Source organism: Lathyrus oleraceus, chromosome 5 (assembly GCF_024323335.1).
Source record: "Lathyrus oleraceus cultivar Zhongwan6 chromosome 5, CAAS_Psat_ZW6_1.0, whole genome shotgun sequence".
NCBI lineage: Eukaryota > Viridiplantae > Streptophyta > Magnoliopsida > Fabales > Fabaceae > Lathyrus > Lathyrus oleraceus.
In genome coordinates, this window is record NC_066583.1 from 230,859,544 (window position 1) to 230,931,632 (window position 72,089).

General features: G+C 34.7%; 2 protein-coding genes and 1 long non-coding RNA gene across 3 annotated transcripts in view; 1 reads left to right on the forward strand and 2 right to left on the reverse strand.

Annotated features, from left to right (window-relative positions):
• Window positions 1-2,727, forward strand: part of LOC127083220 (uncharacterized) — a 6,485-nt gene extending 3,758 nt beyond the window's left edge. Inside the window, exon 3 of the long non-coding RNA XR_007788348.1 lies at window positions 2,505-2,727. This is a non-coding gene — a long non-coding RNA (uncharacterized LOC127083220). The remainder of the gene's footprint in view (window positions 1-2,504) is intronic.
• Window positions 2,728-10,451: 7,724 nt separating this feature from the next.
• Window positions 10,452-11,859, reverse strand: LOC127083221 (transcription repressor MYB5). The gene is made up of 2 exons (XM_051023503.1): window positions 11,345-11,859; window positions 10,452-11,220 (listed from the first exon to the last, which is right to left on the reverse strand). The coding sequence occupies exons 1-2, from the start codon at window positions 11,710-11,712 to the stop codon at window positions 10,584-10,586; spliced, it is 1,005 nt and encodes a 334-aa protein (XP_050879460.1). The 5' UTR covers window positions 11,713-11,859; the 3' UTR covers window positions 10,452-10,583.
• A 15,434-nt stretch (window positions 11,860-27,293) lies between these two features.
• Window positions 27,294-35,465, reverse strand: LOC127083224 (uncharacterized). Its single transcript, XM_051023505.1, has 11 exons — window positions 35,145-35,465; window positions 35,032-35,062; window positions 34,871-34,884; window positions 34,720-34,770; window positions 33,539-33,608; window positions 32,765-32,834; window positions 32,580-32,647; window positions 30,853-30,958; window positions 28,496-28,535; window positions 27,822-27,889; window positions 27,294-27,562 (listed from the first exon to the last, which is right to left on the reverse strand). Exons 1-11 carry the CDS (start codon window positions 35,340-35,342, stop codon window positions 27,550-27,552), a joined length of 729 nt encoding a protein of 242 aa, XP_050879462.1. The 5' UTR covers window positions 35,343-35,465; the 3' UTR covers window positions 27,294-27,549.
• Between the last annotated feature and the right edge of the window lie 36,624 nt (window positions 35,466-72,089).

The following is a 72,089-nucleotide window of genomic DNA, read 5'->3' on the forward strand; positions in this document are numbered from 1 at the left end:
AGATGATAATGTTGTGAAGCTAATCGAAGTACGTGGATGAGTTTACCCATGGCCTACCTAAAAACCATTTATAGGACAAAAAAAACTCTCATACTTCACCTCTTTCACGAATTTTATAACACTATTAAAGATAACATCATTATAAGCTTTCTAATAGGTCCATACTACATCGTGTCATATCATAACAAAACCATCCCTAGACTTGGTCCTACCACCTAAAGAGGGGGAAAACTACAAATGAAGCCTATGGTTACTATGAAGAACCACGCGCCAACCCAACCATTAGAAGATCATATACCATACAGATAGATCTAACTCACAAGTGACAAAAAGATGGGAGAGCGACTTAAGCGAATCCTCACAAAAAGGATAAGAAATCCTTCTAAGATCACTAATTACCCCCTTTTGTCTAGGTTCTCTTTAAAAGGGAATCTATCTTGCAAAAGTTGCCAAGAGAAAACCACCACTTTACGAGGAGCCCAACTAATCAAAATGAGGGGAATGTTCAAGTTCTCGATCATAGAAAATGGCCATGAGCCAACAAACTGAACATGATAGGCATTGGAACAGAGAAAAATCCTATCTAGAATGCTTTAAAATCCACTTATCTCTATCTTGAGAGAGAATAACACCTTTGAGAAGAGAAAAAATATTTTCAAACATAGGTAGCTCTCTAATATAGACGGTTCTCCTCCGCCTAAGATCACAAATTAACTCCCAAATTTTCACACACCCAATCTCACCCACAAGCCCTTTTGATTGGATTGAGTTAGAAAAAGGACCCGAGAACTTAACCATAAGGGGGATAATGCCTAACCACAGATCTTTCTAGAAGGAAGTTTGGAAGTCTGGCCATACTTTCCTAAGGATACCGTCAGTAAACCAATCATAAGAATCATCTTTTTTGGATCCAAGAAGAGACACACATTTCCACCAAGTAGAAGTTGATTGAAACCCCAACATCCTTTCCCATCGAAAATAGGAAACAATTGAAGCATCATACATAGATAGAAGAATACTACACCACATGCCTAAAGAACTTGTAAGCATCATCCACTTCCACTTAGCCAAAACTTCTAGATCTACCACTAGAAGATCCCTGACTCCAAGCCCCCATTCTTTCTTAGACTTACACATATTATCTCATTTAATCCAGGAGATCGTAAAATCCTTTTCGCCCATATGCAAAGAAACCTTCTCTATAATCTAACAAATTTCTTCCAAACCTTTACCACATCTTAGAAAGGATAGAAAAAATATGGAAATAACATTAAGCACATAATTAAGAAGAACCACATTTCCTCCCAAACTAACATATGTATGCTTTCAAGAATTGAGCCTCCTGGTCAACAAATTGACTAAAAGGACCCAAGTAGACCCTAGTTTAGGGCTAGACCCTAATAGTAATCCAAGATACTTAATTGGGAGAGTTTCAATGTCATAGTTAAGAAAATATCATGTAGAGGTTAGAAAGACGAGGTCCACGTTAACTTCTATACGACTACTCTTTAAGAAATTTACCCAAAGCCCCAAAGTCAGCTCAAACCCTCTTAAGATAGTCTTAATACTCCAAATATTTTCAAGAGTAGGGTGAGACACCATACCACCAAATTAGACGATCCCACCTTAAATCTCGAGTAAAGACCAATTTTCTTAGTCCTCTCAACTAAGACACTTAGTCCCCAGCCATAAGTGAGAAAAGCAAATGAACTAGCGGATCCTCTCGCTTCAATCCCTTTTAAATTTTAATTTCTTGAATTGGACAACCATTAACCAACACCACAATATTACCAACGAACACACAAGCTCTCATTCAAGTCCTCCATTTCTTATTAAACCTGAATCTAATAAGTATATAATCTATAAAATTCTAACTAAGTGAAATCATATGCTTTTTTTAAATCGACGTTAAAAATTAATCAAACTTTCTTAAATCTTTTAATCAAGTCGGTCACCTTGTTAACAATCATCGCTCCATCAACAAACATTCTATCTTCAGAAAAAGACGATTGATTAGGTGAGATAAATTTCTCCACCATCAACCCAATCTAATGACCAACTTTATAACTACAAAACAAAACCATGCATGAACTCTTCAAATATGCTTTAAGGACGAGTATTGAAATTGATGCATATTTCTAAAATATTTTAGTGAAAATATATCTAAAAGTATTAGAGAAAAATAGAATAGCACAAAGTTGCATATTTTCAGATTGTTCTAAATTATGTCTAAAATAACTTAAAGTCTTGAAATTTCTATAACAATGTAATGTAGAAAAGTCACTCAAAAAATATACATGATTCTTCTTTCAAAAACATCTTCAAATAATTTTCTTAAGCGACAAATACACTATACTTTTTCTCCTAAGTTAAATTGAGTACACCAGTGTTTTGCCTAGAGTGTTTCTAACACTCATCTACAGTTCTCTGAAGAGTTTCTAAACATTCCATCAATAATATATCTTGTATGAATAACAAATTATTTTATAATATTGTGCATGCAGCTATAGAAGTCTCGTTGTCTGCTTCAAAAAAAGGAAGAAATAATCCATTGACGCGACCTCTACATAAAACAACACATACACCATCAAAACAAATTAACAAGCGACAAAGAAATGAACTCTTCTATACAAAACCTGAAGAGTCTCAAGGATGCAACCGTTTGATTTCTATTTTTTATATTATAAGGTAAACTGACACACTCCCTATCTTGCGGAAATTATTTGAAGCATGCATGTGTGTATATATACAGAAAAAATCAAGTATCATAAAAAAATATTACGAAGAAAATGACACAAAATAAAAAAAATTAAGGAAAGAGGTATTGTGAAAAATCAGAATCAAGGTTTATCTATATAGTATTTTCTCATATTATTTTTATTTTAAATCTTTTAATTTACTTTTAATTTTCTTATTGGTAAATTTTATTTTTTATTGTTTGAATTTTTATTAAAGAATGTTTGTTAATATATATATATATATATATATATATATATATATATATATATATATATATATATATATATATTAAGAGAGAGAGAGAGTAGGAAATAAGAAATACAAAAATAGTAACGGGAATATATAAGGAACACTCAAGTTAATCAAGAGAAAAAATCACAAAAAAGAAACACCACAATCCATAAAGCAACCTGACAGACGGATAAAATAAAAGAAGATTTTGATTAACAATAAAAGATAAGAGAACTCCCTAGAAGCAACAGAGTTGAGTAAAATCAAGGATATCATCGACAGAATCAGAGAGGCAGCAAGCCTAACAACACAACATTATAAGTCCAAGTTCAAGACTTGGTACTGCTCCCAGTACTGAAGAGAGAGATATTATTCCTAAGCGAACAAGAGTGGACCCACTTCTAAGTTAGAGAAATAACGATAAAAATAACGATTGTCACCCGGTGAATAATCCATCCTTTTACCTATGTCCAAGGGGGCATGTGCCCCCACTATATTTTCAAAAATAATTTAATATCATTATATATTTATATGATAATTAACAAAAAAATATTTATTTTAAAAGGATCTTGGTGTAAATATATGAATAATTGTTTAGAGTCTCATTTGTGAATTATTTATTTTAAAAATTAATTTTGAATTTAAAATGTGTTCAGTTAAAATATAATTAAATTAATTTTGTATTTAATTTTAAAATAATTTTTTACTAAAAGTTTTTTCAAAACTTTATTTTATCTATTTTTATTTTAATACTAAGATATCATTCTAAAAAATTACAATCAACTACTCATATCATCGTCAATTGCTTATATATAAAAATAGATAGATAAATATTGTTGATAATAAAATTAAAAAGATTATATAAATAATTTTTTTTAACTTTATTAATTATTTTTTAAAGATAAATTTGATAAAAAATAATATGATATATATTTATGTTTTAAAGTTGTATTCGTGGTAGATATATTATGTAATAAATTCATAAATTAATATATTACCCCTATAATATAAAATTTCTGACTCCGTCCCTGCCTATGTCTAACCTCTGAAACACCTCGAACACCCCTAAGACTGATGGCGGAAGAGGCAAAGACCTACCCACCCACTAAAGAATCATATACGACAAAAAAGACACAACATAACACAAAACAAAACAAATGATTCGCCGACTTGTCCTGTCCCAAACACACTGCCCACCCCACCCCACCCCACTACCTACCAGAATAATGTCGTGCCTACTAAGGTTGAGCTTAGTAGCCAGTATGTCCTCCAAAAACAACAAATAAAAAACAACAGCCTTAGAAGGCCCCAACTTTTCTAATAGCTGGCTAGCCCTTGCATAACTTGCCTTAACCCACTCCTACCTAAGAGGAGGACAAAAGTTCGTAAGTCGGTCGAACCGACAACCCATTGTTGGAATCAGAAGATCAAACCCAAACATCCTCCTTATTCTGGTTAATCACCCATTTAATAGAACTAACCAGACCATCCAACAAATCTTCCTCCCAATCTAGCAAGCTCTATCTCTACTTAAACTCCCAAGTACACCCCCCCCCCCCCCCCCCCCCCCCCCCGCCTAGTACCCCATCATTCCCACCTCTTCGGTTTTATGCTAAAAATTTATGAACAATTTCTCATAAGTCACACAAAGACGACCTAACCCTAAAAACTCATCATGCTAGAACCAAGTATAAAACTTGTTCTCAACCTCCCTACGAATAAAGAAAGCAAACAAATATAGCGGTTCTGTACCATTAGAGCCAAGGAGAGAGACATCCCTCCACCAAGAAGATGATCTTCTAATATTTCTTTCCGCTGATGGGTTTTAACCATCGATGACCCATGCCTCTCATAAACAACCTCCTTCCACAAGGCAGACTCAAGTTCTTTTACATACATCCTTCCACTTGAACCACACAATCTTGTACCCACCCTATAAACACCCCCTCCCCCAAGAAAGTATCTCTTCAATCTGACAAGCTTATTCTAGATTGACATAAGCATCTTCATAAGAGAGGAAGAAAATAGGGATAAAGTTTATAACCAAGTTCAAGAGAATCATTCTTCCAAGAAGAAAACCTCTTATTAATCAACTTAACCAGAGGCTCTCAAGTACTCTACCTCTTCGACCTAGCACCTACCGAGAGCCCTAAGTACTTAAAAGGGAGTTTCCCAACTTTACAATGTAAAAAGCTCTCCGCAAATCCAAAAAGGGCCCAAACATTCACACAAAAAAACATTGCTCTTAACAAACTTCACCTTGAACACCAAAGCCAATTCAAAGCTCCTAAGAATAACCTTAAAAGTCCGCAAGTTATATATATATATATATATATATATATATATATATACACACGTCCTTTTTAAGAGAACTGTATTGTCTCCGTATTAGAGATGAGATAACAATAACCTTGTCCAACCCACTTTGAACCCAGAGAAAATACCTAAATAAACTACCTTCTTGATGACTCTTTAATAAATGAACAAATTAACAACATAGAAGCTAACAACATAGACATTAAAAAAAATGAAAATAGATATTTCTTTATAGTTTGACTACTTGATTCATTCACTTACTTCTATTATGTCAATATGAATCCCTATTATTGGTATTCTGATTCTAATTTATAGTGATATTACATGTCTCATCATGCGTATTTGAGATTATTTATACTAATATGATTTTTTAATACTTCAATTAGAATTAGATACTAGTTTAAATTTGATACAAGAAATTTAATGATTTAGATGAAATTAATAACTCAGAAAATACAAATAATGATTTAATAGAAGAGTTTGATAGTATAGACATTATAAAACATATATATATATATATGATACAAGTCACATGACAAATACTATTACAAAAATTTAAAAGATTTATTAATAAAAAATAGTTGTTACCCGTGTAGATTTTTTAACGATGATTTTTCTTTTTTTTATATTAAAAGAAAATTATCTGATAAAAGCATAAATGGGGAAGACTAATATATTCTCAAATTTTGTATAAAATATTTTGTTTATTAGTATAAATTGTTTAATAATCGTAATAGTACAGATAAATTACTAAGTTGTGACATTAAAGATTCAAAAAATATGAGGGAAGAGTTATGATGAGTAAGAAACACATCCTTAATATATGTTTATGAATTGATCTAAAAACGATATTGTTTAAAAATAAAATAATTAACATGCATATTCGATATTAAATAAATAAATGAAGATAGACAACATCAAATACATCCTTTTCTTCAACATATACAATAAACACGGTGTTAATAAGGGGAGAGAGGAAAATAAAAATTACATTATGATGGTTTATTAATTAGGTGGAAGAGAGAAATAAAAAAAAAGCATTTTTCAAAAAAAATAAATTAATATGATTATTTATATTGAAGAAAGTGGTGTATTAATTGCTCTTTATCTTATGCAATGTTGCATAGGTTAGAAAAACCCATGTATTATTTAGAATAGTTATAATTGTTAAAATTCTTGGAAAAAAAAACTTAATATTTAATGGAACAAACAGAAATATTTATAAAATGTTATAATGGAAATTTTTTAATTTAGATAAAATAATAGTTGAATTTGATTCTATAATAAAAAAAACACATTCCTCAAATTAAAGATAATAAAGTTCACAATATTACATTGAAAATAGGATACAAAAATAAACTAATAAGTTTGATAGTACATAGTAAGTGAAATTAAAACAAAACTCTTTAAAAAATAATGAATGCAAATCATTTTTTAATTATAATCGACTTTTATGATACACATCAGTAATGGAAAATGTTTTTTTTTTATTACAATATTTCTTCTATTCTAATAAAATTTTGTAATAGTAATGGGTTCAACTGCACAAAAAAATGTATACAATTATAAATAAGATAAATATTCTTCAACTTGATTTTAGTAATCAAAGAGAACATAGTTATGATAATAGGTTTTTATATTTAAGAAAAATATCAAAGTTTGTAAAAAAATAGATCTAATATTTAAGAAAAATATAAAGTTTGTACAAAAATATTTTTAAACATTAATTATAAATCATTTTATATTTGATGTGTCTGTCCTAAGCTACATTTTTTTAAGGGCTACAGCTTATATATATAATATTTAAATTTTTGTCACAAACATGTTAAAAAAGTGGTACTAAAAGTGTAAAATTTTTAAAATTTCAAACTATACAACTAAAATATATTTTAATGAAATAGCTGATGTACTTAAAATAAAAATTAAATCTGAATATTTATAGAAGCTTATGGGTTTGAGAATTTTTAGTTTAAATATGAATATTTAGTATGAGATATTGATTATGGTAAATTCTAATAGTAAAAGCGTTCAATCAAAAATATGTATATTGATGTTGTTATAGAACATTAATATAAATGTTTTATTTCATCTTTTTTAAAAATATAGAGAAATAAATTTGAAAATGTCATGATTTATGCAAAATAAATTACTATTGAAATGAATATTGATTTTAAGTTTCATGAATAACTTATTAGTTGTAAAAAGAAATAATTTGGTAAGATTATATACAATAAAATTATAATTTTTTTTGAAAAATCATTTAAAATTCACTAATTTTCTTTTAAATAATTTAAAAAATATATAAGTAATATTTAGGATTTTCAAGTTAGTATTGAGGTACTAAAATTTATTACAGTTGAAAATTTAAAAAAAAATTATTTTAATGAAATGATCATTAAAATATAATAGCCATCCGATATTTATTTATGACTTAGATTTATTTAGAATTAAAGTTGTTAAGAAAAAAAATGTTACACCACCCATTAATATACTTACTGTATAATAGATGATACACGAATGGTATTTTTTTTACACATGCAATATAATGTTGGTGCGTAACTATTAATCTCATTATATAAATTACTTACACGTATATTTTTTAAAGAATAATTTTTTAATTAAACATGTATTTTAATGCTGCATCTACATAAAAAGAAGTTTTTAGAAATGAAAGTTAATAAAATTAACAATGTCAAATACTAGAGAAATTGACTTTATCATCTAAGAAATATTAAATAATTTTTTATTTTAAAAAAACTCATAAAGAAAAATATATTACAAAATTCAAAATACCTACTTTTAAAATCTACCCCGAGCTTTAATGTGTCCCGGATCAACATTGAAAACAAGTGCATAAATAAGCAAATAAGGATTTTTCCCATATATCAAATTGAAGAACACAATTTTTACAATCAAAACTCTATTAACTCTAAATTAAATTGCGAACGATACAAAATCTACAAAAAGAAAAGAAAAGAAAAACTAATCATGAAGATATAGCAAACAAGAATTACTTGAGAATCTTCTTATGCTTGTGCTCATTAGGATATCTCTATCTCTTTATGAGCATGTATTGTTTACGGGGCATGCATGGAAAGATGATGTGTGTTTTGTTGTCTCAACTTGTGGTGTGTTGGTTAAGGCTAATGTAGGGTGCGATTCTTTAAGTAGTTTTGATCTGACTCTTTTTTGCTATTTGGTTGAATTAAGCCAATATGGACTTCTCTTGGTATCTATTCTAAGATAAGATTCCTATCAGAGAGAATCTTTTTAAGCGTCGTGTCTGACTTGATCCAAGTGTTATCTCTCGTGGTTTGTCTCATGGATCGGTTGAAACTGTTTCTCATATGTTTATTGCTTGTGAGGTGGTCGTTAAGATGTGCTATATGATATTTAGGTGGATTGGTTACCCTAAAGGTAAAAGAGACTTGTGACTCAAGGTATCTTATGAGAATTCCAAGTCAAGCTTGTTGAAGCAATAAAGACCACTCTCATCAAGGAATCTTTCAAGAAGTACAACATAAGATGTCTGAGATTTCACACAACATTTGTTAACATGGAATTTAAAATACACATCATTATCCTTTGCAAATTTTGACACTGAAATCAGATTTTTGATAAAGCTAGGAACATGTAGTAAATCAGACAACTTAAGGGTAGCATAAGGTGCATGTTTGGAAATAAAACATGCATGACCAACATCTTTGACCCGTAAACTATGTTCATTACCAACTATAACTCTATTTGGCCCTGCACATGACTTAATATATTGCAAATTAAAAAGATGAGGTGTGATGTGATGTGAAGCACCTGAATCAGCAAACTAAGATGTGCTTCCAACTCTTGAGGAACTCTTACCATATCTCGATGAGCCAGATAAGAAGTGGATGGCTTATGTAGATCTTGATTCCCGAGGCTTACTTCCATCTTGAGCAATGCCAGATGTTGAAGTTGATGCTTGAGCATGAGCTTTAGGTGGAGTTGGTCCAATAACTCTTCAAATATGTGCAAACACTTCATAAATGAGTGTCCATATTTGTTGCAGAGTTGATAAGTTGACCAATTCCAAGTGGTTAAAGCTTGTCTGTCACGTCCTCTACCACGAGAAGACCTCCCCCTCCCACAAAAGTATTGTTGAAAACTACTAGATTGACTACCTTTCCCAACATTGGTATTGGTTTGTGGTTCAACAATGTTTGCAGTGGCACTATGAGTCACTAATTCTTGGCAAAATTTGTCTAGTTGAGCTTCTTGAACATACAACAAGCCTTCAACTTCAAATATATCAGTAGAACCACCTTTACCATACATCATCATGATAAACTGGAAAGAGCTCACGAGGAGGGAGAGAAGAAGAGAATGAAGCATGCTATGCATACATTGTAGTATTGCATTCTTAAAGAATGAATGAGACTCGTTCTTTCCTTATAAACAAATGTTACACATTAATCAAGTTAATTACAAAAGCTAACTAACTCAATAACAAACTTAGCTACTTTATTCTTCTACTTATTTACATAACAAAATACTATAATTATCCTTATGCACGATTCTAATATAGTGTTATTTGGTCCTATTGTTGTTGATTAAGGCTTGTAGGATATTTCTTATACCCTTCTTCGTTGTTATGGTGTTTTTTTTGTTAAGTTTATTTTAATCTCTTATATTGTATTTTTCTTTATAGAAGATGTTGTTAACCCATACTCTAACACCTAAAAATCTTATATTGGACAAGTGCAAAATCAAAAGGCAATAAATAGATGTCTAAGAAACTCAATATGAAAACCACAATAAACACACAACATAATCGTAGGGTAAGCAACACCAAAGAGGCTTTCACATAAAATAATAGAACTGAATCAATCATCATTATATTTATGAATTTATCAACTATATATTGACATGCATATTGATAGTATATATAAATAAATTTTAAATAAATAGCTTATATATTTTACTCCATTATCTTAATTTAAAAAAATTATATATTACAACCTGAAATGAATTAGTATAAAAATTATATATTATAAATAGAAAATACTGAATTGGTTTCTATATATAATTAATTAATATCAAGAACAGATTGAGCTGCAGATGCAAGCATGCATGAAATGACGATTCCATACAATATTTATCATACATGTAGTAATACAATGCATGACAAAATACACACATAATATATTTATATAATTAATTCCCAGCTGGTAACTCAGAGTTTGATATAATGAACACATGCACTAATAGTATATATTATATTTATATATATATCTAGATAGATTATTGAGAGAAACGACATACTATGCATCATGAATCTGTCCCGTCTTGGGTGAGTCGTCGTGGTTTTTGGTTGAAATATGAGTGGACATATTGATGAGTGGCGATTCCCACAAAGACGGTGGTGCAGAAGACAGGATCAAAGGATCATTCTCTGATCGGTGTGTAGCAAAAGCATCCTCGTTGATCAATGAATCAAGGAAGGAAGTAAACACATCATCACAACAGGTACTAATGTCGTTGTAATCGCCTTTACTGTTGTTGTTAAGCAGATCATGATCCATTGCAGAAACATCACTACTAATTAAGCTATCACAGTTAGCACCATTAAACTCCTGAGCTTGTTGTTGTTGTTGCTGCTTTGGATAATGATTATTATGACTATGATATTGTGTTAAGTGATGATCATCAGATTCATTGTTAGTCATAGTAGTAATAGGAGGATGATCTGGAGAAGCAGAAGATGTAAAAGGAGGGATTTGGTGATTAATATTTGGGATTATCGAAGGTGAAGAAGAGTGGTTATTACTATCATCAAGAGGCTTGTGTGTTCTAGGATCAATTCCTTGATTAATGAGTTTCTTGCTGAGATGCGTGTTCCAATAATTCTTAATCTCATTATCGGTTCTTCCTGGAATTCTTCCGGCTATCAATGACCACCTGAATATATATAAAATTGTTTTGTTGATTAATTAACTATTCGATTCGATTAGATTAGATTAGATCTATTAATTTAATTAATAATTAAGAGATGGAAATGAAACCCTAATTGAAATAACTGTACCTGTTACCGAGAAGACGGTGAAGACGGAGAATGAGATCTTCTTCATCAGGGGCGATCTGACCGCGTTTGACGGACGGACGAAGATAATTCATCCAACGGAGGCGGCAGCTTTTGCCGCACCGGAGAAGGCCAGCTTGTTTGGGGAGAGTTCTCCAGCGACCTTCACCTTCTTTCTTAATGTAATCTGATAATACCTGGTCTTCTTCTGCAGTCCACGGTCCTCTTTTCAACCCTAATTTACTGCAACACGGAGTGGTAGTAGCTGTACTGCTGCTTCCATTGTTACTATTCTTCTTCTTCTTCTGGTTCTTACTTGAATTCGTTGATGCTGATTTGGCTTGAGTTGTTGACGATGAAGGATTCCTCATTGATCTGAATTTGAATTGAATCCGAGTTTCTATATCGATCCTTAGAGGTGAGATTTAGTAGCTGCAATAAGCAAAATAGAAACAAGTCGGGGTTTAGTTAATAACACTCTCTCTCTTAACACAAACAAACAAACAATCTTCACTAACACCCACGCGCCAACCCTCCACCCTCAGATCCACTCTACCAGCCCGCACCTTTTAATTCCTTTGTCTTTTTCTTTACTCACTTCTTTTTTATGCAATACTTGTTTTCTCTTTATTTTATTTTTTTGACTTAATTGTTTTTTATTCAAATATTATGTCAACTTATTCTTTTAAATAATTTAAATTTTGATTTGGCGTTTATTTTAAAGTCGGCATGCAGTATTTAATAATGTATTAAAGGTTGGGTAAATATAAATAAATTGAGTAGCTACGTGGCTAAACCATGTTGCATTAATTAGATTAGATGTCGGAATTTAAAGTACAGGTAATCAAGAGGCCTGGAAGAAATAATCGGATTTAAATGGAAGAAGCATTCCAAAACATGAAGGTTGGTTGAGACAGAAGTGGCTGTGTTTTTTTATATTCCCTACGTGCACTTGCATTGCATGTATGAATTACTCTAGTTGTTTTGTGCTGGTATGACATGGATGGATCTTTTGGGCCCAGCAACACATTACCTCACAAAATATTTAGTAGTAGTAGTATAGTTTCATTATTTAATTCTGCATCTGTATTATTGAGAAGGGGAGGCAGGGATGAACAAATTGAACAGTCTCATTGAAAACGATTGATTTAATTGTTTAAGTTAGATAGTATTCGATTGATTCGATTGAACTCGTATGATTATTTTAAATCCTTCAAAATCCGAAATCGACGAACTTAATTAATAGATATTTTATTTTATTTTTATTACTATATCGCTAGCTCACTATAAAAATGAGATGTATGATATTATCGGTGTATTTTCATTTTTATAATTTAGTGGGAATGTCATTTTTATAGTTTAAAGTATTGAATAAATTAATATAAAATGATAAATAATAATTTATTTTTGCAATAATAAAAAAATAGTTTTTAGACTATTTTAATATTTTAATATTTTTTTAAATAAAAATTAAATATTTGTAAATTTTATAAAAAATAATTACTTTTAAAAGTTTACTCTAAGTTAAATCGATAAGTCGAGCCGATTTAATCGTCAAATTGATATAATCAGATTTAATTGACAAATTAAAAATTTATTGATTAAAATTGGGCCATAAAAATGAAACTAATTTGCATGGGATTTAAGTTTTAGACTTGAAAGTGGTCAAAATTGATGGATTGTCCAACCCTACTTGGAGTTAATGGATTGAGCCGTACTCAAAAAACAGAACAGAGACTGACATGTGACTAAAAGGTCATAAATGAAGAAAAAATTCAGAAACAAAAGAAACACGATAATGGAAATATTTCATATTCCTAGGTAGGGTGTGATAGTTAAGGCGTATTCCATAATGATGTCGCTTGTTTTCTGTAGCTACTTTGGATGGTCTGGCTAATTCAGGTGGAGAGTGATTAATATAGAATAAAAGCCATTTCTTAGAGGCTGGTTTATTTGTAAAGAAGGATAGGGTATAAACTTTTCAACTCAAATATTATCCTCCAACATGTTCCAAGATTTCTTAATTGTCAACTAAATTATTTTTACACACTAATTCAATAGAAAATCAACGGAGTAGTATGTTTGTTACTAAGAATTTTAAAATACAAGTGTTATACGGTGGGATATAGGATAGGTGCATCACTTTATTTATTTATTTAATAAATATGTATTAACAGTGTATTTATTCAATACAAAATTAATAGTATGTCATATCATTAAAAAAATTTAAAATATAATTTTTTAATTTTAATTTTTTATTCACGTTTTTGTGTTATGAAATCTCGAAGGTCTCATAATTTTTGATTATATGAATATGTAATTAATTATGTGGAAGTAATTGAAAAAATGAAACCAAGTCAACATTTTAATTAAATATAAAAATTATTTTTTTCATCTAATTTCAAAAAACAATAATAATTACAAGTGGAAAATTAAGAAAATGTCATCACAAACCAAATACCAAAATTAAGTAATTAAAATGTTTATTTTATTACTCATTCCGTTTTTTATTATAAGTCGTTTTTTACTTTTCACACGTATTAAAAAATATAATAATTATGGTATGAAAAAGATAAATTATGAAGGATTTTACAAAATTATCCTTCATTATGGTATTAGAAAGACAAATTGACACAATTGAAAAGAGACCGAATAATAAATATTTAAGGTATAATAGAAAAAACAACATTAATGACTCATTGGTATTATAAAACGACTTATATTGCGGTATAAAATATTTTTCCAAAATAACATATAATAAAAAAACGGAGGTAGTATTTTATTATTTATCAATAAAATATTTTTATTGGGTAGGTGAAGTAGGCTAAGTAATATGTGATAATTGATGTAAATTAAATATAAAAAAATATTTTTTAAAATTTATTAAATAATTAATGTATTTTATTTATATATAAATTAAATATATTAATTATTCAATAAATCTAAAAATAAAAATTTATTTATAATATAAAACGAAATACTAGAGTAAACTATTTATCTAGAATTTAATCCTTAACAACAATATTTCTTTATATTTATAAACTAATGTAAATAAGTTATAACTTTTTTAAAAAAAACATTTTTATTAGTTAATAATGATTGAAAGCAGAAAACAACAACGCAGTTTTATTTATCAACAATGGTCACAATTATTGAATCTGGATTAAAACAGGTACAAGCAGTGTCAATTTTTCTAAGTATCACCATCGTTCACACTATCACCATAAGTATGGTCATATCATAAAACACTTTCTTTTTCTGTTTTTCACAATATTTAGTTACAATATATAGTGACGGATTTTAGTAGAGGCGAGAAGGAGTCATAGAACCATCATTTTTATATGGTCCACCAATAAATGATATATGAGAATTTTTTAATGTACTAGTACTATATAGATTATTAGCACACCTTATAAAAAAACAATAATAATTTCAGATTTATTAGCATACTTTGTGAAAATACAATAATAGTTTTAAATTTTTTAGATGAATTTTCAGACGCATTCCAAATACATATAATCAATGTTGATTTTGAGTCATACCCCAACTCGGTATATATTTTGATTCCAAAAATACATTCTCGTAAATCTTATGAACTTGTATTTTCGGAGTATACTAAAGCAAAAAGCATATAAAATATCAAAAAGTTGAGTTTGACAAATAAAATTAGCATTGATAACATAAAATCAGTATTACATAGATGAAATATTCGAATCCACCTCAATTTCTAAACGGAAAAAAATATTTGACATAGTTCTTATATTTGTATGGATTAAACGTGAGTTTTTTCAACTTTAAAATAGGATTAATGTGAACAATAAGACTTGAAATAAACGATCTTTACCTTGAATTCCAACTTATTTTCCTCCTTTTGATGTGATGAAGCACAAGAAAGAAAGTTTGGAGTGAAAATCATGAGTGAGAATGAAAGGATTTTTTTGAAAGAGTTTTGAACAAAAATGGGTATGAGGATTAATCATACATATGACTCTTTTATTAAAATCATGTTTGATATTTCCGGAAGTGCATCTCCGAAAAAAAAACTGACATCCAAAAGTGACAAACTTTCAAATTCCCGCTTGAAAACTATAGAAATGTATTTTCGAAAGTTCCACTGGGATGTTCAATAAACAATAAATTAAATAGATATGATCGGAGATGCATCTTCGTAAAAAAATTGTTTTAAAATGGGGAGACACTCATTTGATGCGTAATTCAATGATGTAAATAGTATGTCCTAAGGTACATCTATAGAATCTGATGAGCATTTTTTGATTTTTATAGGGTATTTTCCACCTTATAAGGTGAGATTAGAATTTCTCATATATAAGGTCAAGAGTTTGAGTCTTGATTCCATCAATTATATATATATATATTTTTTTATAGTTTTGACACTTTAAAATCCTCAAAATTCACGGATCAAAATATCATAATCCATACATAACACTGTAAAATAAATAAATAGATGTGTTTTTCTTTTTTGTAAAACAAGATTTTTTTATTATGAATCCTATTAGTTTTTAGGCTTAAATGTATGATTCATTCAAATAAGTTAGTGAGTTTTTTTAATTTTCGCCCCAATATTTTTTTTAAAAGGTCCTTGAATGTTAAGAACCCTTTGATATTCGTATGTGACGTCAAGTTTTTGTTACAAAAAGGCTTATGTGGCAAACATCTGATCCAATTGATGATTCATTATCTGACTTGTCTTAATTATCCCCCAATCCCCAAACTTCAATTCACATATAGTCTTTGTCGTTTATTGTGACAAATTATAAACTCAAATAAGGGTTTAAGGATGAATAAGGGAGACAAAGGGAGGTGAATGATCGAGGGAGACGAAGGAAGTATCCGATTGGGAAGATTATGCGGTTTGGTTGATCGTGTGTGGTTATCACTATGGTGTGGTAAAGTTGGTTCCTTTCTTTAGTTTTTTGTGTTTGTTCTTGAAATACATAGGTGAAATTTCCAAGGTGAGTTTTACAAAGAATATCCATTATGGGGGTCGATTAGTTAGGGATTGTGTTTTCCATTATAAAGGGGGATATCAACATGGAGTATATGACATAAATCTTGATAAGTGGAACTTCTTTGACGCTACTGGTATATTAAAAGAGATTAGTGATCTTGATCAATCAAAATATAGGTTATGGTGGTATATAAATGACGAGGATAAATACAAAGAATGGTCAATGATAACGATGCCTATAAAGTTTATAAGATGAACAAGGTGATGAAAATGATGATGAAGAAGGTCAACAAGGTGATGTGAAAGATGTTGTAGAAGATGAACAAGGTGATGGAAACTATTAGACTATGTAAATATAAAAAGAATATTATTAGAGTTTATTGTAAATAATTACCCATTAGTTGTTGGTGATTATTAGGGATACATTTATGTGTGTGTGTATATATATATATATATATATATATATATATATATATATATATATATATATATATATATATATATATATATATATATATATATATATATATATATATATATATATATATATATATATATATATATATATATATATATATATATATATATATATATATATTGTACCGATATCAATGAGAAGGTCGACCAATATTCATCCTTTTATCATTATATCAATAAGCTTCAGTACTTATATCTCCCACTAAATTGCAATGTCGCTTTCCCCCTTTAACCCTAATCTCTAAATCGTCTCTCATCTCCCCTTCTCAATCACATCTTCTCCCCCTCCCTTTTCCCATGGACGATCAAAGTAATAATGATTCTTCCACCCACTCCAGTAACAATGATTCTAAAGTTCAATCTCAGCCTCCTAGTCCTCTCACACATATTCCTATTCATCCTGCTTTAATCGTGAAAAATATCACAAACTTCATCAAAATCACACAGAGTATTTAAAAAGGACAATATAATATGTGGTGTGAATTATTCAAAATTCATGTTCGTGTCTATGAAGTGATTGATCATATAATCCTACTTCCCCCCTCTACAGCACCCACGACTTCTTCACTCAAAGGCATTAATCCTTAACTCTGGCTTCACCTTGATGTCTTCGTGTTACCATGGATATACGAAACGATTTCTAATGACCTTCTCCATACTATCATTGAACATGACTCTACTAAAGAACTTGCATGGAACATGTTATTTGACATATTCTATGACAACAAAAAATTCAGGACTTTTTACCTAGAGCGAGAGTTTTCAAACACTCATATGGAATAATTCTCTGATGCATCCCCTTACTGTCATCATCTCAAATCCCTATTTGACCAACTATCTAATGTCAGGGCTCTTGTCTCTAACGAATGCTTGGTTCTCCAACTCATCTCAAGCCTCACTGGTGCCTATGTTATTCTAGGATCATAAATTTGTCACAATGACTCTCTTCCACCCTTTTACAAAGCACACTCCATGATCATGTTACAATAAACACCCAGAGCGAAAAAGGCAGCCAAAAACACTAACAATGCTGCCTTCATCGCCTCACGCACTGATGCATCAATTTCTTCTCCTTACTACTGCACCAACCGTAGAGGAAGTAATAACAATCATGGTAGTGGAGGTAATGGCTCCAACTACCATGACAAAGGACAAAAATAATGGACGCGGTGGCGGTCGCTTTCAACATCCACAATGGACTTTACCACTCTACCCACATCATCAACAACAATGGACTTATCCATCATAATATTTTATGTCTTATTTCAATACGAGCAACAATATTACTATTGGTAGTGGTCATAATATTTTAGTTATTGGTTATGGGCATGCATATTACCTACTTCTCCATACTCTTTCAATTTACACAATCTATTACATGCACCTAAACTAATAAAATATCTCGTCTCTGTTAAAAAATTTACCACTGATAATGATGTTTCCCATTGAATTTAATCTTTTTGGTTTCTCTGCGAAGTATTCTTAGTTAGGAATGCATTTAATGAGATGTAACAGCTCAGACGACCTCTACCCACTTACCACCGGACCTTACTCTACAATCCAACCACCATCTACCTTTGTCACATTATCAAATAAAGTATGGCACAACTGTTTAGGACACCCTGGAGCACATGTCTTAAATTCTCTATAGCGTGTCACACCCCAATTTTGCCACTAATTTAATAAATTGATATGTTCATCATAATATTTGCATCATCTGCGTATCATAGCATGCATTTCTTTCAATATAATGCTTAAAATATGACCAGATTAAAATTTTGATTTGACAGACAGACCGGTTGAATCGTTTCTCAATTGCGCGTATAATTAGTGGGCGAAAAATTTAAAGATCGGACTTATAGTTGTCAGTTTTATTGATCTACAATTCGCGTTGTTTAACCTGACGTGCTCGTTTTATTTTTTCGGTCCCATTTACATTCGCATTTCGATAAGCCTAAGTTTTTTCAATCGGACCTTTTTTATTGCAAAATTTGATTTTTACCCGTCTATTTTCCAGAGCTTTATCTCACGTAGATCATTTTAACGCGTTCATTTTTATTTTTCTCGCATATTTGCGCCCGATTTTTATTCATTATAATTCTTTCTTTTTTTGTTCCTTTATCAAAATGATCAATAACAACAAAAATAAAGACAAATGCCTAATTATTTAATTTTTATTTGTTTTTATAATTATTATTTTTTTAATTTTAATTTTAATATTAATTTTTAATTTTCTTATCATCTGATTTACCTATGGAAGCATTTTGAGATTTTAATAAAAGTGTAAGCCCTAGAACTCATCCTATATATTATAAAATCGTTGACCAAATGAAAAAAAATACTCCAATCAGCACAAATAGCACAACTCCAATTCTCTTATTCAGTATTATCTCTCTCTTGCCTAAACAAAAACAAAAACAAAAACAAAATAAATTGAAAGAGAGGATAGAAGGTACTTTTCTTTTCTTTATCATGTTGTAGAGGGTTAACATACCTCTCCCTCTTTCAAACTTCATAACAACATTCTCCACACAAAAACCATCTTCTACATCTTCATAACAACACTCATCTTTAGGGATGGCAAAATGGATGGATATGGATTGAATCGTTAATGGATTGATTAAAATAATTCATTAGTCCATTAACAGTCCACTAATTTTTTTTTTAAAATATCCAATCCAATCCATCTATTAAGAATAAAATTCATCCAATTCATCAATTATTATATTTTTAGTGGATGAATATCCATCCATCCATTTTTTTTTCTTTGAATTTTTTTATAAAAAAAAATCATTTTTTTTTTTAAATTTGTTTTTCTTTGAAATTTATTTTTTTCAAAAAGTTTTTTATTTTTTTTAATAAAGTAATATCAGTTTTTTTTTTCAAAAAGAAAATATTTTATATTTTTGAAAAAAATCATTTAAAAATCATTTTTTTTATTTTCAGAAAAAAATGGGTAAAAAAGAAAATTTTCGAAAATAAAATCAAATTTTGATATTTTTCAAAAAAAATGATTATTAAATTTTTGGAAAAAATCGATTTTTTGTATTTTCAAAAAAAATTGATTTCTTTTCGAAAAAAAAAATTATTTTTTTAAAATTTGATAAAAAATCCATTGAATCATTAAAATGTATTAGATGGATTGGATAATTCATGTTTATAAATGGATTGATTTAATTCAATCCATTAACTTAATTTTTATATAGTAGATAGATTGGATGTATTTTTTGATGGATAAATTTTATCTTAATGAATTCAATTGCCACCCCTAGTGACCTTAACACCACACTACTGTACATGTACATGCAATAAGCACTACACCACCTCCATTTTTTTCCTTCACCAAAAAAACTCCATAACACCTTTAATAAACGACATATTTAATCTTCACCACTCCTTGCAGAGAACGAGAACACCATTCATTTTCTATCTTCAAGGCACACCATAACCTCCATTACCAAACCTCACTTATATCCCAGCACCTTCACTTCTCATTCTTCAACAACAACTAACACACTTACAACATGTAAACCACACGGCCAAGCTTCATCACACCATGACAACCATAACTCGCTTCCACCATCACATGTGCAACTTCCTCCGCCACGCTCACCTACCTACACGACACAGCAACACACCGGCAACCACCTGCCGCGCACCACCGCCACCGTGCAAACCGCGTCGCCGAGCAAAGAATAACAACAACAACAACTGCGCAAGAAGCAGGAAATTCTGGACCAAAAGCGTAACGAGTTCAAGTGTCGGTTGAAAAATTTTGAGAAAAATGCTACAAGACTCCAAGGTAACTTTTTCTTTCCCCTATGCATGCTTTTGTTTTGCTTGTTCTTTCTGTTTTTCATTTTGGTTTTATATACATATGCATATTTCACTAGTTATTTGTTTTATTATTTTCAACCATGCCTTGTATCCATTTGTGGTTGGCATGTTGTTGAATTTAAAAAAAATAGGAAAAGTTAAAAGTTCAAAATGGTGAATAAGAAGAAAGTTGGGGCGGTACCCCTCTTTCCTTTGTGGAACTTTCTTTTTTAATTTTAATTAGTATTTTCTATCATTTAACAAAGATTTATTCAAATTAGGGTTGGGTAATTAGGCATTGGGTTTTTTAGTTGCACCATCATTTATTTTTTATTTTATTCGATCTTATTTATTTTGATTGAGAAGTTTCGTTATTGTTATTCACTTTTAATTATTTCATTTCCGAAATGATAAATGTACCTCATCCATTTGATTGTAATTATTTATTTATCGCTTTTATTTTTGCCTTAGATAGTTAGTTTAATTGAACTAATTAAAAATGATCAAAAATAAAATCAACTTTTTTCTAGAATAATTAAAACATTTGGTCAACACAAAACTTCATTTTGAAAAACCCTTGGTCAACACCAAGTTTACATTCAACTTCAAACCATTTTTATCTTTGATCAAATCATTTTCAATTCATTTCCCTTTCAAAAATCCAATTTTCAAACCATTACGCAACGCAAAACAAACCTCGATCAACATCGAGTGCATTTTTTCAAATAAAAACAAACAAAAAACTAAATATATAAAACACTTTCTCAAATAAGATGAAAAAGGAGCGTGGTGTATACCATGAGCTCCCGAGGTTAGGATACAAAATGGATATCTCGTCAATTTGGGCTCTCGTCATCACCCAAAAACTAAATATATAAAACACTTTCTCAAATAAGATGAAAAAGGAACGTGGTGTATACCATGAGCTCCTGAGGTTAGGATACGAAAAGGAACGTGGTGTTCACAATGTTTCTTCAATTTCGCACTCACATTAAGACCTAATTTGAACGAGTAATCAAATGTTTTCAATGTGATAATGAGAAAGAATATGACAATGCTCTCTTTCAAAAAAATTATGAACTCAATGGCATGTCATTTAGGTTTTCATAAATGGAAAAGATGAAAGAAAAACTCGGTCTAGGATAGACGTACGGCCAACCCACAGCGGCCTCTAGAGTGGTTAGCTGCTAAAGGGGGTAGATTATTATTGCCTGTGGGGGGTTGGTTGTTGTATTTTGGTGTGCAAAGTGTCTTTGAAAATACATCTGACTTTAGGTTGGGGATTGATTATTGTAGTCGTACGTTCAAAGCGTTTTCGAAAGCACCTCTAACTTTAGGTAGGGATTGATTACTATAGTCGAACGTGAAAGACGTCTTCGACAACACCCCATGACTTTAGGTGGGGAATTACTTTGTTGTAGTCGGACGTTTAAATCGTCTCTGAAAGCACCCTTGACTTTAGGTTTATCATAACTCGATCTCGACGGTTGTACCCCGGACTCGTTGTCACTATGCACAAGTACAAAGAAATAGATATTTTAGAAAATATCATATTTCATTTATAATTGCAAGATATTCATGTACATAAGGAATATGATTATATAATAACAACATTTTAATATAAATGGAGAAGGAAACATAATCAGGCAAGCTAGTCGCCTCTTATTTATCTTGTTCGCCTCTATTGGTCTCGCCTTTTCTCAGGGAAAGAATGTATGTCCTGCTAAGTTGACTAATGATGGAAGTTGCACTAACCTTCATGGTCACACATTCTCCTAGTTCTTTCTGCAATGCTTGGTAGATTTGTTTTGCTTATTTGAGGTATGCGTTGACAGTGGTCGCTCTCCTTGGAGGTTGTCATACTTGAGTTTGAGGTGGATGGGTAATGTTATAGCATCCAACATAGTTGTGAAGGGTCTTCTTATAGATTCCAGATGTAAACGCTCCTGCAAGGGATGACGATAAATTGCAAATTGAATGTTTGGATATCCTTCTCGTAACTTACCGATATTGCCAGCTCAATGTATCCCAAGGGAATGGTGGTCGTCCCATTGAATGCTTGCAAGTATGGTCCTTCATATGGCCATAAGCTTTGACTTTTGAGAACCATCTTCTCGAAAAACTCTGAATACATTATATAACAGGAATTTCCACCGTCAATTAATATTTGGGAGACGTCAAATAGCCCGACAATAGTTTTGATCACCAAGGGAAAAAATTTCATTGGGGAACCCTTTTAGCTTATCTGAGTCATGGATCCCCAACATAGTCCGATTATGGATCTTTGCTTAGGTATCTCCCTCCTTTTATGGACGGTCAACATCTCGACGATTTTCCTCTTCATGGTCCCATTGGAAGGGAGATTTTCTATGGGTGTTCCTTTAGTGATGGAGGCGGTGTATGGGAATTTCCCTTTGCTAGCCTCTTTGATCTTGTCGCTGGTCATAGCATCTGCAGTCTTCGAGGAAGATTTACCTTTAAGTGATTCCTCCATGTCTTTTTTTCCCCTTTTATGTACTCGGTCATCCGGCCCCTCTTGATTAACTCTCCAATGTCATCCTTCAGCTGGATGCATTTGTTGATATTATGGTCGTGACGGGGTACTTCGACTTCTCAATCTGATGTGTTTCTCTGACGGGGTAAGGGGGTTGGATTCCTTCCTTCTTGAATTATATGTTGACACAGTAGTGGTGGATCTTCTCTCGAGAAAAAGTCAGAGGAATGTATTTTTTTTTACCGTCCTTGCATACCTCGGTCGGAGTCGTCCCTCTGTCGGTGGATATCATTCCTTGTTGGGCGAACGGAGTTGGTGTCAATGAAGACAGGGTTATTGAAGCGTGTGTTCAGATTCTCTTCTAAGATCATGTAAGACTCACCCATGCTTAGTATCTCTTGAGTGGTTGTCACCTTCTTCCTCCCTATCTTTAACCTGAAGGGGTGGTCCTTCAGAAGACCATTTTCTAAGATCTAGAGTTTAAGGTCTTCTTTAGCTCCCTCGACTTTGACAACAACTTGCATAAACTAGTCGATGTAGAACCACAGGATTTCCTTGTTTCCTTAGATAATCCCACACAATGCGACTTCGGTCACTACCAGTCTTTTCCATACAGTGAAATGCACGGAGAACCGTTCACAAAGATCAATCCATTATTTGATGCTCCCATCGGGCAAGCCATTGAACCATAGCCTAGTCGATCCGACCAGGGTCAAGGAAAAAACTTGCATTTAGACGTTTTGTCAGCACTGAGTAATTCAGCCATTCATTGACGAGTTGTATGTGTTCATCTAGATCTCCTTTTTTATTATATTCACTTAAATTAGGTTATATATCATTTTGGTATTTTACTTTCCAAAATCCTAGTGCACAAGGGATGTTTCGCCTGAACCTTCACAAGACAATTTTTTACTTGATCTAGAGCAGGGGTGTTGCTACCTCGGTTTCCCTCGGGACTTTGAGGAGGACTTTGTTTTTTCTTGCTCCTATGTTGATTTCTTGATTTGTGAGCCTTATCTTTCTTCGTAGTGGTCGGCTCAGGGGCAGATGTAAGATTTCTCCTTACGACCTCGTAAATAGTGTTTCCTCGCGGAGGAGCATTATATAAGCTTTCTTCAAGTTGCGACAAAAACCTTTTCTCTACCACTCGCGAGTTCTGTTGTTGAACATTATCGTGCATATTGTTCGTCAGTTCTTTAGCACCTTGCAGTCCAAGGTTAGATCCTAGTAACTGGAAACCATGTAAGATTTATGGTTGTGCAACTGGAAATGGAACCTAAGCTCTACTCCAAGGCAATTGGAGAAATCTTGCTACTTAAGGCGTTTAGACCAAATATTGATGCAACCGAATCATCGCTTCTGGATTCTCGACAATTTGCTAAGGAGGTAGAGGTAGGTGTGGTTGATTGACCGTTGCTTGAGCTACAGAAGCGGAAGCAGCTTCTTGAGCAATAGTAGAGCAAGTAGCTTTGGGTTCAGCAATCAATTGGAATCGTAGGAACCAGAGATCTAGAAATTCGCGAAATTGAAATTGAGATGATGCTCGATTGGATCGAATTATAATGGATATTCGTGTTTGATGTTGCATGCTCTTGATTCGGTGATTTAAGAAGGTTATGAAACGAAAAGTCGGAGAGTGAACGTGGAGTTATGGAGAGCGTAGAAATCAGAAGTCGATTCTCACATACAATGTCGTTGTTCTATTCTGGAATCAGAGATATAACGATGATCGAAAGTGATGGTGAATATAAGGTTTCGGCGCGACGAACAGGGGGCTGCAAGGTTAGCACTTCAATGCTTAAGTCAGTATATAAGAAATAAGAGCAAATTGAAATTATGCTTGAAACTTATTACCGGAATTTGGAGCCTTCTCTATATATAGAAGATGGGGAATAACAAGCCTGCTATTTGTTATGAATAAATTACGAATAGTCGTTAAATGCACATTCAATTGAGATATTTGTTATCGTCGGAAGAAAAACTCTTATGTGCTAAGAAGATTCTGGAAGGATTATTATTCCCTCAGAGTGGTCGATCAGGGTCGATATGATCGGCCCAAAATAACTTGTATTTATATCTAAAATAGTTTACATCCTTTATTGAATTATATTTGTAAACACTTTATCATTTATTTATTTGATTGTATTCTTCAAGGGACTAAGTATTTGTCACATTCTTTAAAACAATAAAAATATAAAATTAAAATAAGTTCTTTGTGTTTGAATAATCTAAAACGAATGTTAATTGAACCATGATATATCTTATGATATATCTTAGTGATATTTGTAATCAGTTTAATTATAGTAAAAATCTCTAAGTATAAGGGGGTTAAACGTAATCTTGGGTTAAGAGGGTGAATCATGATAAAATATGTGTGTTAATCTCTCTACTCTATTCTCTTTAACTTTTAGGCTTTGTGATTGGCTTGAACTTCGTTTAAATCATTCAAAAAAAAAAGTATTAACTTAAACTCCTTTTTTTCTCTCACCTTCAATTTATGCTTTCTCACCACTACTCCATTTTAATATTGAGTATAATGGCATATTAGAGAATGACTAACACCATGTTGACTTAAGAACGGGTTAAGTGGTTTGAGTTCTCCATCTCAATCAGTCTGGATAGCTTTCAAGTTAAATGAAAATTGGTTTTCAATCATGATTTTATTGTTGAAAAATGGCGAGTGTCTCACAATCTTGAATATTGGTCATGATTCTTTTGAAATTTATGGAATGAATATGAATATTATTCATTGAATGAGTGATTTACATAGTTAGATCTATTTATAAATCCTTTGATGACTTGGTGTAGCATGTGATTAGGAATGAAAAAAATTCATACCCATAAATATCTATCGATAAAATAAATGGATATTTACAAATAACTTAATGAATATTCACGGATAAAATAAATAAATATTTAAATATTTATTTTTTAATGATATGAATACAAATTTGATAATATTGTACTAGCGAATATCTATTAAGCTTCTTTTATAAGGCATCACATTCCATACAAATCATATTTGACCATTTTATATAAGTTTCTTCTATAAGACATCACATAAACAATTTCACAATCTAACCGATCAGTATTGTCATTCCTACGTCTAACATGTGTTTTCCTTCCTACTTCTTCGTTACCCGTTCTTCCACCATAACTCACATGTTAAAAATGAAATGGATGGATGTTATATTTGATGTTATTATGTTTTTGTGAAAAAGAAGAAAATCAATATATAAAATTTTGTTGTTAAATTGAGAGTGAATTATATGGATATTATGTGATAACAATTTTTTGTGTACCTAAAAAATTTTTTAAAAAAAATGTTATCCATGAATATTGTCAAATATCTTAAAATTTGTGAATTACCCACTTAACAAATCCGCACAGATATAGGACAAATACGGATATCATTTTTATCCAAAGCGTCGAACACCTTATATGATACTATCCGCCTCCATAAATATCCATTTTCATCCCTACAACTTCTTAGAGCAGCTCCAGCTGAGGTTCTTTGAACTAGTTCACCAACATGGCATTCACTTTTTCCACAAAATTGCTATTGAAGCTTAGCCAGCATGGCACTAAGCTGGATGCTGAAGCAACAAATAGTAAGCTGAAGCAACATACGGAAAACACTAAAACACCCTATAAAATTATTTGTTTTATTCTCTTAACAAAAAATGTATTATTTGCTAAATTAAATCATATTTAATATAAATAAAATATTAATATATAGGATAAAATTGTGAGACTCTATTGATTCTTTAGAGTTGTATCATTGGACAATATTGATTCTTTAGAGTTTATCATTGGAGTTAAAATTAGATGAATTGCTTAAAGAGAGTTAAAATTAAATGAATTACTATGTGGTTTAATGAGTCCCACAAAGAACCCAAAATAGATTGCCCCGTTGCTCTTGTAATTACATCAAAATGTGTTATAAGGCTAAATTACTGTACAGTGATCCTATAAGAAGTTTCTATGAGCTTACTTGTTAGAAGCCTATAATCTAGTCCTTTAATAACCCGAAACAAGTCTACAAGTTGATAAAAGATGAAGTTTCCAAATCACTGAAAATAAAGAGAAGAATTGAAAACATCTCTTGCAATTAAGAATCAAAGTTCTTGCCCCTGATCTCCCCTATAACTCAATGAAACTGATGACTGTTTATCTGAAACTTTCAAGAATTGATGTAATTTTCCAATGCTTCTCTACACCATACATACACTGAACCAAGATACACCAAAATTCGAATATCACAAATACATCTAAACTCATTGCCCACGGATACATTAAAATCATCAATTAAATATAGAGAAAAAGCTTATTGCCAAGAGAAATAGGGAGGGGGGAAGGATATTATAGGTCATATAAGATTCAAAATTCATGCAAATTAGTATAAAATGGATGTCTGTGTCACAGTCTGCTCAAATTATGGCTGAACACACCCTATGCCTTAGCCCTGAAAATGAACAGATAAAAGTTAAAACAGCTTTATTGGCAACTATGTACTATTAACATGAAAATACATAAAAAGATGCATTTGATAAATTTAAAATTTAAAAAAAAAAATGGAGTTCGGAAGATGAGAGAGACAAATATCCCCCTTAATAAAGGGGCACAAATAAATCTCATAAATACAAGAGTGGCTGATGCTTAAAGAATAGAAAGTATCAAAAAATTTATCATCAAATGCTTTGACTTTTTGTAGACCAACCAACCTTTCAATGTAACAGTCGTCCTCAGTGTTTACAAGAATGGCATCACCGGCTACAATGTGAGGCGGAACCTGGAAGTTAAACATATGGACAAACGAAGACATAAGCACTTGGCATTACCAGAAACAGATATTGAATCAATTCAATTTAATTCAATTTAATTCAAATGGAGAGAATTTACTGCCATTCTATTTTGAAAATAATTAATTCATTAGTCATATTGATTTTGTTGAAACACATATGAATATTGTAAACATGCTAATAATATCCCGTAAGTACAGTGATTATGATATGTCCAGTTTTTCGTAATTATTTCATTGTGTATAATAGAGCCTGCTACTGCTCTATATAGCTCAGGTAAATCCCCTAAATGAGGGTAAAATTTCAGGAATTGGATTTATAAAAAATTTCATACTGACCTCTTCAAATTATTCATCTCATTTTTGAGAGGACGTCAAACTGAACACATGTATAATAAGCATCATGAAAGAAATTTCTACACAAACACGGGCTGACTTTTGGATAGGAAAAAAGTCTCAAATAAATATCAGTCATAACTTTTGCATAAAATAATAATTAAATTTCCGCAGTAAGTTGCACATCTGAGTAACTTTTTTACCAATTATTTATGTACTAAATAAACGCAGAAGGAAAAAAGAAATAATCATTTGACTTACTTCAATTGTAGGGCCATTGTCCAGTATTACCTTTTTATTCCTTAAATCAAGGAGGGGAAAAATCAGTACAAAAAATTAAATTGAATGAAAATTATAGATAAGCTAAAATGCTCCATGTCAGAAATTGAATTCATCATTGCTATGTAAAGTAATGTCAGAATCAAATTGATAGTAAGCAAAATTTTATTGATGCAGAAACAGAAAACTAATCAGACACGTTAAAAACATAACTGGCAATCTCCTACAAATTGAAAGCTACACATGCAAAGAAATATTACGAGTGTGAGACTTTAAAGTTTAATGTATAACCAACTAGGAGTCCAAAAAAATTATTATTTAGTTATATGGGGTACAAAAGCAAACAATTTAGGGACGACTCTCTAATCTAATCATTTGCACAGGATTACTTAGTAGGTCAAACCAAATGACTCTAGACACAGATTCAAAGATTTGTGTCTTCACACACTGCTCTATCCCATGAAATGTGTTACGTACAACTCAAGTCAAGCTCTACAACACTTGGAAACTTGCTCTTAAATTCCTCTCTTAAATTTACTTTAGGATAAGAAAAAATTGCTTTGATACTATGTAGTTCTGTAAATTCTGGGTGTCTATTCAGATCACATTACTTGTTGTATTTGTAGTGCTGTTACAATAAATACATTGAATGCCTAGTGAATAGACACTAACCTAGAAAGTTGTATATTCTAGGAATACTAACAATCAATCTAGGTTTTGTTTAATGTTTTAGAGTTTGTGTCAAATCTAAGATGCAAAGTTCCAAACAGACAAACATGGGTAAATAACTTCCTTCCTCTGTCTGTTCTCTTTTCTTGACTTCAGGATTTTCATCTCCTGCACAAAGTAGAGATTTGAAGTAATGGTGACAACAAAAAAGACTCTTCCCCCTTCAAGTCTGTTCTCAAACTTGATGAAGACTGCAGCTGCAGTTGACATTATGAACCATAATACAACATATGATAATGTGAATGACATATTATATAACTGATGGATGTAGGACAGCCACAAGTTTTACTTTTAGTCAGGATCAAGGCTAAGAAACCAAAGGAAAAGAATGTTTCTTGACATAGGACAATGATTCACAAACACAAATAATCAATGAAGATCATTGAACTTATAGGAATTGGCAGAAAATGAAAAAAGAGAGATAAAAAGACTAATAATAATATTTTGAAGTGGTAGCTAAAGCACTAACAGTCTAGCCCCAAGTTATACTTAAAAAGACTCTTAACCTTAATTGTTTAAGGAAAACTTAACTTTGGAGAAGATTATCTTGTCTTTTTCTTTTAAGAAACATATAACACTAGAATATAAAGGTGAAGTTGGTTAAGCAGTTCTAATATTTATGTAAATAGTATTTTTTTTATAGAAATATTAAGTAATTAGAATAGACATAACTATTATCTAATTAATACTGAGATTGCCAAAACAACCACTCTACTACAACTACGGAAAAATAACATGACTCAGAGCTAAATCGGGTGATTTGGATCTTATCCTAATCACAAAACTATTGGATAATTTGGTTCTTATCCTAACTCAAACCAACTTCCCAGACTATTCCAAGTCTTGACAGGATGTAAAAATTGAAAAAAAAAATTATAAAAAAAATAAAGGTGTCACAAATTCATATCATTTCTTGGCCATCAAAAGTTGTCAGTGGAAGCTAAACGGACCTCATTAAGTTGGTGTTTGGTGCTGCAGGGAATAATTCACTCCTTGAGCATCTCTTTCCGAAGGGATCCAGAAAAAGTTTATGAGATATTGGCTACCATTCAACTTTCCTGGGGTTTTATTTTTATTTTCCTTACAAAGTTTTATTCTGATGTTTGATTAAAGTGACATATTGCCAATAATATAATTAACTTCTAATTGTCTTTTAGGTGATGAATGCACTGAGTTTGCCAACAACCATGGGTAAAATTAGTAACTTTACAGCCTATAATTTTTCATTCCCAGAGAAAAGTCCCACCTATGACGGTGACAATGATACTTTAAACTAGCATTTGCAAACTATGTTACATTCTCGGTAATGCCGTAAGTCTGAGAAACATATTTGGTCTCCTGCACCAAGTATAGGAACTTTTATCACCGCTTCACTTTTGCACTAATGTTAAAGACAGTTCTAACAATAACAATATACCACCTAAGGAGAGGATACATAATCCCACAAAAAATAGGTGAAAATTTTGAAATAATAAGAGAGTGATTTGTAACTTAAGACACATATTTCATCAAAAAATATTCAAAGACATTTACAACAAGAGAAAGAAGAAAAAATGCAAGGTACAAGATCAAGTACTTTTTTTAATCTAATAATGGAGAAAAATAAGTACCTCGGAGTGGCTGCAATCACTTCCTTGACAGTACATATTACACGTTTTGGAACTGAAGCAGATATAGGTTTATCATCATAAAACTGTACCTTAACTTTCATTTCATCTGTCAACCGGGCAACAATATAATAATGAATTAGTAATACTTCTATTACTTATTATATCCATGAAACTAAATTTTGCTACTCGATAACTATCAAAGGGTAAATAATTTCCTAGCAAAGAAATTTATGAAAATAGGAGAAAGTACAGTGAGAAGGTAGGCAAGGTTCTTCAAAATCAAAACATAATATTCGGTGAGAATAAAAGAAGGGGGAGGAAAACATGGATGTCAGACCAGCGAGTCAACTCGTAGACTCGTACGAATTTACAAGTCTAGAGGCAAAAACGAGTTGAGTCGCACTTAGACTCGTTTTCATGGTAGACTCGCTCAAACCCGATCAGACTCAGATAGGCTCGTAGAGACTCGGATAGACTCTAAGTCTGAGGCAAGTTTACGAGTTGATGTGATTTTGGAGAAAAAAGGGCCAAAACACATTGGGATTCACTGTTTCACCTAATAAAAACCTAAAAGGAAATTATAAGACTTCTCTCATGGCTTTCTTTTCGTTTTATAAGTTAGAAATCTCATAAGGACAACAAACCTTTCTCCCCCTCCTGCATTTCACTTCGTTTTAGAAGTTAGAAATTTCATAAGACACACAAACCTTTCTCCCCCTCCCGCATTTCACTGCATATTTCTTGTTGTCTCTGATGCATACTGCAATTTCTTGTTGTCTCGCAATCGCACTTGAATGTCTCTCACAGTCTCGAGTTTTTTCCTCTAGTTTGTTTTTCAATTTCGTTATGCGTGTTATTCTGTGTTGTGTTATGTTGCTGCAGATCCTTCATTATGTTGCTATGTTCAATGTGTAGTGAGTGATTATAGCTTGTGTTAGTCAAACTTCTCCGTATTATTGTTTCTGAGTGTTCTAATTTAGTGTTTTTATATTTCAAAGACTCTTACGAGTCTACGAATTGAGCTACAAGTCGAGTCTGTGGACCCTACACGAGTCTATGTAGACTCCCGAGTTTGACAATCTTGGAGGAGAAGCCTTAAAGACACAAAAAAGCAGGGGGGGGGGGGGGGAGGGAACTTAACCCATAAATGCTTGCAGCATGACAGAGAGAGGCTACAAATGCAGAGAATTACATCATATACATACTGCAGAGAACAACAAAGAGCAAAATAAGAAGAAAATTAATTCTGATGATCAATTACAGCACTTCACTGACTAGAATAAACTTTGAAATGTTATGCATCATCTGTCATGGATGCATCGGATAAAAAAACCATGGAGAAGATACTTAAGACTTAAGAAGCTATAATGTAATAGACAAAGAAACCCACAGGGAAGATCCTTAAGACTTAGAAGCTATAAGGAGATACATCACTGAGCATAATCAGCTGGGTTAAATCACAAATGAGAAAGATTAAGTAGGAAAGGAAATTCAGGGAAACACTCAGGCACCAGTCATGTCATTGATTATATGGGGAATTCACAGTAACACGTTGCAGTAACAATATCAGAATTGATGACAAAACCAGAAAATGATTGGCAGTGCACTGGTAGTATATTGAGACAATGATGCTGAGTATAACTGTTAAGTGCAGTTGAAAACATCTAAGTTTACCATATAATAACTGATAGTAAAAGAACAGTAATGAATGGTAAAAGTTAATCCACCTTGTATATATGAAGAATTCTTGCCAAACAAGTCTTTGGAAACTTCGATTTGATCCAACGTGTCATTGCTGACCAAAATTAAATGGAGAAACTGCATTAATTAACAATGCTACCCACGAGTTCTTGCACCCAACAGCATTGAATGATATACAGACAGCAAAAAGATGAAAGATGTAGGAACTCACTCCATTAATACTATAGTTCCATCTTGATCCGTGCACATGTACATGAAAGTCTTTTCCTGAACATAGGCCTCTGCATCAAAATGAGAATTTGTAAGCGCAGAAAAGAATACTGGTCAACTATCAGCCGGTGTGAAATGTCCTATCACATCATTAATGAGAAAGACAGAAAATTGTCTCAAATCTTATCATTCAAATTAAAAGATGTAATTGTAGAATGTGTATAACTGTATAACCTTCTTACGAATTCATTTAGACACACACTGTTACAAACCCCAAAACAAAGTACAAAATATCTGTTGTGAAAGATTTGAACACACCAATCAAAACAGACAAGGAAAAAACACTCTTGTATGGAATGACTGGATCACAAACAAAGAATAAAGGAGAGAATACTTCCAAAAGGGCTTTTCCCAGGTTCCTTCTCAGAAAAAGGTTCTCCATTTTACAACCAATCCCTTACTCAGTTTAACAAACTAGCAAATCTACCATTCTCTCTTCCACCCCTCTCCTGTTATTTAAACTATTTTTCTAAACCTGGCAGTCTTAATTGCCCAACCACTTCACTGCATAACTATTCTAACTAATTACTTAGTGACCCAATAATATGTCCTTCTGATTTTCATTTTCTTTGGAGTAGTGAGTCAATACAAACAAATTAAAGAATCCTACTACATTATTGGCAACTAAATAAAAAATGTCGACAAGTATAAACAATTTATATAATGGTTAAATTTCTCATAAGTTTGAATATGAAATACATATACAGGGACATACTTTCAAAATCCTCGTTAGTGCCCAGTCTTTGGGTAACCTTGGTTCCCTGGAGAACGTCACGAAGTTCCACCTATTATCAGAAACAGCTACAATTGTCAGTTATAATATGAATGGAGTTAAAAGTAAGAGTCAAGAAGTTACAATACACAACTATATCCAATACCAATGGCACAAATACGAATAGGCAGTTGAATAAGCAAAATAGGATTTCTTTTAATCATTGGACGTTCCACAGTTAACAAATTAAAATGGATCGACAAATGCCACTGTCCAAATATCACAAATCCATTTAACTAGGGTTTCTTTTGGATAAAAGCATTTTAAACGCAACAAAATAAGACTAGTAAGTTATAATAAAATCTAAATCGACACTCTTAAAAAAAATCATAAATTTATCAAATCAAGCAATCTGAACCTTTGACATCCTGTATTAGTATCTATGTTAAAGGTATGAAAAATTGTTTATTCATCGGCTATTAGTTGATCCTAGTCCTTGGATGAGAATGCTTCATGAAAAACTGTTCCTATCAATTATGTGTTATTTAGCAAACAATTTCACAGACACGTCTCTAACATTTGGGTCAAGCCATCAAATATACACAAAAATTAAAAGAAATATTTATTGCTAGAAATATGGTTCCAATATTAACAATAACTTATTAGTCGTCGAGGGAGCAATAACATTTATGTCAAGTATGCAGTGCCGAAGGCATAGATTTACCGTTAGAGGGAGCAATAACCAAAGACTAAGAGAGGGTCAATGGACAAAATACCATGTCAATGGCTTGTTATGCTACACGCAATAACCAGAGATATTAATGGAAAAATGAGAAAGTTTACAACGTGTGAGGTCATGCCCCCTCCCTCTGCCCCTGCAAGTACGCACCTAATCGAGAAAGCAGAAAATGAGCAAATACATTTTTGCTTATAGCGAAAAGGCCTTTTCATACATAAATAAAATCCTTCTTAAATAAAAAAATAGTAACAGTTCTTTTAAAGTACAACTTGCAAGTTAGTATTGAGTATTCACTAAGACAAATCTGTATAAAAGACAATGCACATCTATGCACACATCACAACATTTCATTTCAAACACTAATAAGAATAGAAGAAAAACTAAATAATGTCTATAAATAATGAAATGGAACATGTAAAATTTTGAATACAGTATGCAAAAAAACCTTGATTGTGGCTTTTCCTCTTCCTTCTTGAGAGTGATCTACTTTAAGAACCTGAAAGAGTTTACAATACAAAGAAAAACTTCACTGGATAACAATATTGAATTGAATGAATAGAAATTGACAACAAATCGATCAAGAAATTAGTAGTTACCTCGTAAATGCGCCCTAGAAGCAATCCAGCATAATCGAAACACAAAGTGAATTTGTAAGTAAAAAGAAAACAACTAAATATGCATATGATATGCAGCGTATCGAATTGAATTATCAGAGACAGTAAAATTCAATAACAATTAAAACAAATATCAAAGCAACCTTGTTTTCCAATGGTGTTTCCGACTCTAATCTGCACCGCAACAAAAACAAAACAGTGAAAAATCTGTAAGAATCAAATCGATTTAAAACGGTAGAAGATACAAGATGCGTACATCTGAAGCGAAGACTCTGTTTCCCCGTCGTTGAATGGTGGACCATGGAGCGGTGAACGAGTTGGTGGCGGTGGAAGAAGAGGCTAGTGAGTTTAGCGGAGCGGAAGAAGAATGTAAATAGGATGATGATGAAATTCTAAAGAGAGAGTTGAAGTTGGAATTGAAGAGCCTAAGCTTGTGCCTCACTAGAGCTTGCATTTTCTCAATGGTGCCGGTGCCGGCGCCGGAATAACACAAAAACTACACTTCGAAGCTCTCAACTTTACTTTACGGCTTCTTCCACGGAATAAATGCCAGTTTCTTTGTAGTGTTACTAGTGCAATGAAATTGTTCTGGTTTTTTTTTTAATTAAATATTTAAATAATATTATAAAATAATTATAAAATTGTATAATCAAAGAAAAAATATTATTATATAGAAAAAAAATAATATGCATTCATAGTGTAAAATATTTTTACACAGTCAACCAATGACATTTATATATCCCGCCACATCACACTTTTATTTTTAAAATACTGTCATGATATGGCAATATAAAATATTTTAATTGGATGTGAGTGTAATATTTTTTTACACTCACATTCACTGTGCACTATCTTTAATCTCTATTATATATTTATTTTATATATATATATATATATACTTGCGTTCAGAAGACACACGCCAGAAAAGAATTATAAATTATTGTTTTTTGTCTAAATTTTGAATTTAATTTATTTTATACTCTATAAAATTTGTGATATATATTCATATAGTATGGAATAACATAATGATTTTATACGATAACCAACTTTTTCAAAAATAATTCTAAAATAACAAATTTAAAAAAAAAATTATAAAATAATCACATTTAAAAGAGGATGCGCCAAATGAATCGGCGCATCCCATATGGATCAAGAGGAGGCGCTCAAGGCATTAGCGTCTGCATTGGTAGTCTCATGAGGATGCGTCAATATCCTTGGCGCCTGCATTGGGCCTTATGAGGAGATGTCAATGCCTCTAGTGCCTGCATGGTGCCTTAAGAGGAGACGTCAATGCCTATGGCGCCGGCATGTGTTGACATGTTATGCGCCTAGCCTCTTGGCGTATACATTTTATACCTCCTTTCTATAAATACCTCGCCTTGGATGTAATATTTTTCACACAAGCGAAATGTCGATTTAATATTTTTCGTTGTTGCGTCTTCGATAAAGATTCGTCTCTAGAATACATATTTGTTTGAACGTCTTAATCGGACGTTAAACAGTTGTTAGATGGAGAAATTGGAGATGGTGAAAGGATTAGAAGAATACAATGGCTTGTGTCCACGTTTAACCAAAATAGAGAAGTGTGGGCAACATAATATTATAACATGGGAGATTATTGTACTCGTACTCTGACAATAATATTACGTTGTCCGCACTTCTCCATTTTGGTTAAACGGAGACACAAACCATTGTATTCTTCTAATCCTTTCATCATCTCCAATTTCTCCATCTAACCAACTGTTCAACGTCCGATTAAGACTTAAAATGAATCTATATTCCAGAGATGAATCTTTATCGGAGACGCAACAGCGAAAAATATTAAATCGGCATTTCGTTTGTGATTGTATTCAGACATGGTTAAAACACAAAAACTTGAAGGATAGTGGAGTTGAATGAGAGAAAAATATGATAGTAGGGGAAGATTTTGTGTGAAAAACATTGCATCCAATGCGAGGTATTTATAAAGAGGAAATATAAAATGCATGCGCCAAGAAATTAGGTGCCCAACATGGCAACACATGCAAGCGCCAGAGGCATTGGCGCAATGCCTCCTCGTGAGGCTACCAATGCAGAGGCCTCCTCTTGATCTATAAGGGATGCGTTGGTTCATCTGTCGCATCCTCTTTTAAATGTGGTTATTTTAGAAGAAAAAAAAATTATTATTTTTGAAAAAGATGATTATTTAAAATTTTTAAAAAAATCATTCTATATTTTATGTTGGTACCTTTGCTAATACATGTAAGAGGGGATATAACGCATATCTTTTAGTATATATACTTTTTTTTAATGTAATTATTTTTTTTTTTGAAACATGAGTATTTTGATTAATAATTAAAAAATACGATTATTATAGTATTAGTCAAAGAATTTGATTATTTAAAAAGAAAATCCCAAATGTATTAGCATTTGAACAAGAAAATTTTACCTTGTACCCCTACAGTTAGCCTCATACCCCTACAAAATTTTAAAAATTTCCATTTTACCCTTAATTGGTTTTAACCAATTTACCGTTTCATTTTTACCATTCAGTTGAAAATTTCAGAAATTACACTTTCACACCTCTCGCACCGGAACTCCTGCAAAAAGACTTCTGGTATGTATTTTTCCCAAATCGGAAGACTTCAAGAATGACTTTCGGAACACACAAAACAATGAACCGGAAGACTTCATGAAATAGTTCCGGTTCGATCAGAAAAAATTTACAAAACCGGAACACTTTTTGAAAGAGTTCCGGTGAACAAATTTATACATACCGGAACTCTTTGGAGAAGTGTTACGGTTTGTATTATATGTGTTCCGGAACTCTTTCATTGAGTGTTCCGGTTCGCTTTTTTTTTAATTTTTTTTAATTTTTTTTTTATTTTGCAGGAATGGAAAATCTTCCCCAAATATGTGTAAATACTACTGATGCGTTTATGACGACGGAAAGATTTGGTACACGAGAAGAGGTTATCAGATGGATTAAAGAGGTTGGAATCGATAATAAAGTAACTGTTATTATCAGTCGTTCAGATACTGAAATGGCGAAGAGAGGGAGAAGTAACAAAATAATATTTGGTTGTGATAAAGGTGGGAAACACAAGATTAGTGATAGTGGTACCCAAAGTGCGTCCAAGAAATGTGGATGCCCATTTAAAATTAGGTCGACTCCGGCAAAAGATGGATCTGGTTGGAAGATTGATGTAAAATGTGGGTTACATAATCATGGTTTACCTGATAGATTAGAAGGTCATTCGTTTATTGGTAGGTTGACCACAGATGAGAAGGAACATGTCACTGATTTGGCAAAGAGACATGTAGCACCTGGACACATATTGCTTTCCTTGCAAGACCGATATCTTGAGAATGTCACTCGGATTACGCAAGTATACAAGCATAAGAGTGTGATACAAAAAGAGATAAGAGGTCCTAGGAGTGAGATACAACATTTGTTTAAGCTTATTGAGGATGCAGGCTATGTCTATTGGAGTAGAAAAAAGGATGACTCGGAAGTGGTGAGAGAGATATTTTGGGCACATCCTGATTCAGTTAAGTTGTTGAATATTTTTCCGATTGTGTTAGTTATGGATAGCACCTACAAGACAAACAAATATAGACAACCTTTGTTTGAAATTGTTGGCATGACATCGACCGAGTTGACTTTTGCTGTTGGATTTGCGTATATGGAGTCTGAGCAAACAGAGAATTTTTGTTGGGTATTGGAGAAATTAAAAGAGTTGTTTGTGAAGAAAGACATGTGTCCACAAGTGATTTTGACAAATAGAGATCTTGCTTTGATGAAAGCAATTGAAGTTGTGTTTCCCAGCTCGATTAATTTGCTATGTAGATTTCACATTAACAAAAACGTTGGTGCCAAATGCAAACAACATGTGGTGAATGACATGCAAAATACGATAGACACATTATGGATGGAAGTTGTCTGGGCTAGTGATGAGGTTGAGTATGGTCAGCGGTTGCATCAACTTGAGCAAGCATGTGTTGATTATAGTGGATTTATTAATTATGTGAAAGACACATGGTTGACTCCACATAGGCATAGATTTGTTGGAGCATGGATTAATCGAGTGCTACATTTGGGTAACACAATGACTAATCGGTACGTCTTATAATTTTGTATGTCTCATTTTTATATCTGATATTATTTCTATGTATTTTTATGTGTTATTTTCAATATTTTTAGGGTTGAATCTGCTCATTGGAAGTTAAAGCAGATGTTAGGAAATAGTATAGGTGACATGGTCAAATGTTGGGAAGCCATGAATAAAAACTTGAGGTTACAACTAGGAAACATTAGAGCTTCTTTTCAAAAGAGTTTTTACGAAGTTGAGCACGCGCACGTAAGTCCCTTTTATGGTTATTTGCGTGGTTCTGTATCTCGAGCTGCTTTGAGACGTATTGCTGAAGAGTTATTGAGAGTTGATTATGTTGGAACTAATAGGCAAATATGTGGTTGTACTCTTAGAACATCTTATGGGTTACCTTGTGCTTGTGAGTTAGGAAGATACAGACTAGGTGGTATACTGATACCCATTGATGTTGTTCATGTTCATTGGAGGAAACTAACTATGGAAGTTGAGTTAGAGGTAGGTGAAGATGATGGATCAGAGGTGGATATGACTTCTGCAATGGATGAGATGTGGAGACGATTTAGGTCATTAGATGTTATTGGGAAAAGGGCATTAAAGAGTAGGGTATGTGAACTAGCATACCCAACAATGACTCCATTGTGTCCACCACCTGAGAAAATAAAAACCAAAGGAGGAGTGAAGAAGAAAGGGAAAAAACCAGCAGAATATGATGTTTATAGGGACCCTTCGTATCATGAGTATGTTGATAAGGCATCTCAATCTTCACAAAGGGAATCTCAACCATCACAGAATTTGAAGAAGATAAAATTATCAAAGAAGCAACCACAATTCATTCTTCAATTTCCTAATTATATTAGGTCATACATTGAAGATGTAGTTGATGTTGAATCAGATGGTAATTGTGGATTTAGAGTCATTGCATCATTGCATGGATATGGTGAGGATGGTTGGCCAATGGTTCGTAGAGAGTTGGGGTTGGAAATAATAGACAAGGATAGGTCAACTTTGTATGACAAATTATTTTCTAATCAGTTGTCAGAAGTGAGAGAATCATTGATGATAGAATCCTTTGGTTCACAGCCACCTGAAAAATGGTTGAGTTTACCAGATATGGGTTACTTGATAGTGAATCGCTATAATGTTGTACTTGTCTGTTTAGGCAATCCGTGCATGACTTTCTTTCCAATGACAAGTTCACATTCACCAAATGTCTCTATTTATTGCATTGGTTTTGTTAACCACAATCATTGGGTTCAGGTACGTATTTATATGCCTAAATATTTTAATTATTTCACTACATTATTTCAGTTAATATTTTATGTTATATGACTTAATCTTTTAATTATTTTACTTTATCAGGTTAACATGAAAGAGGGGTTTCCATTGCCACCGGTCACATTAGATTGGAAGAAATTTCGTTCTCATATAGCAACTACTTGGATGTTAGGATTTGCAGGACGTATGCAACATTGACAATTACTTACACCTGTATTAGCATGATTATGTACTCAAAACATAAATATGTAATCAAAACATGAATTTTATATTATTATGTCTATTATATTCAAAGCTTAATACATAAATCAATGTGAACGAGAAATATGCAAAGCTTCAAATAAATCAGAAAACTGTGGATCTTCCTCTTTGGCATTAACCTGTCTCGGATAGCGATGAATCAATGTAGATACACGAGCCCAATCAGGATCAGATGGCCCGACGTCATATACAGGAATTGGTACCTCTCTAGGATCGTCACGATGGGGAGGGACCAACCATGGATGGGAAACACGATAATACCACTCCAGATAATCGTCTTCTACATCAGATGGAGTGGTGGCCACGGTAGATGAACCGATCACAGTGATAACACTCTGATGGTAACTGATCCAATCAACATCAATATTTGTCGCCATCATACAATCCAGAGGTGGGGATGGAACATACTGCCTATACCCGAACTGACGTAAACATCTATCAGGCAAGTATGGAACAACTGTTTCACCCCACTTCAAATAGCCCCTGTAAAGACATATCTCATCAAATACACGCCATGCTCTATGATCCTCAAATGGATTCCATATGACGTCGACAGGTGTCAGCTCGTCCAAAATAGGTCGTAAATCATCAACCTTCAGGATTCCCTGCCTATACGACCATCTCATCGCTCGGGGAATACCACAGTTATCAGCAGGTTTCCAATTCTCCCCTCTTTTTCCAACAGTTGGAAAATACTCGTGAATCCAACACTGTTACAAAATACAAACATAATAAATAAGATAAATTAAGTTAACATATTTTATAAAATGTATCCAACACTTAATAAACAAAATTAAATTATATATCTGTAGGAGAGTAGGATATCCACCGAGTTGTTTGCAATAGTACATGGACGCATCTCCAAGATATCTGTAGAGGGTAACTAGTGCAGCTGCTCCCCAACTATATCATGAACATCCATCCAAGTCCGTAAACAGGAGGAGGTATCGTGCCTTTACAAGTGTAAAGGTCTTATCAGCAAATATGGTGGAACCCACCAACATCAATAGATATGCTCTAGTCGCATATGCCCATCTGGAAGCAGCTATATGTTGTACGAATAAATCGTATAATCACTCCAACTTGTAATACGACCCCCTGCAGCTACGAACATGTGACTGTGCCTGACCCTGTGACACTCCTAGGTAGTCTAAAGCAAGTTCAACAGCTACCTCTTCAGTCACATCCTGAGGACTCCAGAAGATACCCCTGATGGGTAAGTGAAGTAGACATGCGACATCATCTAAAGTAATGCTCATTTCACCAAACGGCATGTGAAATGAAGATGTCTCTAGATGCCATCTTTCCACAAATGCAGAGACAAGATTTATGTCTATCTTGTTCAGACTGGTTCTCTGCAGTGAAGATAAACCGGATCTAAATACCCAACTCTTCATCTGTGGTGGAAGAGCCAATGGAACCCTAGAAGTCAACTTCAACCCATGTCCAGCAACCTTCAACTCTTTCTTTGGACCTCTTTCCTAAAAACAATTAAAACACATATTAGAAAACAAAATATAAAATATTCAACTATTATTCATTTTCAAATATAGCCCGTTTACTTACCTCACCGAACCATAAATGTCGAGCAACATGATGCTCGTACTTCACCAAAAGAGACTTATCGTACGACCCTCTTGGATATCCAGCCGGCTCAGCTGCAGATGAAGATGCACCCCGGTCTAACGTGCGGACTAGAATCCTACCATCTGCACCTCGTCTTCGAACCACTGCAAAAAAAAGTTTAAAAAAATAATTAAAATTAAAAAAAAAAAAAAAACGTACCGGAACACTTCAAAGAAGAGTTCCGGTTAGTAAAAAAACAAGATGACTTCCGGAACACTTTCTTAAAGAGTTCCGGTTTAAATCATCCAAACTGGAAGTCTTTAAGAAAGAGTTCTGGTATACAACAATCCAAACCGAAAGACTTTCTCTGAGTGTTCCGGTTTACAATGCCAAAAAGCCAAAAATTTCTCTTCTCCGGAACTCTTGAACGAAAATGGTAAAAAAATTAGAAATGGAAAATATACCCTATTTATATGAGGGTATTTTGGTCCAAAAAAATTAAATGTAAGGGTGTGGGTACAATTGTAGGGTACGGGGTAAAGTTTTCTTTGAACAAATTGGAACCGGTAAGAACAATTTGCAAGAATAAAAAGTCATACCAAATATAAGTGTCCTCTTTGGTGGTGTTATAGTATAGACTAATGTCGGATAATTCTGGATTCTAACTATTGATGATTGTGGTTTTTCATATTAATTTTTTTTCTAAAATATATTTTTGATTTTTTTAAACTTTTAAGTATCTATTTTAAAAAAAGCAGTTTTTTTTTCTCAAACTTTATATCATTTGGAATTTGATTGATATCCTTCAATTTTGCATATATGACACTAATAATTAGGATAAAAAATATATTTTTGATGAGTTGGCATTAGAATAATTTATTTATTAATATTTTTTAATTAATAATTTAATAATTTTATTTAAGTTTATTTAGGAATTTATTTTATACAAATTTTAATTAATAATTTTAATTAATTTTTAAGAAATTAATTGATTTTTAAGAAATTAATAATTAAACTTTTTTACTAAAAACAATGTGTACTTTTAGGCTCATAGTAAACTTCAATTCAATGGCCCAACTTTGAGTTTGCTTTATAAACACTTTTGTTGTTTATGAACAAAACAATATCGGACTCGATATAAATATCTTTTTCCTCTTCTATCATCTTGCATGAGTTAACATGTTCATCAAGTATTCTTTCTTGTTTTGCTTCATATTGTTTTCATATTGTTCTCATGTTTCTAACAAGGAACCTTAAAAAAAAACACTTGTTGAACCTTATTATTGTTGAGATATAATATAACACAAGTTGTGTATGGCCTAAGCCCAAAGTCAATTAGGATTTAGGATTTGTTACTTAGTTTGTTATATTTGTTAATTAATAGTCAAGTCACTTAGAATATATATAAATAGATACTTTATAATTCAGTTTTGTAACACAATCAATTCAATACAATCCTTATTTCTATATTCTCGCTATATTTCTCTCCTCACTAAAAGTGTCTCACGCACTAACAAATTGGTATCTAGAGCTCCGGTTAGATTCTTGATCGTGTTTTCAAGAATCGCACGTCAATGATCGTGTTTCCGGGATTGTGGGTTGTTATCAATTGTTGCAAATATGAATGCTACTAATTACATTCCAAATTCTCTTCCAATTCTTGACGGCAAGAATTGGATCCGGTGGAGAAAATAAATGCATTCTCTATTTTCCTTTCATGAAACCCTGAAAGTGGTTACTAATGGCGTCCCTGAGCTTCTGAGAATGCAACTGATGCTGAGATAGTCGCGAATAAAAAGACAAAGAAGAATGATTGTAAGGTTACATACTACATTCAATTGGTGGTAGATTCGGAAAATTTCAACAATATCTCTCATGTTGAATCAGCAAAGAAGACATGGGATATTCTTGTCAAGTACTATAAAGGAGGTGAGAAAGTCAAAGTCGTCAAATTGCAGACTTTAAGACGACAGTATGAATTGTTGTGAATGGGAGAAGATGAAAATATTAAAAGCCATGTGTTGAAGGTGCAAAATCTCGTTCATCTCATGAAAGGTTGTGGTGAGACCATAACTGATAAGATGATAGTTGAGAAGGTAATGTGTATGTCAACCTCTCACTTTGATCACGTTATCATAGCTATTCAAGAATCCAACAATCTTGAAAACATGAAACTGGAAGATTTGGTTGGTTCGTTGGAGGCGTATAAGATTAGGATTGTCGAAAGGAAATGGTTTAAGATTTGATATAAGAATTGCATACTCAAGCTTAGAATAAGCATGATGGTTCTAACAAATTCAAAAGCAAAGGAGACAAGACTTGGGGCAAGAAGTCTTGGTCGAACCCTTAAAAGCATAGGATCGATAATAGAACTTTTAAATCCTCGAAAAGATGATAAGGAAACTCCTATCAGAAAGACAGAGAAAAAAAGTGTGCAGTCTTATAACTGTGAAAAGTGAGGTCATATGGCCAAGAATTATTGGTACAATAAAGACAATGGAGCGACAAAAGACAAGAACGAATGAGAAAACCCTACACATCAAGATTCAGATGATTTTAAAGATATGGTAGTTATGGCTACAGTTGCAAATGACCATGTCGACTCCAAGATCTGGTTCCTCGATTCGGGTTGCTCGAATCACATGACTGGTCGAAAAGTGTGGTTTAGCAAATTTTGACTCGTCAAAGAAGAGCAAGATCAAACTTGATGATAATAGCTCATTGTAAGTAAAAGGTACTAGCGACAATAGTTATTCAAAGGAGCAATATAGGAAAAGTTATGATCAAAGATGTACTTATGTACTTGGAATGAAATGAAATCTGCTAAATATTGGAAAACTGGTCGGAAAAGGTTTCTCGATGATTATGAAAGATGGAGCCTTGGAAATGTTCGACACTCAGAATAATCTGGCCTTGAAATATCCTTTGTCGAAGAATAGGACATTCAAGACCATGATCAGTTCGACTGAAGTACAATGTCTAAAATTTGTTGTCGACCACAAGCATAGTTAGTTGTGGCATTTGAGGTTTGAGAATTTGAATTTTCAATCACTCAATCAACTTATTACTCAAGATATGGTAATTGGTATACCAAGTCTTGAGATGTCCTACAAACTCTGTGGAGGTTGTCTAGTCGGAAAACAATCCAAAAAGTCTTTCGTTTCGACTATGCCAATGAGATCCTCCTGCATACTCGAAGTTGTACATTCAGATGTATGTGGCCCTTTTGAGAATCATACCATTAGTGGTAACATGTATTTTGTTTCGTTTTTCAATGATTTTAGTCGAAATTTATGGATCTATGTGATTAAGCGAAAGGACGGAGTATTCAAAATCTTTAAGATATTCAAGATACTTGTCGAAAACCAGAGTGAGAAGAAGATCAAAGTTTTGCAAACATATGAAGGTGGCAAATATACATCCAAGATGTTTGAAGAATTTTGTGCATAAAATGGTATTGATCATAAGGTAATTGCTCCTTATACGCCTCAACATAATGGAATAGCAGAAAGTAGAAACATGATCATATTGGACATAGCACGATGCATGATGAAGAAGAAGAATTTTCCAAAATCCTTACGGGGTGAAGCTGGTTCCACCATTGTGTATATTTTGAACAGGGGCCCTACCAATAAGTTGAAGAAGAAGGTTCCTGAAGAAGTTTGAAGTGGCAAACAACCATCAGTGAGTCATCGAAAGATGTTTGGCTCTATTTTTTACAAGCATGTTCCTGATGCTAGAATAAGGAAGCTTGATGACAAGAATGAATCTATGATTCTGGTAGGATATCATAAAATGGGTGCGTATAGGATATTCAACCCAATTAATAAGAATATCATGATAAGTTGAGATATTGTGATTGATGAAAATTTTGCATGGGATTAGAATTCTAGTAATGTAATTGGCAATCTATTGATAAGTTATGATTTCAACGAAGAAAGTCAAGATGTCAAAGTCGAAGATATTGTTGATATTCCTGTTGAAGTAGAAGCAAAAAATGACATGCCTGACACAGTCAAAATCGAAGATGGTGTAACTAGTACTGGTCAAAGACCTCAAAGAGCTAGACCTCGTCCAGCAAGACTTCAAGATTATGAAGTGACTGGTGACAATGAAGTCACACCAGATGGATAATTAGTTCATTACGCCTTACTTGCAGGTGTTGAAATAATCAACTATAGTGAACCCTTAAACGATAAAAAGTGTAAGTCAAGTATGGTTGAAGAGCTACAAGCAATCGAAAGAAACAACACATGAGAGTTAGTCGAAATTCCAGCATATACAAAAGTTATCGAAGTAAAATGGGTGTTCAAGTTGAAGCAAAATGATGATGGGTCGATAGCAAGGCATAAGGCGAGATTGGTAGCTCGAGGTTTTCTTCAGAGAGCAGAAGTCGACTACTCTAAAGTATACACACCAGTAGCAAGATTGGAAATTGTTCGACTAGTAGTTGCGTTGGCGTGCAAGCAAGGTTAATCGACATTTCACTTAGATGTAAAATCAACATTTTTGAATGGTCCCTTAGACGAAGAATTTTATGCCATACAACCTCGTGGGTTTGTGATTTTGGAGGAACCAAGGAAAGTTTACAAGTTACATAAAGCGCTTTATGGCCTCAAGTCGGAACCTAGGGCTTAAAACAAGAAGATCGACTCATACTTGGTCGAATTGGGATTTCTCAAATACAAATTTGAGTATGGTGTATATGTTTAGGTTATGGCATAAGATATAACAATCATCTACTTATATCTATATGACTTATTAGTAACTGGTAATAGTTTGGAAAACTTGTCGAAGTTTAAAGAGCTAATGATAAAGGAATTTGAAATGTCTGATATGGGAAAATTGTCTTATTTCCTAGGCATGAAATTTCAAATGTTAAAGCAAGGTATAGTGATACATCAAAGAAAGTATGTCAAAGAGATACTCAATAGATTCAGGATAGATGATTCGACTCTTGCATCTTCGCATGTTGAACCAAATTTGAAGTTGGTAAAGCATGGAGAAGAAGACAAAGTTGATCCAACTTTGTTCAAACAAATTGTAGGATATATGAGATATGTGTGTAATAGTCGACGTGATATAAGTTTCTCAGTAGGATTAGTGAGTAGATACATGAGTGAACCAAAGGTGTCACACATAAAGGCTGCAAAAAGAATCATGAGATACTTAAAAGGAGGGATAAACTATGGAATTCTATTTCAATGAGACTCTAAAATCAAAGAAATTATGGTTACTTATTATTCAGATGATGATTAATGTGGAGATAAGGAAGATTGAAGAAGCACATCTGGTTATTTCTTTCAAGTATCTGGTGCTTTAATCTCATTGTGCTTGAGAAAGTAACATGTGGTGGAATTGTCATCGTGTGAGGCTGGATATATACCAGGATCATATGTTATTTGTCAAACATTTTAGATCATATTTGTGCTTGAAGATATGGAAGTCAAAGTAAAGAAACCTATGGTGCTACAGATCGACAACAAGTCAGCCATAAATCTTGCGAAGAATCTAGTTTTTCATGGAAGGAGTAAACACATCGAAGCTAGATTTCACTTCTTAAGGGAGAAGGTAAATTGAGGTGAACTTTAAGTAATGCATTGCTTAAGTGAAACACGGTTGATCGACATTTTTACCAAAGGATTGAAGATCGAAAAATTCCTGAATTTGAGAAACAAATTAGGAATGGTTCATATCAAATGTGATTAACGTGTGTTTAACAACTTGGATTATAGGGGGTATGTTGAGATATAATATAATCCAAGTTATATGTGGCCCAAGCCCAAAGTCAATTAGGATTTAGGGTTTGTTACTTAGTTTGTTATATTTTTGACTTAGTAGTCAAGTCACTTAGGTGTATATAAATAAATATTTTGTAATTCAATTTAGTAACACAATTAATTCAATACAATCCTTATTTCCATACTTTTTCTCTCTTTCTTTCCTCACTAAAAGTGCCTCATGCACTAACAATTATCACTATAAAATAAAACCCACCAAATGCACCATGTTTCCACCATTATTTCATTCCAACCAAACCCACAATGTTCACCACTGCAGAACCTTCTATATGTTGCCATTGAAGGAAGCTTGAGAACTTGAAGTTGGTCAATTATATCCTCACATTTGGTATACAGTGCCTCACAAACCTTTGAAGATTTATATTCATTTTGTAAAATGTCATTCTTAAATACCTACATAATTATCCTTAGGTAAATACAACATTAATACTACCACTTAGCTTGGATGGGCAATAAATATATTTCGCTTTCTTCAATAAACATACCATCTAAAAATAAAACAATTATTGGTTGAGTTATAGTTTGATGTTATGATGAAATATAAATGAGATAATCATCATTATTTTCAACCTAAATATAAGATAATTATTTCATTAGTTGTTTCACATCTATTTTCTAAAGAAAAGAAAATGTTGGGTGCAAGTGTGAGTGGTTAAAGTCTCATATTACTTATGAATGGGTAAAATGTTGGATTTATAAGAGAGGTGACTCATTTATCTAATGCCTTAAGGTTTTTGGTTGAGATGTTGTGTCTCCCTCTCTTGTGGTCCTGAAGCATTAGTTTTATCGGTGCTACTAACTCTTGGACTCCCCAATGGTGGTATTAGAGTCGTGGTTCGGCTTTATGGGAGAGCGGGAGTTGGATCGGGTGTTAGATTCTCTTATAGGATGTGGGAGACTCACACATGTGGGAGAAAATGTTGGGTGCAAGTGTGAGTGGTTAAAGTCTCACATTGCCCGTGAATGGTGGCATGTTGGATTTATAAGAGAGATAACTCATTTACCTAACACCTTGAGATTTTGATTTGAGATGTGGTGTCTCCTTCTCCTGTGATCCTGGAGTATTAGTCACATTGGTGCTCCTGACTCTCCCGGACTCTCCAACACAAAGCACATAAAATTAAAGTGTCATGCACCTTTGTATTTCCCTTTGTCATTTCTACTAACTTCTTAATGGCATCCGCTGTCTTTCCCTTAGCAAGATATTTCAAATACTTTCCCAAAAATACAAATCTTATAAGCATAGCACTAATTTTAAAGTATGTTGTATAAGCATTTTCCAATCACAAATTGGATGACACTCACCAATGCCCACTTCAACCAATCATCAATGAGGAAAGACACACATATCCAAAGTAATAAGGAGTATATGAATGGGATATGAGGATAAATTACCCCATGAAGAAAAGAGGAATCTGAAACAATTGCATCAAGCAAAAATCAGTGCAAAAACATGAAAAGAATAAACAAGAATCTAAACAAAAGTAATTGGTGACAATATTACACATGCACTCCAATTCTAAATATGATTTGTTTTTATACCAATATCAATAGTCTTGTTTTGTTTCAATTACATGTTTCTCTGAAGAAAAGGATGCCAAGACCAACCTAGAAATATATTCCTTGCTCATCCAACCTAGAAATAGATTCCTTAGTAACATCCAAGATCAAAAGTTAGTTACGAAGACATTATGTTTTTAAAATTTTCTTTCTCGTTAAAGTCTCACGTTGATTTTTTAACAAATGTAGTCAATGTTTATATAGTTCATTAATACTACCACTTACAAACTTGAATATTGGGCTAATGATAAAATGGGATAGGATTGAGACCCAAAGTACTTTTCAAAATTTTAATTAACTAATTTATAAAAAAACTTAATTAATTAATTTTTAAAAAGACTTAATTAAAATTATTAATTAATCATGTAAAAAAATATTAAATAATAAATCATCATAATCAGCATTGACATGTTATTAATTTTTTTATCCTAATCATCAATGACACGCATGTAAAATTGAAGGGGACCAACGAAATCTCAAGAGAAGTAAAGTTGATGGACTAAAAAACTGATTTTTAAAATGAAAGGAATGAACTAAAAGTTAAAAAATATTAAAATAGATTGTTCAAAAGTGCATTTAAGCTTCTTTTTTTTGTTTACTCGACATTATCTTCTAAATTGTTAAAATATAAAATTAATAAACAATAAATAAAATATAAATAAATATATTAAATAATATAATTTAAAAATTCCTAAACAATCTACCCAACTCCTTATTGGCATGACCTCATTAAAACAAAAATGAAAAAAAAAAATATCTCAAATCAAGAGAAAATATGGTAACCAATTTCTCTCTCTCATATATATGCTCTTATCTATAATATAAGAAGATCTTATGTTCTGGAAAAGTCAAAAATGCCCTTGCTTCTTTTACATACAATCACTTTTTTTATAGTTTGCCTTTTTTACTGCTTCATCTTAAATTTGAAATTTGTCTTTTTTTCTCCAAAATTTTCCTTCTTTCTCTCTCAAATGTCTTCTCATCTCTCTCTCTCTCTCTCTCTCTCTCTCTCTCTCTCTCTCTCTCTCTCTCTCTCTCTCTCTATATATATATATATATATATATATATATATATATATATATATATATATATATATGTAGCGGGGTATTCGTTACCATTAGAGATATTGACTAAATCCAAGGTAAATCATACAAGTCGAGTCGCCACCGCACTTCTATTTATCCAAAGGAATGGTTAGAAAGCGAACAAAAACCTAATAATTTTAACAAAAACTAGTAAAAGAAACAGAGATCTGGGTAAGGGGGTTGGTTATGCAATGGGAAGGTGTTAGGCACCTAAAACATCCTAGGTACTCCTAGGGAGCCCTTTTCATACTTGTTATAAAGGTTGTTGTTTTGTAAAAATTTGTTTGTGCAAACATGATTGAAGAGATGAGAGGAGAATATACAAGTTATTTACATTTTTTGTGTTTCGATGGATAAACCCATTGCCTACGTACCATCTTAAAAAAGATTAGGATCAAAACCTCATAGTTCGGGGTAAAAATCTCAAAACAAGTTGGTGAATTGATTGGTCCAAAAGCCTTAAGGTCTTTTGTTATCAAAGGGAGAAAACTCAACCAAACCACAAATCCACCATGTGAGGATAGCTTCAACATGCTAGTGAGGGGTTAACCCTATAATAAGCATGGAAGACTCATTGTCCATCACTAAGGATATAAGTGAGTATTACATCTACCACAAAGATAACTCAAACCTAATAGCTAAAGGTTATGGAAAATTTGATTAAGAAGGTGGTCATTGAACCACAAAAGACATTTAAATGGGTTATACTTACCAATTAAAAGTATGTAAAAAAATGGTCAAAGTTGACTTAAGGATTCAATTCAAAATAAGTATTGCAAAAAAGAAAGTTTGAAAATCAAAAGCATAAGGCTTAGGTTTCTAATGATTGAAAACAATAGTTAAATGTTTGCACAAAAGGTTTTGGCTTGGGTTAGAGTGGAGAGAAGAAGAAGAAGGGCTAAATCCTAAACATACAAGAAGTGAGGGGAAAGAGAACAAAACCACACAAGGAGTCCCTCTCTTGAGATCATATTGATGATCCAAGTAGCTCCCATCCTTTGGAATAAGCAACCACAAAGCATAAGCAATCAAACAAGTCTCTTAAAAGATCCTCAATGTATCTTGTATCTTACACTTGGATGAACATGGCAATGGTCCTTCAATTAAGCTCAAGTAGAATCCCTAGCACAAAAGCACACACATCAAGAGTTCTATGAAATAAAACAAGAATGGACAAGAGTGAGTTTAGAGATTTGGTCCTTCTAATCCATCTTCATCATTAAGGTCCATTTACTCCAAATTGCATAAGGAAAGTCCTAGAATCTAAGTCCAATTCTCCATTCTTTGCATAGGGGAAGTCCTAGAAACTAAGTCCATTTCTTTGTATTTGATTCACAACAATCAAAACAGAACACAAGCATAATAATATATACGCAATTATGTGCTCAAGTGAGCAAAAGGCAAATGGCATTAACATAAACATGTGCTCAAGTGAGCAAAGAGAAAAGCAAATGGATAATATGTACAAGAATAGTAAATTGCATAAAAGTAAAATGCATAAAGTAAATGTTAATTGTCAATAGTTAGTGTTAGTAGTTAGTGTGCCATAAGACAAATTTAGCGCTATGTTAAGCTATCGTAATTGGACTTATGTAGAAGTCACAACTATCTGAGGCCGGTCAATAATAATGTAGGCAACAAACACAAGTTAGGAGTCTTGATTAGTGAACCAAGTCCCAACAACTTGCCATGCCAAAAAGAAGAAGAGAATTGATCTTGTGTTGGTTTAAGCCTTTTGCATGATTTAGAAGACAACCTATCCTTAATGCAAAGCCATTCACTTGATCAATTGATCAAGATGAATTAGATTTGAATCAAGGAATATTAAATCTCCCTAACCAATGCTAACTTATCAACCTTCAACTCATTGATCAAAAAGAAAATAAGAAGGAGAAGAAGAAGGAGATGGATAAGAGAAATGGAAATGGCAAAATTAAAGTGCATTAAATGAAATACCATGTACCAATCCTCATATGTTGACCAATAACATTAAAAGTCAAGGTCAAACAATCAAAAACAGAAGTGAGATGAAGATTGGAAATCAAGAAATGAATAAAATATTTTTGGCATTTTTTAATATTTAAAATAAACTTGAATTAAAAATAAAAGGAAGGTCAAACTTCAAAATCACTTCAAATCAACTTTGAAAGGTCCAAGTGATTTATCCCAAGTTCAACAAGGTCAAACAAAGTTTGACAAAAAAATTTAGCATTTTTAAAAGTTAGAAACTATTTTTTATCAATTAAAAATGAATAAAAATAACCTAATTGAACTAAAATCTCAAATAAATCTCAAATCAATTTAAAATTGATGAGACTATTTTTCATAGATCCATCATCATTCAAATAGGTTAGAAAAATATTTCTGTATTTTTTGAATATCAAAAACTATTTAAAATGAATTAAAAATAACCAGAAAAGAGAAAATTCACAAAAAATATCAAATGACAAAATAAAAAATATTAAAAATCAGAAATAGAAACTAGAATTTATTTGGAGACTAATGCAATTGGTCCCATAATTTTTGGATTAAAAATGAGAGAGATATTGATTTTTGAAATAAAAGGAAATTAAAGAAAATAAAACCAGAAATTAAAAATAGCAAAAAACGAGAGCCCTTGGATCTGAGCTCATTAATTGAGCTGGCAGATCCAAGCATCCAGAGGCGCGCGCCTATTGTAGTCCACGGTCAATGCAATCACATTGAAATCAATAAAAAGTCATAACAATGAAGGATCCAGATTAGATTTGGAAAAGAGATCACACGGCCAGGGATTGATCTGGCAATGATGAAGCCACCGGAGCCACCGTCTTCTCCGGTGAGCTTGGATTTTCCGGCCAAAATTGCAGAGATTCAAAAGGCAACCAAAGTACACGATCCTTATACCAAAATGAAGCTGGGGTGATGTACATCACCCCTATAACCTTGAATCACACTCAAGATTCCTATAGGTTGAGAAATCTGAGGTGGAAGATTTAGGTATGGAAAATGCAGATCAAGGAAAAACGAAATTGAAGCTACCACTAGCTTGCCTCTCAAATGAGGACTTCAGAAAACACTAGATCCAAGCAAATAGGTCAATGGATGATGAGATTCGAAGAAAATACCAGTTGAAGAGTAAGCTTGAATTCTGGGAACTTGAGCTCGATTCTTTGCTTGCTTTGCCAAAACAGAAGATCAGTGAGATGAATGATGAAGGTTTAGAAGCTTAAGATCCAAGAATTCAACGAGATGAAGTTGAATTTTGGATCTGAAAAATTTGAAGAAAATGAAATTGCTTCTTTGGTGAGAGGTTGAGTTTTGATTTCTGCAGCAATTCAGGTTGAATCAGGTGTGAAATTTGAATGGCATAGGGTCTCTATTTATAGAGGGAAAGGCAAGGGAATGATGAAATGATCTGTGTGCATGAATTTGGATACCACTTGCATGGGCTTGCATGATCATGCTCAAGGCCCAAAAACAATGCCAATTGCAAGCTGAACTCAAATGCCAAAGGTTTGGACGTGTAATTTGCTCTGAATTGGCTTGTGCAACAAGATTTCAACATGAATTCCACAATTGAACCTAAACATTCACCTCTTCGAAAATACTATTTAAAAATCGACACATAGGCATGAGGGTAATGGTTGGAAAGGTATTTGTATAAGGAACAAATTTTATGTTGGACAAAAACTCATTTGAAGTGTGGAAATATATGAAATTTGAGTTTAAAGTGTGATGTGCAAAAAATGTCAATGCAAGGTTTCCAAATTTGGCCAATGTTCAAGCCCTTCTGTTTTGATGATGCAAGCCCCAAATGGAAAACTATCTTACATAAAAGTGGTATATCTTTTCAAAACAATCAAAATGGACTTAAATTTTGCATCATTTGGATTTTTGATGAAAGAGTTATGGGCACTTGAAGTTGGACTTTTTTGCCTTTCAATGCATTTGGTCAAAAAGGACCTATAATGTCTTGCATTATCACATGTATTTCCTTTGAGATTTTGAAATTTTGTTCAACATAACATTTGAATTAGACAACTTAAGATTTCCAATGCATTTGATCCCACCTCAAAATCATAAAAAATGAATGAGTTATGTCCTTGGGAAGTTGACCCACAATTAGGGTTTCAGTCAAAATGACCCATAATGTATTGGAATGACATATGGGCTTCCAAGCTTCAAATCAGTTTTTGATGAACATTAAAGTTGTTCATATTGTCTTTAAGAACATTGTTTCTTTTGGAACCATCTCCATTTGACCAACACATAAAATGTTAGGTCTCAGTGCATTTCAAAATAGTCAGATGAATTGACTGATCAAATTCTCAAGTCCATGACTCATATCTTGATGAATTGATGATTGAGGATACTCAAATAAGTTCAAATATGAATTAAATGATGAATTAAAGAACTTCCATTGATTGAATTTGATCATTGGCTGAGGTTGCTTCATGAGCAAGGCATTGTGGTGCATAGATGAATTAGGGTTTCTTTGGGGAACCAACCTCAAATCCTTTGACTTGCTTTGACCAAAATGATGAATTGAGATGCTAGGGAGGCATATTTGATGGATGAGAGCTTTGGGATCCATTACCATGCTTGCTATCATCTCTTCTTGACCAGGTCTTTGTACCAATGATCTCCTTAAAGCTTTAGACCTTGTGATTGCTCAAGCTACAAACAAAAGATGTTAGTGACATATTTTTGTGCTTTTGGTTAATAAATAAAATAAGAAAAGCAATGATATACAATTCAAACATGCTTGGTGATCTCAAACCACTCACAAGGAGTCCCACCCAAAGGCAAGGGGAACCAAGATGCTTATGATCCTTGAGGCAATGCCAAATGCAATGTTATGATGCCATGATGGATCTTAGGGACAAAATTGGTGTCTTACAGATGCCCCTATTTAAGGTCATTCTAACCGGAGAAGTGAAGGTTAAAAACTTCGTCTCGACGGGGTAGAATGGGCTTAAATAATAACAAAGAGATGAATTTTGGTCCCTAAGAGACCTAATGATGCAAATGTATGCATGCAAGTGGCACAAACTCTGTGGGGATATGTGTCCACAAAGAAGAAAAGAAATCCGGAGAAATCGACAATCCATAGGAGTAATACATTCACTAGGGAGATAGAGACTCTGGGGGAGTAAAGGGTGAAAACGCGTGAGCAGGTCACGACTCAAAACTTGGGGAACAGAATTCCAAAGGGAGTAAATCCAATGGAAAGACTCGAGCTGACTCGAAGGTGCATGTGTTGGGGAATATGCCAACACAACAACATTATCCACAATGGATACTTCGGATAAAAATCTGGACTCAGGTGAGGATAATCCACTAAGGACCTCACTGGGGATATCCAAAAAGGACTCTCCTGGGGAAGCAACAGGATGAGGTATTACCGATTACTGGGTAATAAGCTCAAAGAGACGTGTGATCTGAACACCGGTATAAGGGTGAGAGAACAACATGCTCGGGAAGAATGAATATCTAAGACCGGTATAAGGGTGAGAGATATCAATCCCCCAAATCATTTGAGGAAGACCTAGAAAGGTATATCTCAACTCAGGAAAATCTGACTCCACATGGGACAAAAAGTCATAATAGGGAGCAGAAGGAAGGAACACCAGGGATGCCAGTTACTGGGCATATAATAGGTGACCAACCAAAACATGAATTGGGGAATATTCCCAAACACTCATCATCCAAAAAGAGGGCAAAAAGCAAACTCGATTAAGGGATGGACATTCGATTCCAAAACAGGGATACGAATCTTACTCAACTGGGGAAGAACAAAAAACTTCGACCAAAGAGTGCATGAGATATATTATCTATTATCTTCAGAACATAGATAATATACTCGCATGGAAGATTATCCACAACCGGTTACTGGGTTAATAAAGGATAAATCGACCGACAAAGAGAAAGGCATCGGGATATCAAAACTAGGTATATAATGATGACCATTCAAGGGGAGCAACAAACATTACCGGCAACCAGTATGAAAGATGACTTGTTGGGGATAAATTGTCTAATCAGAGCAATTATCCAAGAGAAAGGAATATCATCACCGCATATTGGATAATGATAACCATCAAGGAGGGGATTACATCTACCGGATACTGGGTAAAAAACCACGGAAAAGTAACCGTCATCAACTTAGGATGAACAAAAAGGTTAACTCTGCAAAGGGGAAAAAATAGGGTTTACAACTACCGGTATAAGGGTAGTAAACCACAGATTCCGCCGGGGGTAAGATGAATGATTACCGATTACCGAGCCATTATTCATTTATACCACAGGGAAACAAAGGAAACAGTCACAAGAGGCCAATTTAGGATCAAACCAAATAGGCAAACTGAATCAAGACTTGTCCTAGTGAGGATATAACTCAATAGGGAAACCCATCCCAATATATGTGTTGGGGGGAAGCGAAAATAACCGTCGTCCACGAGGATATAACTCAGTGGGGAATGTGGAAGGAAAGGTAAACACTTTCTGCTTAATGGGTTGACTCTACATTGAGGGATCAGACACCGATATCTGCTTGGGAAATGTATTATCAAATAGCAGAGAATAACAAACAAAGATATATGGCAAAAATGCAATATGGATATCCGAATGTTTGAAAAATATATGCACACATGCATGGTTTATGTTTGATGAATGCTGACAAACAGACATTTCTAACCCAAACGGCTCCAAGGAGATAAGCATCTGGTACTACATTGTCATACCCCAAAATTTGCCCATTAATATTTCAAGACATTTTTTAGGGCACTCCGACTCGTTTTTATGACACTGATCTTAAAGGAACAAAGGCCCAGCTCACGAGTGACCCAATCCAGAAAATGGCCCAAACTGGCCTGCTCGCTAGGCGAGCAAATCCTTCGCCTAGCGAACGTTCGCTACACGCTCGCCTAGCGAAGCTAGCAGATAACAGAAAATTCTGGGCTTCACTCTGAGCCCATTAGGTCATGAAAAAAAGGCATTATAAATACCACAACTCCAGTCAGAAAAAGGGAGAAGGAAAAGGAGACAAGGACAGACGGAAACCCTGGCACAGAAACCCTGGAGGCTACCGTAGAGAGTTCCGAATAAAGAAACCCTGAAGGCCGCTCCTCCGCTCCTCCGCTCCGAAGCTACCGCCGCCCAACTCCATCCGATACCAAAAGTGATCAGTCTCTCCAACATAGCAGCTTAGTTGCAAACAGGTTTGCGCATCACTATGGTTTTATGCTTTTAATCGGTAATCTCTATATACATAAAGCATCATGATTGAAGTTTCGAATATGTAATTTGATTTCACATGCGAATTTAAATATGCTTGAATATCATGAATGCTTGTCCATGCTATTCCTGTAATCAAATGCCATAAAAGTTCAGGTTTTCGGAGGTCATGCTGCTGTCAAACTCCAAACCCGTGGCCGCTCGCTAGCACATCGCTAAGCGAGCCTGTAGCGAGCATTCGCTGAGCCTTCGCTAGGCGAAGCAGAGGCGAACGGGACAGTGGCTGCTTTGTTTCTTTTCTATTCTGCCTTATGTCTATCTAACCAAGATTTATTATAATTCTGCATCATTTGGCCTGAGATTATGACTGTTGTGTTGTAGTGCAATTTTCAATTATACTTTACTTTGATGCTCTAACCCGTGTGCTGAATTGTGTAAAGGTTTACATATTCCCGAGGAAATGGCCGGCTAGGTATTCCACTTTATGTGTGGGAGATCCTTATGGAGATTCACCCTGAATTACTCAATTGATTTTAATGTATTCATTTCATGGCGAAGATCCACCCTAATGGCTTAATTGATCTTAATGTATTGATTTTAATATGGACCTAATTACCTACTTGATTACGGTTACCTAATTAATTGTAAAACTTTGCCTTTAAATAAGTGATCTCGGACCTCTCTTTGTTACCCTACGATTATGGTATTACGGTCATGTCCCGCGAATGTGGGGATGCACTTAGCAAAGACCCTTCGGTTAAATCATCATAGTCCCTCGAATGTTGCCTTTGTCCCTCGATGACCCTTCGGTGTAGCCTACGGTTAAATGATGATAGTCCCTTCGAATGCTAAGCTATCCTTACAACTGTTGCCTTCAATGACCTATCGATGACCCTTTTACATCCAAAGGATAAAACTACTTACTTCTCAATAGTAAGGACAGTTTTACCCTCATAAGGATAGGAAATGCCCGCAAAGACCTTGGATAGGTATAACTCTTAATTGCTTATTCACAACTTAAAACTACTTTTCACACCCCACACCTTTCAAAACATCTTTTAGAAAACCACCACTTGGTATACATTCATACTAGAATCATTACCGAGTTATATTTTTCTAAACGACTTTCAAAACTAAACGAGATAACCACTTTGTATACATTCATACGAGAATCATTACAAAGTTAAATTCCCCTTTTCAAAACATTTCCTACACATTTCTCAACCACTTTTTCAAACTAGAAAAACATAAATGATTGAGCAATTAAGAGCCCATGGATAACCATGGATACAAAGGATGCTAACACCTTCCCTTTGTATAATGTACCTCCCGAACCTAAGAATCTAAATTAAGGTCTTTCCTGTTCTTTTCCACCTTTCCTTATTGGATAAAAGAAAAGTCGGTGGCGACTCTTGCTAACCGCGACATTGCGATTAAAAAACACAAAAAGTCAGTTCACCGTATGACAGAACTGGCGACTCTGCTGGGGACTTACAAAGAGAGGTCACCTTAAAAATCATTTATGTTTTAAACTGTTCCTTCTTTTGAGGGTATTTTATGCTTGAGTGAAAGATCCTACACCCGGATCTAGTGTACCTTAGGTAAGTAGCAATAGATCATCGCGACTATCCGGCGTATACTGGAATGGTTAAAATGATGGCTACGGTTAATGTGACACTTTGGATGTCCTGATGTTCCTCATGTTTACTTGAGGAAAAATTTGGCATTCGCATGGTGTCATCAAAGCATTAACCAGACCTTTAGAACCCTAATTGACTCATCCTAGCCATTAGAAAGTAGTGAGATAACTGACTTCGGTTCCGACTGGGGTTGGTTGAGACTCGATACTACACTCTTTGAGATTGGACTTTAGGGAAACTTTGGTCAACCACTTGGCGTTGCACTGAAGTGGACTTAAAGAAAGGTCGATGATCTGAGATCCTTCTAGAACCCGGTTACTATTCTAGGACAGGTTGAACCAACCAAACTTCAGTGGGGAGGGTACTTACCTATGGAACTCATGCAAGCCTTAAAACTTAGGAATGATGGTTGTGTGACTTGCTTGTGCTTGTTATTTACTTAACATCATAACATCATCATAACATCATGGCATTGAACTAACCATTTCGAGGACTTAGGGATTTAACTTTGCTCTATTTTGTAAAAAAAAAAAAAAAAAAAAAAAAAAAAAAAAGTTTCCTTTTTTGGTAGTTTATGCAAAGTTAAATTCCAAAAGTCCTTGAAAACATTTCATACATTGCATAGCATAACATAACATTGCATAACAGGTACTCTAAAGGGATCAATGTTCTCACGGTTTTCCTCCAAACAGAAAAATGGACCTCGAACAAATTGTCAAAGATCTCCAGGCTCAGAATGCTCAACTCCAGGAGATGATCTTGAACTTATCCAAGGGGCAGGAAGAACTGAAGGCTCTCTTGCTCGAGAAGAAAAAAGACAAGAAATCTGTGAGGCACATTAACCCGGGAAGAAGGCAGTTTACGAAGATCAATATGACTTTAGCACCAGCACTGCAGGGTATGCTAAAAGCAAATTTAATTACCCTCAGAGATCCTCCTGCAAAACCCAACACTACTTCTCCTAGTTATAATCCCAACGCCAGGTGTGCGTATCACTCCGATAGCCCCGGGCATAATACAAACGATTGTTGGTTGTTGAAGAATAAAATTCAGGATATGATCGACGCCGGAGAATTTGAATTGGATCCGCCTGAGACTCCTAAGGTCATCGCTGCCCCCCTGCCTAATCATGACAAGACTGTCAATGCTGTGGAAGATGCTGATAACGATTGTGACTGGGATAGCTGGATTTTCCCAACAATTGGTGACAGACTCAATAATTGGAAGGCTGAAGACACTATCCCGATTTCCTTTAGTCAGGAGTAATGGTTATTGCCTATTTTAGTGTTGCAACTTTTTAGTTTTTACAATTGAACTTCTTAAAGCATTGTGTCTAGGCCCGGGGCACGGTAGCTAATTTGTTAAGGGTTTTGTCATTTCATAAGCATATTCACATTCAATAAATCAATGGACCTTTTTGCATTCAAATATTGTGCTCTTTATCTTTCCTGTCATTTTTCAAACAAGCTATGTTTTCTTGCACACACTCCCGTAACAAATTCCATATCCATACACACTCTGGATCCTGTTGATAATAGTTCTGCTACTGTTCATTATGACTTTGAAAATCCGATCTACCAAGCCGAGGATGGAAGTGAGGAAGATTGTGAAATACCTGAGAACTCGCCAGACTGTTACTACAAAAGGAAAAGACCATACAGCCGCAAGAGGAATCAATTGAAATTACAAATCTAGGTATTGAAATAGACAAGAAAGAAGTCAGAGGTTTCTTGGGACACTTGAATTACATTGCCCAATTCATTCCACACTTGACTGCTACCTGCAAACCCATCTTCAAATTACTAAAATCAAGAGATGGTATGGAATGATGAATGACAAAATCAAGAAATATCTCCAAGAACCTCCAATTCTGATGCCACCAGTTGAAGGAAGACCTCTAATCATGTATGTGACCGTGTTAGAAAATTCAATAGTGCGTGTTGGGGAAACATGACAAGTCTGGTCGAAAAGAGCGTGTCATACACTGCCTTAGCAAAAGGTACCGACTGTGAAACAAGATACTCACAGCTCGAGAAAGCTTGCTGTGCTTTGGCCTGGGCTGCTCGCCGACTAAGACAGTATATGTTGAATCATACCACTTTATTGACTTCTAAGATGGATTCTATCAAATATCTACTTGAGAAACCTGCTGTCTCCTGAGAGAGTTATCACTGATAATGGTACTAAACTGAACTCTGCACGCAGTTCAAAGTAAAAAAAAAACCATAACTCTTCTCCGTACCGGCCAAGGATGAACGGCGCCGTGGAGACTACTAACAATATCAAGAAGATCATACAAAAGATAACAGTAACATACAAAGACTGGCATGAGATGTTACCGTTTGCTCTCCATGGTTATCGCACCTCAATACGCACTTCGACAGGGGCAACTCCGTTCTCTTTAGTCTACGGAATGGAAGCCGTTTTACCAGTGGAAATTCAGATTCCCTCTCTAAGAATCATGAAAGAGGCGGACTTAGATGAAGATGAACGGATTCAGACTCGACTCGATCAGATAAATTTGATTGAAGAGACTCGCGGCTGTTTGTCATAGGCAGATATATCAGAAGCGCATGATTCAGGCATTTAACAAAAAGGTCAAGAGACAGGTATATCAAATTGGCGACTTGGTGATCAAGCGTATCATTCTACCGCAAGGTGATCCCAGAGGTAAATGGACTCCCACATACGAAGGGCCATTTATGGTTAAGAAGATATTCTCTGGTGGAGCCATGATACTTGCTACAATGGACGGCGAAGATTTCCCGCATCCTGTGAACGCGGACATAGTTAAAAAATACTACGCATAAAAGAGACCCGCTAGGTCGACGTATCTAGGCAAAAGTAAGGGCATCCCGGCGAACCAAAAGGGTTCGGGCAAAAATTAGGGATAAACATATAAAAACGTACACCCGGCAAGTCGAAAACCTGAAAAGGCGGCTTGGGCAAAAAGGGGTATCCTGGTGGACTGAAAACCTGAAAAGGCGGTCCAGGCAAAAATTAGGGATTAAAGCGTAAGACTATGTCCCGTTCTCAGTCAGCTTCAACCAAGTTCCAAGGACTGAACAAGCCAATCACTTCTATCCGACAACAGGAGATGAGACGCTTGAAGACATAATGACAGTAGTGGAATTAAAATCAATAGGACCTTTTCTGCATAGCTTTCTCTTTGTTTTCTTGACGATTTCCTCTTACTAGGATTTCTGTCTCCTTGTACACAAATTGCCTGTTTACAGGCCCTCTTTCAAAATCAATACAATTTCATTTCCAAAAAGATGCTTTTGTTTTACCTTTTCTGTTTTGTTTGCGTAAACATCCATTGATTTACTTTGAATTGATTTATGCATTTGAATATGATCAATGTTTACCAAAAATGCATGCCTAGAATAGTAATAGCAATTACTACACGACTTCAGGATCGAGGAGAAGGTCTAATCACGCTTCCCAATGAATCCGTTGCTAATTCGATTCCCCGGCAACGCCAGTTATTCCCCAAAAGAAATTGGCATCACTAGACTGGTCATCTCTTCTACCCCAGCCAGGCTCTGTTGAATATTTCTGCCATCAGATAAAAGTCAAATACCCCTAGCTAAGGAAGGGTCATCAATACAAATATCTCCGACCAGAAGACTGAGATTTATTTCCCCAGTAGAGTCCCCTGGAAGAACGTTTCAGACACATAGTGCATTCATTACATCATTTCACATCACAGACCTACATACAATTTTCATTCCGCATCGTATACATTACATCATTTCATAACATATACATGTATACAATGCTCTCATTTATTCCAGACGCATAATTCACTCATTACATCATTTCACAGCACACGCATGCATACAACATTTGCATCTCATGCATCATGACATGGCATGAAGCTAACTTTATTTTTCAGGTTAATTATCCTCTTGATACAATCAAAACAAAGGTCCATTTAGACGGACAGCTTTATCAATTACATTCAGGATTCAACTACATCTTTCAGATATACTCCATGTCAACATTCATTCTGACATCCTCCTAACGATGGCATCTATAAGCTCACCCCAGACATTTATCGCAAATACAACATACACAAATACTATCAGATCCAGCCTAACGTACGGTTCGTTCTGATTCAGCCCAACATATGACTCCTTCAACTCAGATACGATCTAGCGTACGATCCATTCTGACCTTCAATAACTCAAATACGGTCTAATGTACGATCCAGTTAGACCTTCATATCCTCAGATGCTACCTAGTGTACGGTACATTTCTGAAGTGTAGTCTAACATATGACTACCCCCTTTTATAATCAGATTCAGCCTAATGGACGGCTCATTCTGCTGCTCAGATGCTACCTAGTGTACGGTACATTTCTGAAGTGTAGTCTAGCATATGACTACCCCCTTTTATAATCAGATTCAGCCTAATGGACGACTCATTCTGCTGCTCAGATGCTACCTAGTGTACGGTACATTTCTGAAGTGTAGTCTAGCATATGACTACCCCCTTTTATAATCAGATTCAGCCTAATGGACGGCTCATTCTGCTGCTCAGATGCTACCTAGTGTACGGTACATTTCTGAAGTGTAGTCTAGCATATGACTACCCCCTTTTATAATCAGATTCAGCCTAATGGACGGCTCATTCTGCTGCTCAGATGCTACCTAGTGTACGGTACATTTCTGAAGTGTAGTCTAGCATATGACTACCCCCTTTTATAATCAGATTCAGCCTAATGGACGGCTCATTCTGCTCAGATACGGTTTAATGTACGACCCAGTTAGACCTTCATCCACTCAGATGCTACCTAGTGTACGGTACATTTCTGAAGTGTAGTCTAGCATACGACTACCCCTTTCATCGTCAGATTCAGCCTAATGGACAGCTCATTCTGCTCAGATACAGTTTAATGTACGACCCAGTTAGACCTTCATCTCCTCAGATGCTACCTAGTGTACGGTACATTTCTGAAGTGTAGTCTAGCGTACGACTACCCCCTTTCATCATCAGACACAGCCTAACGGACGACTCATCCTGCAACTCCAATACGGTCTACCATAAGACCCATTTGGATCTTCAACTCAGATACGATCTAGCATACGATTCGGTCTGATCTTCTATCCCCAGTGAAATCACCCGCTTAATGGAGGTTTCGTTCTGCAACTCAGAGACGATCTAGCGTACGATCCATTCTGATTTTTCATCCTCAGCGAAGTCATCCGCCCAATGAACAACTCACTTTGGTATTCAGATGCGGTCTATCGTATGATCCATTCTGATCCCTTATCCCCAGCAGCGTATAACACACTCTGACTCCCCAACAAAGTCGACATCATAATGGATAACTCACTATACGGGCTAGCGTATGACCCGGTACGACATCCATGTCTTCAGATATCGTCTAATGTACGACGCACTCTAAAGCTCTCCTCATCAAATTCCCTGGATGGCATCTTTAAGCCCATCTCCATCAAGACTAGCTCCTGATTGACAAGCGCAAATTTTTTGGGCATTCTAGTGTTCAATAATCTTCCGCCTCCAAACCACGAATGGCATACATGCCATCCTAACTCTCTCGGTTCAAGAATATTGAACAGGGGCAGCTGTCATACCCCAAAATTTGCCCATTAATATTTCAAGACATTTTTCAGGGCACTCCGACTCGTTTTTATGACACTGATCTTAAAGGAACAAAGGCCCAGCTCACGAGTGACCCAATCTAGAAAATGGCCCAAACTGGCCTGCTCGCTAGGCGAGCAAATCCTTCGCCTAGCGAACGTTCGCTACACGCTCGCCTAGCGAAGATGGCAGATAACAGAAAATTTTGGGCTTCACTCTGAGCCCATTAGGTCATGAAAAAAAGGCATTATAAATACCACAACTCCAGTCAGAAAAAGGGAGAAGGAAAAGGAGACAAGGACAGACGGAAACCCTGGCACAGAAACCCTGGAGGCTACCGTAGAGAGTTCCGAATAAAGAAACCCTGAAGGCCGCTCCTCCGCTCCTCTGCTCCGAAGCTACCGCCGCCCAACTCCATCCGATACCAAAAGTGATCAGTCTCTCCAACATAGCAGCTTAGTTGCAAACAGGTTTGCGCATCACTATGGTTTTATGCTTTTAATCGGTAATCTCTATATACATAAAGCATCATGATTGAAGTTTCGAATATGTAATTTGATTTCACATGCGAATTTAAATATGCTTGAATATCATGAATGCTTGTCCATGCTATTCCTGTAATCAAATGCCATAAAAGTTCAGGTTTTCGGAGGTCATGCTGCTGTCAAACTCCAAACCCGTGGCCGCTCGCTAGCACATCGCTAAGCGAGCCTGTAGCGAGCATTCGCTGAGCCTTCACTAGGCGAAGCAGAGGCGAACGGGACAATGGCTGCTTTGTTTCTTTTCTATTCTGCCTTATGTCTATCTAACCAAGACTTATTATAATTCTGCATCATTTGGCCTGAGATTATGACTGTTGTGTTGTAGTGCAATTTTCAATTATACTTTACTTTGATGCTCTAACCCGTGTGCTGAATTGTGTAAAGGTTTACATATTCCCGAGGAAATGGCCGGCTAGGTATTCCACTTTATGTGTGGGAGATCCTTATGGAGATTCACCCTGAATTACTCAATTGATTTTAATGTATTCATTTCATGGCGAAGATCCACCCTAATGGCTTAATTGATCTTAATGTATTGATTTTAATATGGACCTAATTACCTACTTGATTACGGTTACCTAATTAATTGTAAAACTTTGCCTTTAAATAAGTGATCTCGGACCTCTCTTTGTTACCCTACGATTATGGTATTACGGTCATGTCCCACGAATGTGGGGATGCACTTAGCAAAGACCCTTCGGTTAAATCATCATAGTCCCTCGAATGTTGCCTTTGTCCCTCGATGACCCTTCGGTGTAGCCTACGGTTAAATGATGATAGTCCCTTCGAATGCTAAGGTATCCTTACAACTGTTGCCTTCAATGACCTATCGATGACCCTACGATGACCCTTTTACATCCAAAGGATAAAACTACTTACTTCTCAATAGTAAGGACAGTTTTACCCTCATAAGGATAGGAAATGCCCGCAAAGACCTTGGATAGGTATAACTCTTAATTGCTTATTTACAACTTAAAACTACTTTTCACACCCCACACCTTTCAAAACATCTTTTAGAAAACCACCACTTGGTATACATTCATACTAGAATCATTACCGAGTTATATTTTTCTAAACGACTTTCAAAACTAAACGAGATAACCACTTTGTATACATTCATACGAGAATCATTACAAAGTTAAATTCCCCTTTTCAAAACATTTCCTACACATTTCTCAACCACTTTTTCAAACTAGAAAAACATAAATGATTGAGCAATTAAGAGCCCATGGATAACCATGGATACAAAGGGTGCTAACACCTTCCCTTTGTATAATGTACCTCCCGAACCTAAGAATCTAAATTAAGGTCTTTCCTGTTCTTTTCCACCTTTCCTTATTGGATAAAAGAAAAGTCGGTGGCGACTCTTGCTAACCGCGACATTGCGATTAAAAAACACAAAAAGTCAGTTCACCGTATGACATACATCTTAAGAGAGAAAGCTAGGTTCACCGGAGAGTATCCAATCTGCCGAGAATCAGAGATACCAGGAAGCAAAGACCTCCGCAGGGGATGAATCATCAGTCATTCCAACTGGGGAGAGGAGTATATTGCATAGATAAAATCTGCCGCATAAGCAACTCTACTTGGGAATCTATCCGAGGAGGAAAGATTGCTACTCCACTAAAGGGGAGAGTGGTGAATATCTCAACAAGCATACCACTCAGGGCTCCGGAGGAAGAAAATACAGTCATGCCAGGAATATGAACAAATGTCTTACCCTGTTGGAGATCATACCATCCTTGAGAGAGCACTGAGGATCTCATAAGTATCCTTTTCATCATTGTGAATGTTCATCTTGTTTAAAAACAAGTTATGAAAAATTCATTTTTTCAAAACAATGATATTTTCTCAATTAAAAGCATGCAAAACGTTTGTTGAATAGAAACAAATAAGAGTGCAAATAATTGGATAAAATGCTCAAATTTATTTGATGGAATGGTAGTCTGCAAATGGCAAGACTCCATAGATCTTTACAAATTTGAAATTGGTGATATATATTGGAAAAGGGCTACATTGAACATAATGACCATTTCTCCACCCATTCTGAATTCGATGTATTTGAAGCTTCGGTTGATGATGAATGAGCAAGAATCTCTGACGGATGACGGTTGTAGAACAAAGTCTTGTTAGGATGCAGTTACTTGCCAAATCCCTAATTTTTGCCTAGATTTCCCCAGGGTGAGGTACTCAATCTAGCGGGATACAAATATTTATTTTTTTCATGTCTTTAACTTTTGCCTGGACCGCCCTTTCGGGTTTTCAATCCACCGAGACGCTCATTTTTGCCTAAGCCGCCCTTTCGGGTTTTCAACTTAGCGAGTTATTCTGTTTTTATTTTAGGTGAAGTATTTCTTGACTGCATCTGAATTCACATGACGAGTGAAATCCTCCCCATCCATAGTTGTAAGTATCAAAGCACCGCCTGAAAAGGCTCTCTTAACAACATATGGACCCTCATAGTTTGGAGTCCACTTGCCCCTGGAATCGGGCGCGAAAGACAAAACTTTCTTGAGCACAAGGTCACCTTCTCGGAACACACGAGGCTTGACCTTCTTATCAAAAGCTTTCTTCATTCTCTGTTGATATAACTGACCATGGCACATGACAGTCAATCTCTTCTCTTCTATCAAATTCAGTTGGTCATAACGACTCTGAACCCATTCTGCATCAGTCAACTTGGCTTCCATCAAGACTCTCATTGATGGGATCTCCACCTCTAATGGGAGTACAACCTACATGCCATAAACAAGAGAGAAAGGGGTTGCCCCTGTTGAAGTGCGGACAGACGTACGATATCCATGTAAAGCAAATGGCAACATCTCATGCCAATCCTTATACGTGACAACCATTTTCTGGATAATCTTCTTGATATTCTTGTTAGCAGCTTCAACAGCCCCATTCATCTTGGGTCTGTAAGGAGAAGAATTATGGTGTGCAATCTTGAACTCACTACACAGCTCTTTCATCATTTTTTTATTCAAGTTAGATCCATTATCAGTAATGATCTTATCTGGCACATCATAACGGCATATAAGCTGATTCTTGATAAACTTCACTACCACCTGCCTGGTCACATTCAGATACGATGTCGCTTCAACCCACTTGGTGAAGTAATCAATTGCTACGAGAATAAATCTGTGTCCATTGGACGCTTTTGGCTATATCATGTCAATCATGTCAATTCCCCACATGGAGAAAGGCCATGGTGATGAAATCACATTCAGAAGTGTCGGAGGAATATGAATCTTATCCGCATAAATCTGACACTTATGGCATTTCTTCACATATTTGCAGCAGTCAGACTCCATTGTCAGCCAATAGTAGCCTGCTCTCAACATCTTTCTAGCCATGGAATGTCCATTGGAATGAGTACCAAATGAACCCTCATGGACCTCAGTCATTAACAGGTCTGCTTCGTGTCTATCCACGCATCTGAGCAGAACCATGTCAAAATTCCTCTTATAAAGCACATCACCATTGAGGTAGAAACTGCCTGACAATCTCCTCAAAGTCTTCCTATCTTTCGCAGATGCCCCAGGCGGGTAAACCTGGTTCTGAAGGAAACACTTGATGTCATAATACCATGGCTTATCATCTTTCGCTTCTTCTACTGCAAATACATGAGTTGGTCTGTCCAAACGCATCACGGTGATATTGGGAACTTTATTCCAAAGTTTAACCACAATCATTGAAGCAAGTGTAGCAAGAGCGTCTGCCATCCGATTCTCATCTCGAGGAATATGATGGAAGTCAACCTCAGTAAAGAACGTTGAAATCCTCCTCGTATAATCCCTATATGGAATGAGACCAGGCTGATTCGTTTCCCATTTGTCGCATCCGCGAAAAAACAACCGGCGGGCTAAAACAGAAAAACAAACAGAGTCGCCACTACGCGTTATTTATCCCAAAATAGGGAAAGGAAACGCTCAGAGAAACCTGGAAAGGAAATGGTCTCGCGACCAAAGAGAAAGGGTAAGGGAGTCGGTTACGCAAGGGGAAGGTATTAGCACCCCTCACGTCCGTCGTACTCGACGGGATCCACGTTCTAAAAAAAAAGAAAAGGTTGCTAAACACCACACACACACACGCACCGAAGACAACACAGGTGGGGTTAAGGGGGAGAGAGCTCGATAGGACGTCGCATCCTATGCCTACGTATCTCGTCTGGAACGAGAATCAGAGCTGCCGTAGTTCGGCTCACGCACGCCAAACAAGACACACCGGCAAACATGGAGCCTGAATGCCAATCACTGGACTTACATCAGCATCCGAACCAAAACACACACCAGAAGGCAAACGGGGAGCCCGACCGCCAATCACTGGACTTACATCGGCATCCGAACCAAACACACACAAGAAGATAACAAGCAAACACACACAAAAAGAAAAAAAGTGCCCGGAGAGACCTCGCACGGTCTCCTGCCTACATACCTCGTCTGGAACGAGGATCAGGGCGATGTAGTTCCCATGAAAGGGAAAGGAAGAACATGCAAACTAGTAGGGAGTCGGGAACTCGAGCCTACAAGTCATCAGGCAAGCCAGAAGAGACGTTGAGACGTCAGAAGAAACGGCACACTCAGACTAACAGGGAGTCGGGAACTCGAGCCTGATAGCTGCCAAACAAAACACACGCAAAAAAGAAAAGGGTGCCCGGAGAGACCTCGCACGGTCTCCTGCCTACATACCTCGTCTGGAACGAGGATCAGGGCGATGTAGTTCCCCTGAAAGGGAAAAGGAAGAACATGCAAACTAGTAGGGAGTCGGGAACTCGAGCCTACAAGTCAACAAGCAAGCCAGAAGAGACGCCGAGACGTCAGAAGAAACGGCACACACAGACTAACAGGGAGTCGGGAACTCGAGCCTGATAGCTGTCAAACAAACACACGCAAAAAAGAAAAGGGTTCCCGGAGAGACCTCGCGCGGCCTCCTGCCTACATACCTCGTCTGGAACGAGGATCAGGGCGATGTAGTTCCCCTGAAAGGGAAAGAAATTCTAGCCAGAAACCAAGGGAAGACACACTACCAGGGAGTTGTACTTGAGCCTAGTGTTGTCATGCATCATTGCCCTACGTTGAGGTTTCTACCTACTTGCACAACTGCAAGCTAATCCTATCCAGGAAGAAAGCAAGCATACAAGCATACAAGCAAACAGAGCAAACAAATATTCACAAAGCACACACTATAACCAGTCAAGTGGGCTCAAACAATGGGTTTGACTGCCGAAGCAAGTCATTTGTACATGGGTAGTGTTCGCTCTTAACCTTGCCATTGCGAGGCTAAGGTGAAGCAGATGAAAGGTGAGTGAAGATTAGACTTCACAGCTCTTATCCTTGACCAGGGAGAGCTTCAGACAAAGGAGCGTGGGTCCAGAATGGAGGGACCCTTCTACGCTCAAGACTCTGACTCGATTGTGCAACAACACAAGATCTTGGGTTTGTGTCCCAATGCATCAACACACAACCGTGTGAGCAGAGGGACGACTCAACAGAATAGTGGGGGATAGATTGCATATCCCTTTGATCCACCAATTGCCTCATAGAGGTCTTTACCTGCTTGGCACAAAAAGTAAACAACCACAAACATCGCCTCTTAAGGAGGACTTCAGACAGTTGCCTGGCCGAGTAACAGGCCAGGTCTTCCAGACTACATGAAGTATAGAGATTCTACCTCAACTGGTTAAAAAAACCAAGCAACAGCAAGCAAGTTCTTAAATAACTGTAAGCGACTAAATGTACCTGAAATCAATCAAGTATCATCAGTACTCAGACAAACCAACGATAAACAGCAAATGTTAATCTATACAGACAACACAAGTTAATGCACACAAGTGCAAGCTATGAGCTCAAGCTCAAGCATCAAACCTACAACACAAAATCAATGTTAGTTTACAACATCAAACAAAACTCAATTTAATCAACTTGCACTTTTTCCTTTAAGCCTTTTTGCATTTCAACCTGAAAATCCACACCAAATGTGAGAAACTAGACCACTAGGCCAAGCCTAGGGTCCAAAGGGATAAAAAAATCTAAACAACAAGCAAAACCAATCCAAAATCACATTCAAACAAATAGAAAGCAAATGCAATTGGTCTCATGCTCATATCATTCACCAATATCAATTCATGCACAATATACCATAAACTAGGTCAAATACAACACCAAAAGTCCAAACAGAATGACTTCAATCAAAGGCATACCAAAACAATTCCAAAAATCCTCAAATAATTCACACCTAAACAGGACATATTCAATGTATGGCATGTCAATTTTCAGCTCAATTGGACAAAAGAAAGTAGGTCAATGAAAATCAATAAGTCCAGACACATTTATACAAGCCAATTCAAGACATCAACATAAGCATCAACTTCCATAATTCATAAAACAGTGACAACAATTAATAAATGAATGGGATCAAAACTATGATGTCCTATATTGTGTCTACAATCCACATATCAAATTTCATCTTCATCCAATACACTATGAGAATTTCACAAGCAAAATGCCAACATACATCACACAAGGTTACCAAATGAGCATACAGAGAAGAAAATT

Bases quoted from the DNA above. Each gene is read 5' to 3' on its own strand.
- LOC127083221 (XM_051023503.1), bottom strand. From the start codon at position 11,712: ATGAGGAATCCTTCATCGTCAACAACTCAAGCCAAATCAGCATCAACG. The intron at 11,221-11,344 runs GTACAGTTATTT...ATATATATTCAG, and splicing joins CACCGTCTTCTCGGTAACAG to GTGGTCATTGATAGCCGGAA.
- LOC127083224 (XM_051023505.1), bottom strand. From the start codon at position 35,342: ATGCAAGCTCTAGTGAGGCACAAGCTTAGGCTCTTCAATTCCAACTTC. The intron at 35,063-35,144 runs GTACGCATCTTG...GTTGCGGTGCAG, and splicing joins ACAGAGTCTTCGCTTCAGAT to ATTAGAGTCGGAAACACCAT. The intron at 32,835-33,538 runs GTATGTCCCTGT...ATTTTGATGCAG, and splicing joins CACTAACGAGGATTTTGAAA to AGGCCTATGTTCAGGAAAAG.